The sequence below is a fragment of the Dipodomys spectabilis genome, unplaced genomic scaffold (genome assembly GCF_019054845.1).
Source record: "Dipodomys spectabilis isolate Male_0828 unplaced genomic scaffold, ASM1905484v1 ptg000073l, whole genome shotgun sequence".
NCBI classification, from domain to species: domain Eukaryota; kingdom Metazoa; phylum Chordata; class Mammalia; order Rodentia; family Heteromyidae; genus Dipodomys; species Dipodomys spectabilis.
The window spans coordinates 7,707,898-7,779,313 of record NW_024870750.1 but is presented as its reverse complement, the minus strand read 5'-3'; the positions used below and the strand labels follow the sequence as shown (position 1 = coordinate 7,779,313).

Sequence of the window (71,416 nt, the reverse complement as noted above, 5' to 3'; positions counted from 1 at the left end):
TCGTGGGGCCTGAACTCTGGGCCTGGCCACTGTCCCTCAGCTCTTCAGCTCAAGGCTAGCGCTCTACCACTTGAGCCACAGCACCACTTCTGTTTTTTTTTTTCTGCTTATGTGGTGCTGAGGAATCGACCAGGGCCTCATGCATGCAAGGCAAAGCACTCTACCACTGAGCCGCCTTCCCAGCCCCTGGTTTTGTTTTTTATTGTTGTTCTTGGTTGTGGGGCTTGAACTCTGGGCCTGGGCACTATCAGCTCTTCAGCTCAAGGCTAGGGCTCTACTGCTTGAGCCACAGCTCCACTTCCAGTTTTCTGGTAGTTTATTGGTGGTAAGAGTCTCCCGGACTTTCCTGTCTGGACTGGATTTGCATCGTGATCCTCAGATCTCAGCCTCCTGAGTAACTAGGATTACATGTTTTACAGCCTGGGCAGGAAAGTCTGTGAGACTCTTATCTCCAATAAACCAATAGAAAACTAGAAGTGCTGTGGCTCAAGTGATAGAGCACTCGCCTTGAACTGAAGAGCTGAGGGACAGTGCCCAAGCTCAGAGTTCAAGCCCCACATCCACCCACCCCAAAAAAGATCCTTCTGCTTTCCTGCATGCTGGGATTCCAAACGTGTGCCATCACATCCAGCTGTTGATAGTGGGGTCTTTTGTTAGAAAAAGGAAAAGGAATAAAAAGGGCTGAAAGAAAGACATATACCAACCTAAGGCTAAAAAATATTCTTTGGGATTGTACTAGACTTTATTTTTCAAGTTCAATAGTGACACCTAGTGGAAAGAGTACTTTGGAAAGTTATCAGAGGGGCGAGTTTAAGCATTTTCTAGCTGGGTGCCAGCGGCTCACTCCTGTAATCCTTGCTACTCAGGAGGATGAGATCTGAGGATCATGGTTCAAAGCCAGCCGTGGCATGAAAGTCTATGAGACTCTTATCTCCAATAAACTAGTCAGAAAAAGCTGGAATGGCTCTGTGGCTCAAGCGGTAGAATGCTAGCCTCGAGTACAGAGAGGCTCAGGGACAGAGCCCAGGTCCTGAGTTCAAGCCCATGTCTGGCAAAAAAAAAAAAAAAAAGCATTTATGTCACAGATAGAAAAACTTTCCAACACATCTGGGTGCTGGTGGCTGGTGGCATCTTGAGACTCTTATCATCAGTTAATCAGCAAAAAGCTGGAAGTAGAGATGTGGCTCAGTGGTAGAGTGCTAGCCTTGTACAAAAAGCCCAGGGAGAGCATCCAGGCCCTGAGGTCAAGCCCTAGGACTGGAATAATAATAATAATAATAGTAGTAGTAGTAGTAGAAGACACATTTTTTTAATCTTTTTTTTTTTTCAGTACTAGGGTTTGAACTTAGTACTTCCCACTTGCTTGGCTTGCTTGCTCAACTGGCACTCTACCACTTCAGCCATGCCTCTCGCCCTGTATTGTGCTTAGTATTTTGGAGATAAAGTCTTGCAGACTTTTCTTCCTGGGCTGGCTTCAAACCTTAGTCCTCAGTCTCCTATGTAGCTAAGAGTAAAGATATGAGTTACTAGCACCAGGTTTTTATTGTTGCTGTTGTTTTGTTTTAGGGATAGGGCTTCTTCGTATAGACCAGGCTCATCTGAAGCTCTATACATACTAGCTTGAAATGTGAAACAGGAGGCCCTGCTTCTTCTTCTCAAGCGCTGGAATTTCAGGTCTGAGCTGTCATCGTGGCCTTAACATGTATTTCCCTAATGATTCATGGTATAAGCATCATTCCATAAGCTTATTAGCCATTTACAAATCTTTAGTGAAATTGCTCATTTGAGTTGTTTGTACTCCTTTAATGAATGCCAAGATATTATGTGTAGCTGTGAGGTTGTTTTTTTGTTTTGTTTTGTTTTTTTCTTCTAGTCCTGGGGCTTGAACTCAGGGCCTGGGGCACTGTCCCTGAGCTTCTTTTTGCTCAAGGTTAACACTCTACCACTTGAGCCACAGCACCACTTCTGGCTTTTTCTGTTGTTTTTTGTTGTTGTTGTTGGTCGTGGGGCTTGAACTCTGGGCTTGGGCGCTGTCCCTCAGCTCTTCAGCTCAAGGCGAGCACTCTACCACTTGAGCTACAGCGCCACTTCTGGTTTTCTGGTGGTTTATTGGAGATAGGAGTCTCACGGTCTCTCCTGCCTGGGCTGGCTTTGAACCGCGATCCTCAGATCTCAGCCTCCTGAGTAGCTAGGATTACAGGCGTGAGCCACCAGCGCCCGGCTGGCTTTTTCTGTTTTATGTGGTACTGAAACATTGAAGCCAGAGCTTCATGCACACTAGGCAAGCACTCTACCACTAAGCCACCTTCCCAGCCCTTAGCCATGAGTTCTTAATGTGAATAGTTCTTATTTAATTTTGTTTGTGGTGCTGGGGATTGAACCTAGGTTTTCCACATTTGCTAGGCAATTCTCCCCACTACCACCTCCCCCCTGCCAGTTCAAGCCCCTGCCTGGGGCTTGAACTCAGGGCCTAGACACTGTCCCTGAGCTTCTTTTTGCTCAAGGCTAGCACTCTCTCTGAGCCACAGTGCCAACTTCTGGTTTTTCCTGTTTATGTGGTACTGAAGAATTGAGCGTAGGACTTCATGCATGCTGGACAAGGACTCTACCACTAAGCCACCTTCCCAGCCCAGTTGTTTGGTGGGGAGGAGGGAGTAATGAAAAGCTGCATTTATATTTAAGATCCTGCAGTCTCTCCTTTGCTGAACAGAACTTTGTGGCTGTGAGGAGAAGCAATGTCAGGGTTAAAGGCATGGCTCAGTGGTCAATTACCATCCTGGTAAGCAATGTTGCAGGTCAATAGCCAAAATGCTCTTGGGCTTGTGTGTGTGTGTGTGTGTGTGTGTGTGTGTGTGTGTGTGTGTTGTGTTGTGTGCAGAGTAGTACAAACTAAGCAAGAGGATAGGGTAAAGGGCCAGGCAATGCATTACAAATAAAAGCTCAATTTACTACTAGGTGTTATGATCATTTTTAAATCTTTCAGCAGCTATATAAGATGGGTATCCTTCTATCTATTGTGCTAATGAAGAAAATGAAGTCTTGAGAAAGGAATCGCCTGACGCCAGCCTGTGAACTCTGATGAGGCTCCAGCCCTTGTCTTCCTCTTCACCTGCTTCCCCTGGAGGATGCCCTCCTCAAGTTTGATGACCTTGTAGAGCCTAGAGGAAAATAATGACCTAACTTAAAAACAAACAAACAAAGTCTTTGCAGGGCACCTGTGGCTCAAGCTTGTAATCCTAGCTACTCAGGAGGCTGAGATCTGAGGATTGAGGTTCAAAGCCAGTCCAGGCAGATATGTCCCATGAGACTATTATCTCCAGTAAAATGCTCAGCAAAAGCTGAAAGTGGTACTGTGGCTCAAGCGATAGAGCGTTAGCCTTGAGCACAAATCCCAGGACCAGCCAAAAGAACAGCAACAACAACAAAAAACCCACAAAAGGGCACTGAGATCGCTTTTGTTTGTTACGTTTCAAACCTACTTCGTTACCAGCTAAGGATAATTTTTCTGGCAGTTTTCTTTACAAGGTTCACAAGGAAATTCCCAGAGGAGAAAAACAAAGGCAGCTCAGTGATTATGCATTATCTTGGCCTGGCTCTGAGAAACCAGGTGCACTTGCAGACTCCTGCCTGGGTTTAGTACTGGGGGAAAGGGAAATGGGAGGGCAGTGGTGGGAGGTGGGGGGGAGAGAGTGTACACCTCAGAATCTGTGGCCAGGGAAGTGGCGCTGTAGCTCAAGTGGTAGAGCGCTCGCCTTGAGCTGAAGAGCTGAGGGACAGCGCCCAGGCCCAGAGTTCAAACCCCACGACCGACAAAAAAAAAAAAAAAAAGAATCTGTGGCCAGGGGAAGATGGAAGGGAATCTCTACCACTGGTGATAAGACCTGAAGGGAACCAAGCTCCAAAGGAACCAAGAGGAAGAGCCCAGGGAAGCCTGAACCCAGGGACAAGTCTGTACTGTTCTCAAGGTGAAAGAATCCAAAGCTAGAAAATACAAAATATCCTGGCAGGTGAGAGAAGGGGTGGAGAGTTGGGGATGGGACAGCTATGAGAGTCTGCAGCTGTGGCAAACATTAACTGAAATAAGAAAGACCAAACAGCTGGGTGCCAGTGGCGCATGCCTGTAACCCTAGCTACTCTGGAGGCTGAGATTTGAGGATTAGGGTTCAAAGCCAGCTGGGGCTCTTACTTATCTCCAATAGAACCACCAGAAAGCCCGAAGTAGCCCTGAGGCTCAAGTGGCAGAGCACTAGAGTTGAAGGGCTCAGGGTTGTAGCCCAGAGTTCAAGCCCCATGACCGACAAAAAAAGAAGAAAAAAGAAAGGAAAAAAGAATAGGCCAAACATTCAAGAGTGAGTGATAATATGTTTATAATTCTCACTGAAAAATCAAGAGACTTTTTTTTTCATGTCCTGGGGCTTGAATCCAAGCCTTGGGCACTGTTCCTACTCTACTACTTGAACCACAGCTCCCTTTCTGGCTTTTTGCAGAATAAGATAATTTGCTGGCTTCACACTGCCATCCTCAGATCTCAGCCTACTGAGTAGCTAGGATTACAGGCACCAGCCACCCAAGCCTCACTCACAAGACTCTTAACAGAAAAAGGACTTAATGGACGAAAAAGACGTGGGGGAAAAGAGGAGGAAGACATCCAGCAGGGGGCGCAAAGAGAAAGACTAATAAAGAAGGGAATTTCAGGAATAACAGAAACTCCCAGGAGGAAAAGTAGAGAGAATGGGAGAGAAGGGGAAAAAAAATACGTTGGACAACCTTTCTCGACATGAATGCCAAAAGACTGGTAATTCCCATGGATCGTTCTTTTTTTTTTTTTTGTCTGTCATTGGGCTTGAACTCTGGGCATGGGCGCTGTTCCCGAGCTTTTCAGCTCTACTGCTTGAGCCACAGCACCACTTCTTGTTTTCTATTGGTTTATTGGAGATGAGAGTCTCACGGACTTACTTGCCTCAGCTGGCTTTGAACTGTGATCTTCAGATCTCAGCCTCATGATTAGCTAGGGTTACAGGTGTGAGCCACCAGCACCTGGCTTGTTTCAATTTCTTGATATTCATTTTATAAGCAATACTTCAGTTGTTCAGAGGAGTTAAACCTTCACCCAAGTATACCCTCCAGTTTAGTCAGTTTGTATGTAAATGTATTGAGCCCTGTATATGTGATCATACATTATTGTATTTTAGATCTAGCTTCCACATATGAGAGAATGCAGGCTGTCTGTTGGATTTTATTTCTTGTCAGTCCTGGGGCTTGAACTCATGGCCTGGGTGCTGTCTCTGAGCTCTTTTTGCTCCAGGCTAGTGTTCTATCTCTTTGAGACACAGTACCACCTCCAGATTTTAGTGGTTAATTGGAGCTAAGTGTCTAACAGTGCCTATAATCCTAGGTACTCAGTATTAGATTTTTAAAAAGAGGTAGCCGAGTAAAAACAGCACCACGCACGTGGTATTCAGGTAAGGGGTGGGTTTATTCAGTAGACCTGCTGGGACCAGGCAAGGTTGGCACTCCACGCGGCTGGCAAAAAGGAGAGAGTGTCTGCCCCCTTCCCCCCTCCCCCCCTCCCGCCGTTAGGCCTTATATGGGGGGGGGGGGGGGAAGAGGTGTGTCCAGGTAAAGGGAAGTGGGATCAGGTAAGAGGTGGGACCAGGTGGAAGAAAGTGTGGCCATATCAGATTCTGATGTGACCTCAGCAGATGCAGATGTGACTTCTTCCAGGTGTCCCAGTTGCCCAGGTAATGCAGGTACTGGGCGGGGTCTGTTCGCCATCCAGGAATGGACCTTACACTCGGAAGGCTGAGATCTGAGAATCACGGTTCAAAGGCAGCTTGGGCAAGTAAGTCTATGGGACACTTATCTCTAATTAACCACCAGAAAACTGTAAGTAGGGCTGTGGCTCAAAATGGTAGAGCAAAAAAGTTCAGGAACAGCACTCAGGCCCTGAGCTCAAGCCTCAAGATCCACAGAAAATAAGTCATAAGTCTCACAGCCTTTCCTGTCTGGGCTGCCTTTGAACTGTGATCCTTACATCTCAGCTTGTGAGTTGCTAGGAAAAGAGACATGAACCACCAACACCCGACTCCAGATTTTTCAGTAGCAGTAGTCCTTAGACATCAGACTGGACTAGCTATAAAATTGTTCCTTTTCTGCATCTCGTTTGGAAATGGGAATGTCTTCTCAGTGTCGGCAGGAGCGTTTGAAGAGGACACAGGAGAAGGAAGCCTGTTAGGCACACAAGGGGTGGCCTACAGTTATCGTTACGTCCTCCCATTGCTCTTGGAACACTGGCAGTTCCAGCATGGAGCCAGACACCACTGCACAGCATTCAGTCACTTTCAACAGAACTTCTATCCCTGTGTGTATCTGTGTGTACAAGTGCATGCACCAATGCTGAGGCTTGAACTTGGGGCTCATGAACTTGCTTAGCTTTTTCAGTTCACACAGCTATACTTTTGGGTTTTCAGTGGTTAATCAAAGAGAAGAGTCTTGTGGACTTTCCTGCCTGGACTGACTTTGAAGGACAGCTTTCAGATCTCAGCTTCCTGAGTAGCTAGGATTATAGACCATCGATGCCTGGCTAAATATTCAATTTTTTAAAAATTTGAATTGCGAAGGAGGGGGGACCAAGATGGCGACGGGGCAGTAGGGAAACGCCACAGCTCTCTCCAACCAAAAAGAGAGTTCGAGTTCCAACGTTTAATCTCCCCAAGAGACCGACAACAACAAAAAGACGAACACTCAGAGAAAAACCAGAGGTGGAAAATAACAAAAAAAAGAAAGAGAGGAAAAGAAGAAATTCAGAACAGAGAAGAGCGAAGACCCCTCCCCCAACCTTTACTGGCCGCGCGGCAGTGCGCCAAGCCGCCGGCCAGCCGGCCCGGCGGGGGCTGCCGGAGCCCCAGAGACACAGGGGGCTGCTTGCAGATCACCAGGTACCGGATTGCAGAACAGCGGATCGCCAGGAACAGAGAAACCTACCAGCCGGGAGTCTCCAGGAGGATCCCACCCCACCCATCACTCTCCACCGGAGCGGAGAGGCTCCATCCCGCCAAAGCCGCCCGGCACCAGCAGCGCTACAAAGGGACCTGTCCGCAGACCACCCGCCCAATCGCGATCGCAACGACCCGGCGGGGGGCCGCCCAACCCAGCCCGCAACCACCCCAACTGAACTCGGATTGCAACAACAACTGACGACCTACAGGGTGAGTACCCCACAGGGGACAGTGAATCCATCAAGGGAGACCAGAGCTGGAGGGAATCCCCAGACCCTGACCTAGACTCCCTACCCCAACACCCGGACCACAGGACCCACTAAAACTGGGAACTGTTCGAGAGCTCCACCAGCCGGTGGAGCACACTCTGCTGGCCAGGCCAGAGCAAGAGCGCCCGTGGAAGGGAGCTTAAATGTCCAAGCCAGGAACAGCACCCCTGGGTCAAGACTACCAACAGTAGAAGAAATTTGAACTGTGTCCTCCATGCTGCATAACCTAGGTGGTATACACATTAGCACAGGCCTAACGAGCACGCTCCAGGCTGGGGCCGGAACCAGGCCCGGGGACTGGCGCCTGAAGAAAGCAAAAAGGGTCAGAAGTGGGGCTGTGGCTCAAATGGTAGGGTGCCAGCCTTGAGCTGAAGAGCTGAGGGACAGCACCCAAACCTAGAGTTCAAGCCCACAACCAGCCCAAAACAAACAAACAAAAACACATCAGGAGCCCATAGCAGACTCCAGTATTTGGGAGAGTGCATCCAGAGCATCTGATCTTCCCAAGAGCACCCGCAGGAGCAAACACAAGCAGTCTAGGCTGCTCAACCCTTCCAAAGGCGGGAATTGCCAGCAATCTACAGCAGAGAGCTGAGAATCCTAAGTAAGTCAGAATAGCAGCTGGAAATAGGCTCCCAACAGAATCCAGATCAGGCACAGACTCTCTCTACCAATACAGAATCAGCAACCAAGCAAAGACAGACACACCAAAACAAGATTGAAGAGCAGTCTCCTGAACCCCCATGCGAAAATCACAGAGAAAAATCACAAGGTTTACCACTACCCAGGACAGCAAGCTCACCTCAAAAGCCAGCAGCCACGCAGGGGAGAGCCCCAGTGGAAGCAAAGCAGGAATGGAAGACAAAAGCTACATCCAAGGGTTGCTGGAAGCAATGACTCAAGAAATAAAGCGAGAAATGGATCAGAAATTGAAAGAGCACAAGGATGAACTATCAAAAGATATACAGGATATCAAACAAAAGTTGGATGCAAAAATAGAAGCTGCACAAACCTCAGTAAGAAGTGAGATAAACGCCAAATTAGAGGTAATGCATAGATCAGTACTCTGAGAACCAACATTGAATCCATAAAGGGATCCATTTCCACCATGCAAACCACAATAGAAGCCACGGTCAACAGAGTGAATGAAATGGAAGGTAGAGTGTCAGATACAGAAGACAGAATACACCAACTGGACCAAAAAGTGACAGATATGGAAAAATCACTCAAATTAAACCAAAGGGAAATTCAAGAGCAAGCAGATAATGCTAAAAAATTTAACCTTCGCATAATCGGAGTGGACGAAGGTGAGGAATTCCAGAGCAAGGGAATGCAACACCTATTTAACAAGATAGTCAATGAAAATTTTCCCCACCTCAAAAACGACCATCTTAACTACATCACAAAAGCTTATCGAACACCCAACAAGCAAGATCCCAGGAGAAACACTTCTAGACACATTATAGTAAAAATGATGGATCTGAATAATAAGGAAACAATCCTGCATGCAGCAAAAATGAAGAAGGAGCTATACTACAATGGGAAAAAAATTAGAATCACTGCAGATCTCTCCACACAAACAATGAATGCAAGAAAAGCCTGGGAAAGCACCATACGAGCCCTGAGAGCCAATAACTGCCAACCCAGACTGATATACCCGGCAAAGCTAGCATTCACATTCGATGGAGAACTGAAAACTTTTAATAGCAAAGAAAAACTAAATGAATACATAAACATTAAGCCAGCATTACAAAGAATTCTAAGAGGGGGGACACAACCTGAAGAAAGCAACCAGGAACTGGGACCTGCCCCAAACAGGCATTACTCAAAGTCTAACTGAGCAAGCACAGGAGGAAAGGAAAGAAGAAAAACTTAGGAAAACGGAATGGCAGGGACAACAATGCATCTCTCTATACTTTCTCTTAATATAAATGGGCTGAATTCGCCAATTAAAAGAAAACGAACTGAGGACTGGATCAGAAAACAAGACCCATCCATCTGTTGCCTTCAGGAGACCCACCTCTCAGCCAAACATACAAACAAACTCAGAGTGAAGGGGTGGAAAAGGATCTACCAATCAAATTCCCCCAATAAGAAAGCAGGTGTAGCTATCCTGATATCTGACAAAATAAACTTTTCATTAAAATCAGTACAGAAAGACAAGGACGGACACTACATATTAATAAAGGGAACAATCCAAGAGGAGGATATAACCATCATCAACTTATATGCCCCAAATATCGGTGCACCCAGATATGTTAAACAAATGCTCTCAAACTTACAGAATAAAATAGATCCCAATACGATAATACTAGGAGACTTTAACACGCCACTCTCACCAAAGGACAGGTCTACCAACCAGAGGATTGGCAAAGAAGCTACCGAATTAAGTGAGGCCATAATTCAAGCGGAATTAACTGACATCTACCGAGTATTTCACCCTAAAACAACACAGTACACATTCTTCTCAGCAGCTCATGGAACTTTCTCCAAAATAGACCATATCATAGTTCATGCAAGGAACTTAAGCAAATACAAAGGGATGGACATAATCCCCTGTATCCTATCTGACCACAGTGGAATCAAGCTAGCTCTCAATAACAAAGCATACCGCAGAAATTTCTCTAATACATGGAAATTGAACAGCACACTCCTTAACAAGGCCTGGGTAACAGAAGAGATCAGAGAAGAAATAAAGCATTTCCTACAACTCAATGAAAATGAAAACACCTCACAAAGAAACTTGTGGGACACAGCAAAAGCAGTCCTGAGGGGCAAATTTATTGCCCTCAGTGCCCACATCAAGAGAATGGAGACAGACCAAGTAAATAATCTCATGTTGCAACTAAAACAGCTAGAAAAACAAGAAAAAATGGGACCTAAAGCTACTAGACGAAGCCAGATAACCAAATTGAGAGCAGAGATTAACCAATTAGAAAATCAGAAAACCATAACCAAAATAAACCAAACAAAAAGCTGGCTCTTTGAAAAAATAAACAAAATTGATGGCCCGTTGGCAAGATTAATTAAAAAAAGAAGAGAGGAAACCCATATTAATAGGATTAGGGATGCCACGGGAAACATCACAACACGTACCCAAGATATCCAAACAATTCTAACAGACTACTTTCAAAAGCTATACTCTCTAAAGGAAGAAAATCTGGTGGAAATGGATGCATTTTTAGAGAAATACAAGTTACCCAAACTGAGCAAAGAAGAAGTTAACCAATTAAATAAGCCAATATCCTATAATGAGATACAGGAAGCTATCAAAAGTCTTCCAACAAAAAAAAGCCCAGGACCAGATGGATTCACAGCAGAATTCTATAAGACCTTTAAAGAAGAACTAATACCCATACTCCTCAAGCTCTTCAGAGAAACAGAGAAGGAGGGAGCTATCCCAAACTCATTCTACGAAGCCAATATCACACTCATCCCCAAACCAGGCAAAGACCCAACCAAAAAGGAGAATTACAGGCCAATCTCCTTGATGAACACAGATGCAAAGATCCTTAACAAGATTCTAGCTAACAGAATCCAGAAACACATTAAAAATATAATACACTATGATCAGGTAGGCTTCATCCCAGAGACACAGGGATGGTTTAACATACGTAAGTCAATAAATGTAATCCAGCATATCAACAGAGCCAAGGTCAAGAATCACATGATTATCGCCACAGATGCAGAAAAGGCCTTTGATAAAATTCAACATTCATTCATGCTAAAAGCTCTGGAGAAAATAGGAATAGAAGGAACATTTCTAAAAACAATAAAAGCCATTTATGACAGACCAATAGCCAATATTATACTTAATGGGGAAAAGCTACAACCAATTCTCCTAAAAACAGGAACAAGGCAAGGATGCCCACTGTCTCCACTCCTCTTCAACATAGTCCTAGAACCCTTAGCCAGGGCAATAAGGCAAGAAAAAGACATTAAAGGGATCCGCATAGGGAAAGAAGAAGTTAAACTATCCCTTTTTGCAGACGACATGATACTATACCTCCACGATCCCAAAAACTCCATCCCCAAACTTTTAGAAATCATAAGTCACTTCGGCAAAATAGCAGGATACAAAATAAACCCACAAAAATCAGTTGCCTTCCTATACACTGATAATGCACAGGAAGAGAGGGAAATAAAGGGAGCAACCCCATTCACAATAACTTCCCAAAAAATAAAATATTTAGGAATTAACCTAACCAAAGATGTAAAAGAACTATTTAATGAGAACTATAAAAAGTTAAAGAAAGAAATTGCAGAAGACACTAGGAAATGGAAAGACCTCCCATGCTCCTGGATAGGCCGACTTAATATAGTAAAGATGGTGATACTTCCAAAACTAATATACAAATTCAATGCAATTCCTATTAAAACCCCAATGACGTACATCACTGAAATACAGAAAACAGTCCAAAAATTTATATGGAACAACAAAAGACCTAGAATAGCCAAAACAATTCTAGGAGATAAAGACAATATGGGAGGGCTATCCATGCCGAACTTCAAACTCTACTACAGAGCTATAATAACAAAGACAGCATGGTACTGGCACAAAAACAGACCCGAAGACCAATGGAACAGAATAGAAGATCCAGAAATAAATCCACAGGCCTACAGCCAGCTGATATTCGACAAAGGAGCCAAAGACATACAATGGAAGAAACACAGCCTCTTCAACCGCTGGTGCTGGGAAAACTGGGCAGCCACATGCAGAAAACTAAAAGTGGACCCCAGCCTATCACCATGCATCAACATCAACTCAAAATGGATTAAAGACCTTAACATTAAACCTGAATCTCTGAAACTACTGCAGGACAGAGTAGGAGAGACACTTGAACTAATAGGCACAGGAAGGAACTTCCTGAACAGAGTCCCAGGGTCACAACAAGTTGGAGAGAGACTCGACAAATGGGACTACCTTAAAATAAAAAGCTTCTGCACAGCTAAATCTATCGCAACTAAGCTAGAAAGACAACCAACTAATTGGGAAAAAATATTTACCAGCAATATATCAGACAAGGGGTTAACATCCTGTATATACAGGGAACTCAAGAAACTAATCCCTCCCAAACCTAACAAACCAATTACTAAATGGGCAAGGGAACTAAAGAGGGACTTCTCAAATGAAGAAATAAAAATGGCAAAGAAACACATGAGGAAATGTTCATCATCCCTGGTGGTGAAGGAAATGCAAATAAAGACAACCCTGAGATACCACCTTACCCCAATCAGAATGTCCCACATCCACAAATCAGCCAACGACAAATGCTGGAGGGGATGTGGAGAAAGAGGAACCCTATTACACTGCTGGTGGGAATGTACACTTATACAACCACTTTGGAAAGCAGTCTGGAGGGTCCTTAGAAAGCTAAAGATTGACCTCCCTTATGACCCAGTCATACCACTTCTAGGCATCTACCCTGAACAACAGGAACCAATATACAAGGACACGTGCACCTCCATGTTTATTGCAGCACTGTTCGCAATAGCTAGGATATGGAAGCAACCTAGATGCCCCACCACAGATGAATGGATCCAAAAATTGTGGTATCTATACACAATGGAATATTATGCAGCCATTAGAAATGACAAAATAATGGCATTTGCAGGGAAATGGATGGAGCTAGAAGGAATCATGTTGAGCGAGGTAAGCCAAGAACGAAGAGACAAACGGTACATGGTCTCCCTGATAAGTGGATGCTAAATCCAAAAGGTTAGGTGATACGACAAAACTAACAGGACTTAAGAAACAAAGAACTCCCGCTCATCTGGTTGAACCACTGCTAAATATCCCCATGCTGCTGATCACAAATATGGTATATAACATGTGAACACTGTTATATATTACAGACTGTGGTAGACAATTTGCTCCAGGGAAGTTAGAATGAACTTGTGACTTTGAAATTATGTAATCATTTAATCACAATCAAAAAAAAAAAAAAAAAAGAACCTCGGGGAAGGGAGGGAGGGAGGGGATGGTAGGGGGAAAACAATGGAGGGGGTAACAATGTTCAAGAGGAAGTGTACTCATTATCTCACTCATGTAACTGTAACCCTCTGTATAGTAGCTTTACAATAAAAAAAAAAAAGTCAAACAAACAAAAAAAAAGTTTCTCATGATCTATAGTAATAAATTCTAAAGAGATTTTATATATTTAAAAAAAAATTTGAATTGCTCCCAACATTTAGCATCTCTATACTAGGTACTTTAATACAAATGGAACATGCAATATTTGTCTCTTGTGGGGCTTGAACTCAGAGCCTTGGCACTTTCCCTAAGCTCTTTTTCACTCAAGGCTAGCATTCTAGTACTTTGAGCCATCAGCGCCTGGCACAATATTTGTCTTTTTGTGACTGGTCTATTTATATCCATCTTTCTTTCTTTTAGTTACTGTTTACATGGGATATCTTTCCCCCTGTATTCACTTTTAGCCTATTTGTGTTTTGGATTTCAAATGAGACTCTGGGATGTGGGTGGGCCTTTGCTTATTTTTATTTTTTGGTTGCTTGTGAGGCTTGAACTCTGGGCCTGGGCACTCTCCTTAAACTCTTTTGCTCAAAGCTAGTGCTCTGTCACTTTGAGCCCCAGTGCCACCTCCAGTTTTCTGGTGGTTAATTGGAGATAAGAGTCTCACAGAGTCTGGCACTGGTGGCTAACATTCGTAATCCTAGCTACTTAGGAGACTGAGATCTGAAGATTGTAGTTCAAAGCCAACCCAGGCAGGAAAGTCCAAGAGACTAATATCTCCAATAAACTACTCAGAAAAAGCCAGAAGTGACCCTGTGACTTAGAATGCTAGTCTTAAACACAAAAAGGTTCAGGGACAGCGCCCAAGCCCTGAGTTCAAGCCCCAGGACCAGCAAAAGAAAAAAGAAAAAAAGGGAAAAGAAAGGATCCTGTTTTGACCTGCTGGCTTGGCTCTTCTTTCAGAAAAGAGGAACTACTTTGGGATAAGGAGGGGCTTTTGAAATGTAAGGTTTGGGCCTTAAATTGGTTTCTTTTTGGGGCTGGGAAGGTGGCTCAGTGGTAGAGCGCTTGCCTTGCATGCATGAGGCCCTGGGTTCAATTCCCCAGCACCATATAAGCAAAAAGAAAGAAAGCCAGAAGTGGTGCTATGCCTCAAGTGGTAGAGCGCTAGCCTTGAGCTGAAGAGCTGAGGGACAGCGCCCAGGCCCAGAGTTCAGGCCCCACAACTGGACCCCCAAAAAAAAAATGGTTTATTTTCAAGACAGATGAAAAATACTCCAGAGATTGTTCCAGAAATAGCAGAATATGAGGGTATATTTTGAGATTACTTTTGTTCTGTTAATCTTATTTCAAATTCATCTCAAACTAGCCAATCAGGAGCAGGTTTCGACCTGAGCTTAACCAATCTGAGCAGAAGGGCGGACCCTGCTTCATTAGGGATAATTAGGGGAGCAGCGTGCCTGCTCTGTGAGCTTGCTGGTCCGATGTTTGACTGGTGGCACACCCTTCTGCAGAAGTTAATTTTGTCCTGCTGAGACAATTCTTTATTTTTGCTTCTATTGTTTGACTCCAGTGGTTCTTAGTGGTAGAGTGCTTGCCTAGCATGCATTAAGCCCTGGGTTCCATTCCTCAGTACCATCTAAACAGAACAGGCTGAAAGTGGGTGCTGTGCCTCAAATGGTAGAGTGCTAGCCTTGAGCAAAAGAAGCTCAAAGACTGAGTTCAAGACCCAGGACTGTCAAAAACACTTTTTTTTTTCTTTTTTTCTTTGTGTTTTCATTTTTGTGTTTCTGCTGGTACAAGAGCTTGAACTCAGGGCCAGGGTGCCTCCCTCTTAGCTTTTTTCCTCAAAGCTGGCATTCTACCACTCTGGCCATAGCTCTATTTCTGGCTTTTTGTTGGTTAATTGCAGATAAGAGTCTCATGGACTTTCCTCCCTGGGCTGGCTTTGAACCGTGATCTTCAGATCTGAGCCTCCTGAATAGCTAGGATTATAAGTGTGAGTCACTACTTCCCAGCTAGCTTGTTCGTTCTCTCCCTCCCTCGCTCCCTCTCTTCCTTCCTTCCTTCCTTCCTTCCTACCATCTTTCTTTTTTTATAGTACTGGGGCTTGAACTCAAGGTCTCATGCTTGCAAAGTAGGCCTCTGCTCATAGACCAGGCCTCCAGCACTCCAGCCCTGAAATGCAATCTCTCAGCTCTGCATCTTTTCTTTTTTTTTTTTTTTTTTGCCAGTCCTGAGGCTTGAACTCAGGGCCTGGGCACTGTCCTTGAGCTTCTTTTGCTCAAGAGTAGCACTCTACCACTTGAGCAATAGTACCACATCTGGCTTTTTCTGTTTATGTGGTACTAAGGAATTGAACACAGGACTTCATGCATGCTAGGCAAGCACTCTACCAGTGAGCCTCATTCCTAGCCCTCTGCATCATCTTTGGCATCAAAATCTCCTAGTGTGGTTTACTTAATCCAGTTTGAGGTAAAGAATTTTTTCTACCTCCTCCCAGAACAGTGCTGTTTTATTAGTTTTAAATGCTGGCCTTCCATATATGGTTTTGTTTGACTAACATATGGTATTGTTTAAAACAAGTTAGTAAATTCTAGTCTGGATAATATCTAATAGTCTCTGAAATAAAACAATAATATATTTCAGTTTGTTTGTAAAATAATTGTGTATAGAAATTCCCAGGCCATGGGGCTGGGAAGGTGGCTCAATGGTAGAGCACTTGCCTCGCATGCATGAGGCTCTGGGTTTGATTTCTCAGCACCACATAAGCAGAAAAAGCTGGAAGTGGTGCTGCAGCTCAAGTGGTAGAGAGCTAACCTTGAGCTGAAGAGCTGAGGGACAGCGTCCAGGCCCAGAGTTCAGGCCCCACAACTGACCCCCCCCCCAAAAAAAAAGAAATTTCCAGGCTTGATTGATGTGACTTCAATGTGCCACCAATCAATAACAGACAAGTGGCTAATCAAATACTTCTCTGATTTCTTTCAATTTATACTTGTCTAAGCATGCACAATAAATAACACTTCTTACTATTTCACCATCACCATTACTAGTCTGTACAATTTGACTTTTGGGGGGCTTAAACTCAGCCTTGGCACTGTCCCTGAGTTTTGTTTTGTTTGTCAGTTGTGAGCTTAATCTTGGCCTGGTGATGTCCCTCAGTTCTTCCGCTCAAGGCTAGCACTCTACCACTTAAGCCATAGTGCCACTGCTGGTTTTCTGAGTGGTTTATTGGAGATAAGAGTCTCAGGGACTTTCCTGCCCAAGCTGGCTTTAAATTGAGATCCTCAGAGCTCAGCCTCCTGAGTAGATAGGATTACAGGCATGAGCCACCAGAGCCTGGTTGTCCCTGAGTTTTCATGCTCAAGGTTAGAGCTCTACCACCTGAACCACAGCTTCACTTCTGGCTTTTTGGTGGTTAATTGGAGATAAGGGTTTCATGGACATTCCTGCCTGGGCTGGCACTGAACCATGATCCTCAGATCTAGCCTCCTGAATTTGAGTTTTGATTGATTGATTGATTGAGTTAGTGATTGATTGTCAGTCATAAGGCTTGAATTCAGGGCCTGACTGCTGTCCCTGAGATCTTTTGCTCAAGGCTAGCTCTCTACTACTTTGAGCCATAACTCCACTTCTGTTTTCTGATGGTTAATTAGAAATAAGAGTCTCATGGAGGGGCTGGGAAGGTGGCTCAGTGGTAGAGTGCTCGCCTTGCATGCATGAGGCCCTGGGTTTGATTCCTCAGCACCAGAAAAAGCCGGAAGTATGGCTCAAGTGGTACAGCGCTAGCCCTGAGCTGAAGAGCTGAAGGACAGCACCCAGACCCGAGTTCAGGCCCCAAGACCAACCAAAAACAAAGAGTCTCATGGACTTTCCTGCCAGGCTGGCTTCATGGTAGAGTACTTATGTAGCTGTGTGAGGTCCTGGATTGAGCCCAATTCTGAAGAAGAAAAATAAAATAGCAGAGAGACAGATTTAGTGCTAAGTATGTACTTTTCACAGCCAGTGTCACTTAAGTTCAAGGACATGTGTGTGGGTACAATTAAATAAGACCCTTGGAACTGGAACTGTACTTACATTGCACATTCACAAAAGACTGTCATTAGTGAAGTGGGTTGTACAGTGTATTATGCAATCATTTCTCTTGCTGTAAGTTTCAGGGTTATTCACAGTTGGTCATTCTTGTTTATCTTGGAGGTGGGGAATTTTCATGCCAGTCCTGGGATGGAACTCACTAATTATCAGCTAACATCTTAGTTAATGTGAGTGAATATTGTAATAAGCCTTCATGAAAGCTTGTGGAGAACTAAGAAGCTATCTTGATTTAAAACAATCCACTGATATAGGTCAGTGTGTTCCCTTCTGCTTGATGTGCTTAACAGCTTAATGAATGCACTGGGCAAGTTTTCTCATGGTAAAGGAAAAGTACTAGCCACTCTCCCGAGTGTGTGAGAATTGAGGAGACAAACAAAATTATTATAAAACTTGGCAGATTGTCCCCAGAACATTGTAATCTTATAAACACGGATCGTGCCACATCATTTGTTTCTGTCATTCTCGTAGGGCCTACTAGGCTGCCCTGTATTATAGTAGAGGATCAGTAAGTACTTCTTAAATAAATACAGCCACATTTAGTTAGCTTTCATGGAAGTGATCTCAGGAGTTCATAGTCTTCATGTTCAGGATACAGCCACCTTTTTCCAGTGTCCCCAGAAAAATGGGTGCTAAAACCTTCCCTTGGGTATGGACAAGCTGGGATGTTCTCATCCTCTATACAAAATGGCATAGTTTTTGCGTATACCCTATGCAAATTTTCCTAAGAAGTGTAAATTATCTCTGGGTATTTTGTGATACCTACCTAATACCAGGTAAATAATCGTTACATTGTATTCTTTAGGGGACAATAGCAAGAAAAAAAGTCTATACATATTCAGAATAAAAGTGTGTGTGTGTGTACTGAGCTTGTGCTTAAACTTGGGGCCTGGGTGCTGTCCCTGAGCTTTTATGCTCAAAGTTAGCAGTCTACCACTTAAACCACAGATTCACTTCTGCTGTTTTTTGTTTTTTGGTAGTTAATTGGAGATAAGAGTTTCATAGACTCTGCCCAGGCTGCCTTTGAACTGTGATCCTCAGATCTCAGCCTCCTGAATAGCTAGGATTACAGGTGTGAGCCACTGGCACTTGTTGCAATTTTTTAAAAACTTTTTTTAAAAATCTGAGTTTAGGGCTGGGAAGGTGGCTCGGGGGTAGAGCACTAGCCTCGCATGCATGAGGCCCTGGGTTCGATTCCTCAGCACCACATACACAGAAAAAGCCGGAAGTGGCACTGTGGCTCCAGTGGTAGAGTGCTAGCCTTGAGCTGAAGAGCTGAGGGACAGCGCCCAGGCCCAGAGTTCAGGCCCCATGACTGGTCAAAAAAAAAAAAGTCTGAGTTTAGTTGAATTATGGATGTGCAGCCTATGGATATGAAGGGGTAATTGCATTATTGTTGCTTTTTTCTTCTTCTTCACTGCTGCTGTGTACTAACCCATGGTGTGCTCCCTCAGATGGTGTCATTTGGGGGTGAGATCTTTTTTTTTTTTGTCCGTCGTGGGGCTTGAACTCTGGGCCTGGGCGTTGTCCCTCAGCTCTTCAGCTCAAGGTGAGCGCTCTACCACTTGAGCCACAGCGCCACTTCCGGTTTTCTGGTGGTTTATTGGAGATAGGAGTCTCATGGTCTCTCCTTCCCCGGGCTGGCTTTGAACCGCGATCCTCAGATCTCAGCCTCCTGAGTAGCTAGGATTACAGGCGTGAGCCACCAGCGCCCGGCTTGGGGGTGAGATCTTTGAGGCTAATTTGATTTACATGAAGTCATGAAATGGGGCTTTCTATCCAGGCGCCAGTGGCTCAGGCCTGTAACCTTAGCTACTCAGGAGGCTGAGATCTGAGGATCAAAGTTCAAAGCCAGCCTGACAGGAAAGTCCATGAGACTCTTATCTCCAATAAACCACCAGAAAACCGGAAGTGGTGCTGTGGCTCAAGTAGTAGAGTGCTTGTCTTGAGCTGATGAGCTCAGGGATAGCGCCCAGGCCCAGAGTTCAAAGCCCCATGACCAACAAAAATAAAAAAGAAAGAGAGAGAGAGAAAGGAAGGGAGGAATTAACTTATCATACATGTGAAAGTCCTAGGAGAGAACAAGATTCCTAAACCTATAATCATATTTGAAAAGCAAGTTGTACTCAGCTTAAACAAAAGATTATTCTGTCAAAAAGAGTATCTCAGGTGCTGAGCGCCACGGCTCACGCCTGTAATCCTAGCTACTCAGGAGGCTGAGATCTGAGGATTGCGGTTCTAAGCCAGTCCGGGCAGGAAAGTCTGTGAGTCTCTTATCTCCAATAAACTGCCAGAAAGCTGTAAGTGGCACTGTGGCTCAAATGGTAGAGCACTAGCCCTGAGCTGAAGAGCTAAGGGACAGTGCCCAGGCCCAGAGTTCAGGCCCCATGACCCATGTATTCATATCCCAGTTTATAAAATTGTAACCCATTTGTACAACTACTTAATGAAAGGATCCATCACATCCATCCCAGGGGACCACTCAGAGGCAGGTAGGAACAGGCGAAAGATTATTACAAGGTTTATCAGAGGAGCCATATTTTCCCCAGAGAGGGAGCATATGGCACCCTCTACTATCTAGGTAGCAGCAGGGTCTGGGGGCAGGAAGTGAGGTAAGTGGGAGCTCAGGTGGGTCTGGGTGGAGAGTGGGAGGGGCCAGCTGTATGGTGGGAACTCCAGGGCTGAGAGGAGCTCAGGTCTGGGTGGAGCTGAGGACCAAAGGTGGTTACTCATAATAATAGCAATTAAAAAAAGAAAAAGTGGGCTGGGAAGGTGGCTCAGTGGTAGAGCACTTGCCTTGCAATGCATGAGGCCCTGGGTTCGATTCCCCAGCACCACATAAGCAAAAAGAAAAAAAAAAGCCGGAAGTGGTGCTATGGCTCAAGTGGTAGAATACTAGCCTTGAGCTGAAGAGCTGAGGGACAGCGCCCAGGCCCAGAGTTCAGGCCCCACAACCGGACCAAAAAAAAAAAAAAAAAGAAAAAGTACTTAATATAGTTTATTGACTGGGAGCCAGTGGCTCAGGCCAGTAATCCTAGCTACTTAGGAGGCTGAGATCTGAGGATCACAGTTCAAAGTTAGCCCAGGCAGAAAAATCCATGAGACTCTTATCTCCAATTAAACAGAAAAAAAAAGCCAAAAGTGAAGCTGTGGCTCAAGTGGTAGAGTGCTTGCCTTGAGCCAAAAAAGGTAAGCAAGAGTACAGTAAGGTATGCACAGGGTGTTTTGATTCAGTTCTTCTTGGTCCAGTTCAGTCTTTGTCCTTACCCAGACTCTGGAACTAATTCTGAAAGCAGGAAATGCAATTCATCTGTTCTGACTCAAGTTAACCTTCACCTTAAATTAACTTAGGGCCTCATTCTTAAACACTGCCACTGAGATATAGTCCCTGGCTTATTTTCTTATTTTATTTTGTCCATCATGGGGCTTGCACTTGGGCCTGGGTGCTGTCCCTGAGCTTTTTGTTGTTGTTGGTCATGGGGCTTGAACTCAGCCTGGGCGCTGTCCCTCAGCTCTTCAGCTCAAGGCTAGCGCTCTACCACTTGAGCCACAGCACCAATTCTGGTTTTCTGGTAGGTAATTGGAGATAAGAATCTCAGGGACTTTCCTGAGCAAGCTGGCTTTGAACCACAATCCTCAGATCTCAGCCTCCTGAGTAGCTAGGATTACAGGCCAGAGCCACCAGTGCCCAGCTTCCCTGAGCTTTTTCGTCCAAGGCTAGCGCTCTACCACTTGAGCCACAGCACCAGTTTTGGTTTTCTGGTGATCATTGGAGATAAGGGTCTCAGGGATGTTAGTTCTGCCATTGAGAAGAGCCTCTCCCCCTTTCCTTTTCACCTCCCTGAAACCAGTAATCACCTGACTGTCCATCACCTGGCTGCGAGTTAGCAAAGGACCCAGACGCTGAGGTCACCATCTGAACGGCCCCAGTCACGCCTCCTTCCAACACTAAGCGGTTCCCCAGGCTCTGAGATCACTTCCTCATCCACTGTGGTCACATCTCCTGCCTTTCCCTGAATAATCCCACTCACCCACCGACCCTTCCCTCTTTCCTTTTCTCTTTGCTCTTCACTCCTCCATCTCTTGGGGGCCAACAGTTTGCTTGTCCCCCAATAAACTCTTTTCTGCCTGAACCATGTGGCTGTCTCCTTTCGCCAAACCTTACAATGTACTTTGCTGGCTTTGAACCAAGAGCCTCAGCGCTCAGCCTCCTCAGAAGCTAGGATTACAGGCCTGAGACACTGGCTTATTTTTTTCAGGGCAACTTTCTTAGCAAAAGTGTTTGTTTATAGGTTGTTTCCTTTGTTTGTTTTGTGTTTATAATGGGGCTTGAGCTCAGCACTGGCCCTTAGCTTTTTTTTGCTCAATGCTAGCACTATCATGTGGGCCAGAGTTCCACTTCTGGATCTGCCTGCCTGCCTTTCCCTCCCTCCCTCCCTCCCTCCCTTCCTTCCTCCCTTTCTTTCTTTCTTCCTTTCTTTCCTAGATCTGAGGCTGGGACTCCAACTGCATCCCTGACACTTTTGCTCATTGGCCAGCACTCTACTGAGCCATGCCTCCAACCCTGACTGGACTGGCTTTGAACCGGGATCTTCAGATCTCAGTCTCCTGAGTAGCTAGAATCAGACTTGAGCCACTGGTGCCCAGCTTGTGTGTGAAAGGAAAACGTAACCCAGGCAGAAAGTAACCCCAAAGACTACGCGGACAAAGTCAGTGGAGGAAAAGTTTTATTGCCAGCAGAACTGACAAGGCCAAGTTCTCATGAGGACAGGGAGAAAATGGCAACGTCGGGCTCCTTGGAGGCCCCTTTTATATGGTCAGGGGCGGAAGTGGGCCATGCCTCACCTACTGCGCAGGCGCAGAGGTTAGGTTTGAGGGCGGGAGGTTTCTTTACAGTGTGTTTGTTTCATCCACAGTGCTTTCTGAGCTGGAAGTTAATCTTTTCAGTTTTAAAATTATTTATTTATTATTGCAAAGGTGATGTATAGAGGGCTTACAGTTATATAAATCAGGTAACGAGTACACTTCCTTTTGTACAACGTTACCCTGCCCTCACTCTCTCCCATTCTTTCCCTCCAGAAGTTAATCTTAGTCTACTCAGAGCTAAAGCCAAAGGTCTCTGAAGATTACATTTGGAAACCAACCCCAGCAGACAAATCCTTTCCTCTTATCTGATTAACTAGCCAAAAACTGGAAGAAGTGACTCTAGATCAGCAGCCTTGAGCCAACAGCCATGAGTTCAAGTTCCAGTACCAGTATTAAAATAAAAATAAACTAGGTGCTGCTGGTAGGTCATACCTGTAATCCTAGCTACTCAAAAGGCTAAAATCTAAGGATCTTCGTTCAAAGCCAATCTGGGTAGGAAAAATAAGACTCTAATCTCCAATTTGCCACCAGAAACCCAGAAGTGGAGCCGTGGCTCCAGTGGTATAGCTCTAGTCTTGAGGAATGGACAGAGATAGGGCCAAGGACCTGGTTTCAAATGAGGGCCATAAAATAAGAAACACTAGCTGCTTTCTTTGCCTTTTATTTATTTATTTTTTGGCCAGTCCTGGGGCTTGAACTCAGGGCCTGGGCGCTGTCCCTGAACTTCTATTTGCTCAAGGTGAGCACTCTACCACTTGAGCTACAGCACCACTTCTGCTTTCTTTGTCTTGCAGTAAGTCTGAAAAAATACTTTTAGCCCAGTGCCGGTGGCTCATGCCTATAATCCAGGCTACTAAGGAGGCTGAGATCATGTTCAAAAGCCAGCCAGGGCAGGAAAGTCTGTGAGACTCTTATCTCCAATTAAGCACCAGAAAACTAGAGCTGAAGAGCTCAAGAGTTCAAGCCCCACGGCTGACAAAAAAGAGAGGGAAAAAAAAGAGAAAAAATGATTTTATTTATTTATTTTATTCAGTTGCTAGAGGTTTTTTTTTTTTTTTTTTTTTTTTTACCAATACTAGAGAAAAGTGCTTCCTTAGTCTATTTATTGAGCCAGTGAGACTATGCTATTCACCTTGGAATACTGCAATTTTCAAGATCAACCAAGTCCAGCCATAAGGAGATTAGAGTTTGGAAGGATTCCAAAAATTGAACAAAGTGTCAGGTAGATGTGGGCTGAGCGACACAAAGGAAGCTCATGATCTGGAGACTCACATCAGCTAGCTGCCGTCTCTTCCTGGATATTGCTTTTGATTTAGGGTTTTTCATCGTTTTAGTCTTAGGAGTGAATTTTGCTTCCAGTCAACACAGATCCTCAGCTGTAGGTAAAGATGTGTGTGTGTGTGTGTGTGTGTGTGTGTGAGCCAGGTGCCAGTGGCTCATGCCTGTAATTCTAGCTCCTCAGAAGGCTGAGGTCTGAGGTTCAGGTTCAAAGCCAGCCCCGCAGGAAAGTCTGTGAGACTCTTATCTCCAATTAACACCAGAAAACTGGAAGTGGCACTGTGGCTCAAATGGTAGAATGCTTGCCTTGAGCTGAAGAGTGCAGGGACAAGCCCAGAGTTCAAGCCTATGACCAAAAAAAAAAAGAAAAGAAAAGAAAAGAAAAGAAGTGTATGTGAATTAATCACCCAGTGACTCTCATATATTCCCCCTTTCACAAAGAATTGGAAATGGTGGGTCATGGGGGTATTTACTAGAATTTCTCCTCTGTCTTCTCACTGATTCAACTAGTGACCCATCAAGCATTCTAGAAGCTGCTATAAAAGAATAGAATGGGGGGGGGGGGAGGGATGGGAAGGTGGCTCAGTGGTAGAGTGCTTGCCTTGCATGCATGAGGTCCTGGGTTCAATTCCTCAGCACCATGTAAGCAGAAAAACCCAGAAGTGGTTCTGTGGCTCAAGTGGTAGAGTGCTAGCCTTGAGATAAAGAGCTGAGGGACAGAGCCCAGGCCCAGAGTTCAGGCCCCATAACTGACAAAAAAGAAAGAAAGAAAGGAAGGTAGAATGGGACTGGTATAGTACAATTCCTTAGCTAGTCCAAATAAAGAGAAGAAAGGAAAGATGATACTTAGTGCTTCAGTTGAGACTGTAGTGTTTCCAATAGTCCATGTGCTTAGGGCTTGGTTCCTAGTGTGGTATTACTGGGAGAAGGTAGAGCTTTTTTGGAGGGGTATAGCGGGTAGCTGAAAGCCCATAAGTCTCTGGGGCTAGGGATTACAGGCTATAGCCCTACGATTCCTTGGCCATGATGTGAGCTGTTGCCCTGTCATGGGCTTTCTGCCATTGCCCTCTGGCTTGCTTATCAGACACCCAGTGCATCCGCCCACTTTTGAGCTGGATCCTCCAAAACTATGAGCCAGAATAAACCTTCGCCCTATGTAAATTATGTCAGAAATTTCAACACAGTGATGGAATGTTGACTAACACAAGCAGATGACATGCATGTCTGAACCAGGGACTGAGGAGGGTGTGGTGAGCTGAGGTGGATTCCAAAAGCCCTCTTGGGAAAGAAGGTCTGAAGTGGTAAGAGCAGACCAGTCTAGAAGAGAAACTAGGGGCTGGGAATGTGTTTAGTGGTAGAATGCTTGCCTAGCATGCATGAAGCCCTGGGTTTGATTCCTCAGTACCACATAAGCAGAAAAAGCTAGAAATGGCGCTATGGCTCAAGTGGTAGAGAGCTAGCCTTGAGCAAAAGCAGCTCAGGGACAGTGCCCAGGCCCTGAATTCAAGCCCCAGGACTGGAGGGGGGGGGGGGGAAGGGAGAGAAGGGGAGGGAGAGAGAGAAACTAGAAATGAGATCTTTCTATGAAATTTTGCATTTAATCTCAATTTTTTTTTTTGTCAGTCGTGGGGCCTGAACTTTGGGCCTGGGCGCTGTCCCTCAGCTCTTCAGCTCAAGGCTAGTGCTCTACCACTTGAGCCACAGTGCCACTTCCAGCTTTTTCTGCTTATGTGGTGCTGAGGAATTGAACACAGGGCCTCATGCATGTGAGGCAAGCACTCTACCACTGAGCCACCTTCCCAGCCCCAATCTCAACTTTTTAACTGAATTTATTTTTCAGTCCTGGAGGTTGAACCAGGGCCTCACACTTGCTAGGCTCTAGTGGTCTACCACTTGAGCCATGGCCTCAGCTCTTTCTGCCTTAGTTATTTTTCAGGTTAGTGCCTCATATTTTTGCCCAAGGGCAGACTTGGCTTGCAATCCTCTTATATAGCTAGGATGACATTTATACACTGCCATGTCCTTTATTGTTTGAAATGGAGTCTTGCTAACTTTTCTCCCAGGCTGACTACAAACCACAACTTTCTCTTGCCCAGGCTGGTTTCAAACTAGATCCTTAGGTCTCAGCCTCCTGAGTAGCTAGGAATACAGGTGTGAGCCACTGATACCTGGCTGTGTTTTCATTTTTAACATCCTCTTGAGGATTGAGTTCCCAGCCTTTTGCTTGTTATGCAAGTACTTTAACACTTGAGCCTTGCCTCTAGCTCTTTTACTTTCAGCTTATTTATCAGATAAGATCTCACTGGGCTGGGTAGGTGGCTCAGTGAGCGCTTGCCTTGAGCTAAAGAGCTGAGGGACAGAGCCCAGGCCCAGAGTTCAGGCTCCATGACTGGACCCCCCCCCCCAAAAAAAAAAAATCTCATATTTTTGCCCATAGTTGACCTTTGATCACAATCCTACCAGTGTCTCCCACATGCCTGGAATTATAGACATGTACCTACCACTAGACTCAGCTTATATATTTCTGTGTTCTTTTTTTTTTTTTTCTTTTTTTTTTTTTTTTTTATTGTAAAGCTACTATACAGAGGGTCACAGTTACATGAGTGAGGTTATGAGTACACTTCCTCTTGAACATTGTTACCCCCTCCATTGTTTTCCCCCTACCATCCCCTCCCTCCCTCCCTTCCCCGAGGTTCTTTTTTTTTTTTTTTTTTTTTTGATTGTGATTAAATGATTACATAATTTCAAAGTCACAAGTTCATTCTAACTTCCCTGGAGCAAATTGTCTACCACAGTCTGTAATATATAACAGTGTTCACATGTTATATACCATATTTGTGATCAGCAGCATGAGGATATTTAGTAGTGGTTCAACCAGATGAGCGGGAGTTCTTTGTTTCTTAAGTCCTGTTAGTTTTGTCGTATCACTAACCTTTTGGATTTAGCATCCACTTATGAGGGAGACCATGTACCGTTTGTCTCTTCGTTCTTGGCTTACCTCGCTCAACATGATTCCTTCTAGCTCCATCCATTTCCCTGCAAATGCCATTATTTTGTCATTTCTAATGGCTGCATAATATTCCATTGTGTATAGATACCACAATTTTTGGATCCATTCATCTGTGGTGGGGCACCTAGGTTGTTTCCATATCCTAGCTATTGCGAACAGTGCTGCAATAAACATGGAGGTGCACGTGTCCTTGTATATTGGTTCCTGTTGTTCAGGGTAGATGCCTAGAAGTGGTATGACTGGGTCGTAAGGGAGGTCAATCTTTAGCTTTCTAAGGACCCTCCAGACTGCTTTCCAAAGTGGTTGTATAAGTGTTCTTTTTTAAAATTTTTTCTGTCGGTTGTGAGGCTTGAATTCAGGTCTGGGGCTGTGTCTCTGAGCCTCTTTGTGCTTGACTAGTATGAGTCACAGCTCTATTTCCAGTTTTTTGAGTAGTTAATTGGTAGTAAGAGTCTCTCAGGGACTTTTCTGCCTGGACTGGCTTCAAACCACAATCTTTAGATTTTAGCCTCCTGAATAGCTAGGATTACAAGCATGAGCCACCGGCTTCTGTCTCCAGCTTATATTTTGAGATAAAGTCTCTCTAACACTTTAAGTCTCTCTAACACTTTTGCCTGGGCTGGCCTTGAACCATACCTAGGATTGCAGATGTGAATCACACATTTGACCCCTAAACTTTTTTTTTTTTTTTTGGTCATGGGGCTTGAACTATTGGCTTGGGCACTGTCCCTCAGCTCTTCAGCTCAAGGTAAGTACTCTACCTCTTGAGCCACAGAGCCACTTGCAGTTTTCTGGTGGTTTTATTGGAGATGAGAGTCTCACAGACTTTCCTGCCTGGGCTGGCTTTGAACTGCAATCCTCAGATCTCAGCCTCCTGAGTAGCAGGATTACAGTCATGAGCCACTGGTGCCTGGCTTGATCCCTAAACTTTAAAAAACTACATGAGCTGAATATAATGCCTCTGAATCTTATTACCACTTAACAGGCATAGAGTCAAGAACTCCAGCCACAGGGCTCTTCATTTCTCCTCTACTTTGCTCATCCTTCTACCCTATGCCTCTCTTCCCTCCCTAGTCACTTGGGCCCAGTGTCAGTAAGTGATCTTCCAAGAAGAGGCAGGTCAGTGGGCTTTCCTGTGCTTCTCTCCCTGGACCAGTCTGCTTTAGAGAAGGAAGCAGGTAGGAGAGGTGATGTACAGGGTAATGTACAAGAAGTTCAAACAGTGCTGTCCTAAAGCTTCTTTCCTTCCTAAGAGAGGAGCTCATAGAGCTCTTCACTACTGCCAGCCCCCTAGTTTTGTGGTTCTTCCCCATAGCACAGCTCCCTAAATAACTGAATAGGGTGATACATAACCATGTGGCGGTGAAGAAACTACTCTCCACCAGTGGACCCCGCATCACACCTTCAGACAATGAGGTGCTAAGCATTGTAAATTATCCTGGAAAAGTAACTCTGCTTTTCAGAAAGTTTTTTGTTGGGGGAAAGGGGTCTCACTATGTACTCCAGGCTAGACTCTAACTCATGAGTTAGCTCAGGGACAGTGCCCAGGCCCTGAGTTCAAGTCCCAAGACTGGCAAAAGAGAGAGAAGGAGAGGAAGAGATCTATCTGTCTGTCTATCTATCTATCTATCTATCTATCTATCTATCTATCTATCTATCTATCTATCTAGAGAGACAGGACACCACCTCTCTTGTGCTTGTGGCTCACACCTGTAATCCTAGATACTCAGGAGGCTAAGACCTGAGGATCATGGTTTGAAGCCAGCCCAGGCAGAAAAGTCCATGGCACTCTCATCTCCAATAATCTCCAATTAATCTCTGTTATTTATTTTATTTTATTTATTTGGTCATGGGGGCCTGAACTCTGGGCCTGGGTGCTGTCCCTCAGCTCTTCACCTCAAGGCTAGTGCTCTACCACTTGAGCCACAGTGCCACTTCCAGCTTTCTCTGCTTATGTGGTGCTGAGGAATCGAACCCAGGGCTTCATTCATGCAAGGCAAGCACTCTATCACCTAGCTACCTTCCCAGCCCTCTGTCTTTCAATAGAGATACCATCTCTCTTTTTCCAGCAGTTGGGAGACTGAGACAGGAGGATTAGGAATTGAAGGTCAGCCTTGGGACTGGAGTAGGGGGCACCCAGCGGGGTGGACACACATAAAATTGCTTAGCAGCTCTTTTAACATGAAATTGAGATTTTTAGTGAGCCCATCTGACTAGTTTACGAAGAAGCACACTTGGAATGCACTGTTTAGATGAGCATGGTATTTGCAGTATTTGGCTGGCATGCATTAGATATGTGTGTACTTTTGTTGTGTGAAGATCTGACTTGACATATCTTTTGTGCCACTATGACATAAAGACCCTGGAATGTTTATGTAAGTCTATACACATATGTGAGAGGGCTCTCCAGGGCTTATGACATCAGAGGACTTGCCCAAGGAGCCTGTGCACAGAGATCTGAGGACGTGATGCATGTCATCCACTGGTTCACTACAATTGTATTTTTCCTCAACTTGCTGGCCAGAATTTCTATAAGGAATAACGAAACAAGGCTGAGATCTGAGGATCAAGGTTTGAAGTCAGCTTGGACAGAACAAATTCCATGAGACTTTTATCTCCAACAAACATCCAGAAAGTTGGAAGTGGAGCTGTGGCTCAAGTGGGTAGAACCTTGAGTGAAAAAGCTAAGGGAGAGCTTTCTGATCCTGAGAGTTCAAGCCCTGGTATTAGCACAAAAATAAAAGGAAATAAAGTTAGCTGCCTGTGTAGTCCACAGAACGAAGACATCAAAAGCCAGGCAAAGCCAGGCAGGGTACAGGGTAAAGAAAAGCTGGCATTAGAAGAGAAACCAAACTAAGAGAGTCACTGAAACAAAGTACATGCAGACCTCCAAAGCAAGAATGCAATCAACAGCCTCTCAGAAGAAATCCTTCCAAGGAAGGAAGCTTCTGCAGAGTATAAAGGACGCCCACAGTGCTTTGAAACAAGAGCTATCTACTTCCCCTCTCTAATCCTTCTTCAAGCCAGGTATTCCTTGTTTTGACCTCATGTCCTAAATTGCTGAAAGCAAATACAAGAGAGCATTCAGTGGATAAATCTGGGTGTGTGCTCGATGTATTTATATTCTATTAATTTTCTATCTCCTTTTGCCTCCCCTCCCCAACTACTGCCTCCCCCCAATACCTTTGGTCTACTCTTTACTATAACAGATGTAAACCTTTCAAAAAGTATGGGGTTCAGTTAATATCTGTGTCTGATGTGTGTGTACATGCGCGAGTGCACGTGCACACTGGCCCTTGGGCTTGAATGCAAGGCCTAGGCTCTGTCCCTGAGCTTTTTCCGCTCAGGGTTAGTGCTCTACCAGTTGAGCCACGGGCTCCATTCATTCCAGTGGGCTGGAACTCAGCTCAGAGAGAAGGTCACATGATGGAAAGAATGAGTGCTGTTCTCTGTGATTTTTTAGCTTTGCCTTCTGGTTGGCTTGATTCCTGAATCTGGTTCTCCTTAGTATTTTAAATTATATCTCTAGGGCTGGGAAGGTGGCTCAGTGGTAGAGCACTTGCCTTGCATGCATGAGGCCCTGGGTTCGATTCCTCAGCACCGCATAAGCAAAAAGAAAAAAGCCGGAAGTGGCGCTGTGGCTCAAGTGGTAGAGCACTAGCCTTGAGCTGAAGAACTGAGGGACAGCGCCCAGGCCTAGAGTTCAGGTCCCACGACCGGACCCAAAAAAAAAAAAATATATCTCTAATTTCTCATCCTATGCTTTCCTGCCTCAAATTCCAAAATTCAAGAATTTGATTAAAAAATACATACTGAAAATCTGAGATTACTTTTATGGGCAACAAATGGAAGAAAGGCACTGGACTTTGGACACTTTAATATTAGTAGTTAACTGTATTATTGGCCTTGTGTTGGGTGTGTTTTCTGTTAGTTACGGATTTCTAGCTGGGCACCAGTGGCTCATGACTGTAATCCTACCTACTCAGAAGGATTATGCATTGAAGCCAGACTAGGCAGGAAAACCCAGGAGACTCTTTTTTTTTTTTTTTTTTTGTCGGTCGTGGGGCTTGAACTCTGGGCCTGGGCGCTGTCCCTCAGCTCTTCAGCTCAAGGCGAGCGCTCTACCACTTGAGCTACAGCGCCACTTCCGGTTTTCTGGTGGTTTATTGGAGATAGGAGTCTCATGGTCTCTCCTGCCCGGGCTGGCTTTGAACCGTGATCCTCAGATCTCAGCCTCCTGAGTAGCTAGGATTACAGGCGAGAGCCACCAGTGCCCGGCCCCAGGAGACTCTTAATCTCCAATTAACCACTCAAAAACCAGAAGTGGTGCTGTGGCTCAAGTGGTAAAGAGCTAGCCTTGAGCACTAAGAGGCTCAGGGAAAGCGCCTAGACCCTGAGTTCAAGCCCCAGAACTTGAACAAAATAAAATTTCTTAGGGGGACTCTATTTCTTGGGGTTCAGGCTGAGCTGATCGTATCCCTATTACCTACTCCATATGCATGTTCACATAACCTTTCCACCACCATTGCCAGAACAGGGACCCAAGTGGCACACACTGTCCTGGTACCACACACTGTGGCAACAGAACTAGGCTTAGAGGGACCCCCACAGGGCAGTCACCCTTCTCTTGGGCCATTTGTTCACAGTGTTGAAGTACTTTTCTGTTGCTGGGATCTCCAGCTGCAAAGAAAACAGAAGCCCAGAATTGCATGTAGCTACTATTGAGAGAAAGCCTATAAGAGAATGAAGCCAAAACGAGAGAGAGAGAGAGAGAGAGAGAGAGAGAGAGTATAAGCCAGCATTCCAATGACAACATTTGGAGAGATTCTCAATCTACTTACAGTTGAAGCCAGAAACAGATTGCTTCAAGAGTTGGAGTCCAGGTTGCATAAACTGGTCTCCAATGACTGGGCTCAAAAGATTTATCTGGATATGGGCTTCCCTCAATGGTAGAATAGCAGCCTGAGACAAAAAGCTCAGGGGCAGCACCAGCCCTGAGAGTTCAAGCCCAGGGTTGGCATTAAAGGAAAGGGAGGGAGGGGGGCTGGGAAGGTGGCTCAGTGGTAGAGCGCTTGCCTTGCATGCATGAGGCCCTGGGTTCGATTCCTCAGCACCACATAAACAGAAAAAGCTGGAAGTGGTGCTGTGGCTCAAATGGTAGAGCGCTAGCCTTGAGCTGAAGAGCTGAGGGACAGTGCCCAGGCCCAGAGTTCAGGCCCCATGACTGACAAAAAAAAAAAAAAAAAAAAAAAGAGATAGGGGGAGACAGGAAGTAGACTGAAAAAGCAGATAAATTCCCTAACCACTGTACCTCCTTTTTTTTTTTTCAGAACTCAGGCCCTGGGCACTGTCCCTGAGCCTCTTAGTGCTCAAGGCTAGTGCTCTACCACTTGAGCAATGACACCACTTTCAGTTTTTGAGAGCTGAGGGATAGCACCCAGGCCCAGAGTTCAGGCCCCATCACCGTACCCGCCCCCCTAAAAAAAAAAAAAAGAGTCTCACAGGCTTTCCTGCCTGGGCTGGCTTTGAACCCGGATCCTCAGATCTCAGCCTTCTGAGTAGCTAGGATTACAGGCAATATTGGTCGAAAAGAATCTGCTTTCCATGTGTCCTCATCTACTTATCTGCCTCATGTGTACATGAGGAGTTTTAACTTTTATTTATTTATTTATTTTCTTATTTTGCCAGTCCTGGGGCTTGAACTCAGGGCCTGGGCACTGTCCCTAAGCTTCGTTTGTCAAGGCTAGCGCTCTACCACTTGAGCCACAGTGGCACTTCTGCCCTTTCTGTTTATGTGGCACTGAGGAATCAAACCCAGGGCTTCATGCAAGTACTGTACCACTAAGCCACATTCCCAGCCCTGCATGAGGTGTTTATGAACTCTGCTGGATCTATTGGTGCCCCTAATTTTTATCCTAGTGCCCCTAATTGTAAGGTCCGCTCCTGGATGGCCAGCAGACTCCACCCTCCTCACAGCAAAGTCTCCACCCAGTACCTGCATTACCTAGGCAACTGGGACACCTGGAAGAGGTCACATCTGCATCCGCTGAGGTCACATCTGAATTTGATGTGGCCTCACCTTTCTCCACCCATACCCTAGATAAGGCCTAGCCCAGGCCCAGATCCCTCTCTCTGTTCTTTTCTAGCTCTCCCTGCTCTCGGCTCTCTCTGCTCTCAAGCTCTATTCTAGCTCTCTCTGCTCTCTCTGCTCTTTCTGCTCTTTTCTAGCTCTTTCCTCTCTCTTTCCTCTCTTTCCCAGCTCTCTCTCATTCCCAGGCCTTTCCCAGCCACGTGGAGTGCCAACCTGCCCTGGTCCCAGCAGGTCTACTGAATAAACCTACCCCTTACCTGAATACCACGTGCGTGCTGGTACCGTTCTTACTCGGCTACCTCTTTAAAAACCTAATAGTTTTGTAAAATATGATAAGCAACGTTGTTAGACTATCAAGCTTTCAACTAGAACAGCAGTGGCATAGTTATATTTAGCTAAAGTCTCAAACACATTTTAACCTTCACAGTGATAATTATCATCCTAATCTACATAGTTTATGATCCCTACAAATTTTATTTTTATTTATTTTATTTTATTTTTTTTGGGGTCCGGTCTTGGGGCCTGAACTCTGGGCCTGAGCGCTGTCCCTCAGCTCTTCAGTTCAAGACTAGCGCTCTACCACTTGAGCCACAGTACCACTTCTGGCTTTTTTCTTTTTCTTATGTGGTGCTGAGGAATCGAACCCAGGGCCTCAGGCATGCAAGGCAAGCGCTCTACCACTGAGCCACCTTCCCAGCCCCGTACTCTACAAATTTTAAAATGAGACTATTTCTTTCAAATTGGGTTAAAACTTGTGTTTTAATTTCTTTTATTTTTTTGCAACATGTCATGTATGTAATAAGACATATCATTTGGAGAACATTAATAAGAGGAATACCCATACACCAAACCACAGGTTAGGAAATTGAAAACCACCAGTGTCTTAGAAATCCAGCTGCCCCCGTTCTTCACTACTAAATCCCATACCCCAAGGGAGTAACTACAACATATTACTGAGGCTTCTGCTTCTTTTGTTACTACATAAATGAAGTCCTCCTGTGTTTTTCTTGTGTGACTTGAATTTTTCTGTCAACCCTGTTGAGAATCATCTACATCCATGCGTAGAATAAAAGTTAATTCATTTCCATTGCTGGGTAGGACATTCCATTGTGGGAATACACAACAATTTACTTACCTGTTCTCCTGCTAAAAGTCATTTGTGTTTCTCTTTGCCATCATAAAGAATGCTTTTATGAATATCTCATCTGAGCTCTGGGCACATGTGTGAAAATTTCTTGAAGGTGTCCAAGGAATGAAAAGAGTGAATTTTTGGACAGACTCTATTCTTTTGTTTTCTTTTATTCTTTCTTTCTTTCTCTCTCTCTCTCTCTTTCTTCCTTCTTTCCTTCCTTTCTTCCTTCTTTCTTTCTTCTTTTTATAAAATGATAAATTATTCTCCAAAGTAGTTATTGTATTCCTGTCAGAAGTATATTCATTTCAGAGTTCTGCTCCTTCCACATACTATTGTCAACACCTGGTATTTAACAACTTTCTTTTTTTTCTTTTTTTTTTTTATTGTGAAAATACTGTACAGAGGGGTCACAATTACATGGGCAAGATAATGAGTACATTCCTTATCAAGCATTGTAGCCTCCTTCTTTGTTTCCCCTTCCCATCCCATCCTCTCCCTCCCCCCCCCCCCAATCCTACTTAACAACTTTAAATCTTTACTGGTTTATTTGGTATTGCATGATGCTATCAGTCTCTGCTTTACATTTTAGCTTTCCTGCTTATTAACACAGTTGACCATCTGTACTATGATTATGAGCTATTTGTTTTTTCTTTGGTGAAAGGATTGGGTCTTGTGTTTACTCCCCCTGCCCTTCCAGTAATTAGTTTTCTTGTTCTTATTCTAATAATTTGTAGTCCCCTATTTTTTTTTTTAATTTAACTTTTTTTTTTTGTCCAGTCGTGGGGCTTGAACTACCAGCCTGGGTATTGTCCCTGAGCTCTTTTGCTCGACCACTTTTTGCTACAGCTCCAGTTACAGTTTTCTGGTTGCTAATTGGAAATAAGAGTCTCATGAAGCCAGGCACTGGTGGCTCATGTCAGTAATCCTAGCTACTCAGGAGGCTGAGAGCTGAGGATCATGGTTCAAAGTGAACCATGATCAGAAAAGTCCATGAGACTCTTTTTTTTTTTTTTTTTTTGCCAGTCCTGGGACTTGAACTCAGGGCTTGGGCACTGCCCTTGTGCTTCTTTTGCTCAAGGCTAGCACTGTACCACTTGAGCCACAGTGCCACTTCTGGCTTTTTCTGTTTATATGGTACTGAGGAATGGAACTTAGGGCTTCATGCCTGCTAGCAAGCATTCTACCACTAAACCACATTCCCAGCCCCTCTGTGAGACTCTTATCTCCAGAAAATTGGAAGTGGCATAGTGGCTCAAGTGATAGAACACTTGCCTTGAGCTGAAGAGCTGAGGAACAGTGCCCAGGCCCAGAGTTCAAGCCCCATAACAGATCAAAAAGAAAGGAAGTGGTGCTGTGGCTCAATCGGTAGAGCGCTCACCTTGAGCTGAAGAGTCCAGGCCCAGAGTTCAAGCCCCACGACCGACAAAAAAAAAAAAAAAAAGAGTCTCATGACTGTTAGCAAAATGAGTCCCTTCCCATAGCTTAGTCCACTCCTTCCCTTCACAGCTTAGCATGCTCCCTTCCTAGGCAACACTAAGCCCATGTAGTAAAGGCAGTAAAGAATCAACTTCTAGCCCCCTTTATCTTGGGATGGCACTTCTCTGGGGCAGCTACCACCATATAAGGCAACAAGAGCCCCTTAGAATGAGCTTCAGGTCTGGGCAGCTGCAGGGCCCTTTATCTACTATTGGACAGCAACCATAAATCCTAGTCCATCATGATGAAGTCCCTAGCCCTCATGTCTACACCAGGGTCTCTGCCTCCTAGCCTCTTCTAGCACCTCCTAAACCTCCTAGGCTATATAGATCACCTCAGACAATAGCTGGTGCTTCTCACTTCTCCCTGTGAGAAGAGGTCTTGCCGGCCCCTTTCCCAGCAATAAACCTTTCTTTGTTCTCTGTACCTGGATGTCAGTGTGGTTCTCTGGCAAAGTAATTAATTTGCTATCGATGACTTTTCTGCCTGGTCTGGCTTTGAACCTCGATCCTCAGATCTCAGCCTCCTGAGTACCTAGGATTATAGGTGTGAGCCACCAACACCCAGTTTATTTATTTATTTATTTATTGTGCCCATTCTGGGGCTTGAATTCAGGGCCTTTTGGCTTTGCTTGGATTTTTTTTCCAATCAAGACTGGAGCTCTAGGGGCTGGGAAGGTGGCTCAGTGGTAGAGCGCTTGCCTTGCATGCATGAGGCCCTGGGTTCGATTCCTCAGCACTACATAAGCAAAAATAAAAAAGCTGGAAGTGGCACTGTGGCTCAAGTGGTAGAGCGCTAGCCTTGAGCTGAAGAGCTGAGGGACAGCGCCCAGGTTCAGGCCCCACGACCGGACCCCCCCTCCAAAAAAAAAAAAAAGACTGGAGCTCTACCACTTGACCCATATCCCTACTTCTGGCTTTTTGCTGGTTAATTGGAGATAAGAGTCCCAAGGTCTTTTCTGCTCACCCTGGTTTTGAGCCTTGATTCTTAGATCTCAGACTCCTGAGTAGCTAGGATTATAGGCATGAGCCATTAGTCCCTGCCTGTAGTTCGAGTTTTATCTTAAATACTAGCCTTTTGTATGGTCAATGCATATCTTTTCTGTTTATTACTCTTTGTGTATCTTTGTGTTTTGTGGAGTTATTTGAATAGCAGATGGTCAGGGAATTGAGATCTATATAATTTGAAGACCGCAGGATAAACTGATAAGCCAGAATCTGGGGGTAGGGGTTACAAAAGAATGAGGAAATAAGAATGAGCCACTAAATCTTTGGAACCATGGGGGCTGGGAAGGTGGCTCAGTGGTAGAGCGCATGCCTTGCATGCCTGAGGCCCTGGGTTCGATTCCTCAGCACCACATAAGCAAAAAGAAAAAAGCCGGAAGTGGCGCTATGGCTCAAGTGGTAGAGCACTAGCCTTGAGCTGAAGAGCTGAGGGACAGCTCCCAGGCCCAGAATTCAGGCCCCATGACCCAACCCCCCCCCAAAAAAAACAAACAAACAATCTTTGGAACCATGACCTATGGGAAATAGAAAGGGAGTCTATCCATCAGAAAGCCATCTTCACACACACTGGGAGGCTCACACCATTAGTCCTAGCTAGTCCCAGCTAGCCAAACCCGAGTTCTAGCTAAATAAAGAACCAATTTGGTCGTACTGTTTTTCATATTTGTATCTTAATGTACTTCGAATTTTCTTCTGCGTACAGACTATGCCGATGATTCATCCAACATTTGTCTTGGCCTGAACATTATTGTTGACTGTTTTTCTTCCTTTCACTAACTTGCAATGAACATCGTGCCTGAGGGTTGTTCTAATTGTTTGGTCTTCTATTCTGGTTCATGGATCCTTGTGCATGAAGCAAGGAAATTTATAGTTCTCAATCCTGAGTTTCTCTAAAATCAACTTTCAGAATCATGTCTGTTAGATCCCTAAGACAGGGTCTGTGGAACTTATGTTAAAGTCTAGAAAAAGTCAACATAGGGACTGGCACAGCGGAAGAGCAGGAGCCATCTGTGTTGATTCAAGCTCTGAGGCTCCTTAGGGCTTCCCTTCCATTTCTTGATTTCTTTGCCTGGCCCTTGTCAGCTATTTCATTTGTTCCAAGTGGTTTAATTCAGTACTCTGTTGGGGTTGCCCTTCATTTTGTCTGCAAAAAGTTAATCTGAAAAAAATTAAACTGGGTGCTGGTGGCTCACACCTGTAATCCTAGCTACTCAGGAGGCTGAGATCTGAGGATCGTGGTTCAAAACCAGCCCAGGGAGGAAGAAAAGTCCATGAGAAGGGCTGGGAAGGTAGCTCAGTGGTAGAGCGCTTGCCTTGCATGCATGAGGCCTGGGCTCGATTCCTCAGCACCACATAAGCAAAAATAAAAAAGTCAGAAGTGGAACTGTGGCTCAAGTGGTAGAGTGCTAGCCTTGAGCTGAAGAGCTGAGGGACAGCGCCCAGGCCCAGAGTTCAGGCCCCATGACCGGACCCCCCACAAAAAAAAAAAAAAAATAGAAAGAAAGAAAGTCCATGAGACTCTTATCTCCAATTAAACATGAGAAAACTGGAAGTGACTGGGAAGGTGCCTCCTTTGTAGAGTGCTTGCCTCGCATGCATGAGGCCCTGGGTATGATTCCTCAATACCACATAAGCAGAAAAACCCGAAGTGGCACTGTGGCTCAAGTGGTAGAGCACTAGCCTTGAGCTGAAGGGCTGAGGGACAGTGCCCAGGCCCAGAGTTCAGGCCCCACAACCAACAACAACAAAAAAAAAAAAAAAGAAAGAAAGAAAGAAAAGAAAGCCGGAAGTGGCACTGTGGTTCACGTGATAAGAGTGCTTGCCTTGAGCTGAAGAGCTCAGGGACAGTGCCTAGGCCCAGAGTTCAAGCCCTAGGACCAGAAATACAATTTAATGGATGTAAAGTTTAATGTATGATTTCCAGGCTAAGCCAGACTATAGGAGCTTATTCTAAGGGTACCCCACTTACACTGAAGCCAGTGGGAAAGTGCCTAGCTAGGATTACAGGCGTGAGCCACCGGGACCTGGCTAGTGGCTCACTTCTGTAAACCTTATCTACTCAGGAGGTTGAGTTCTGAGGGTCATGGTCCAAAGCCAGGCTGGGCAGAAAAGTCCATGAGACTCTTTAATTAGCCACCAGAAAGTCAGAAGTAGAAGTGTGGCTCAAGTGGTAGAGCATCAGCTTTTAGTGGAAAAAAAAAATCTCAGTTCAAGAAGCCCTATGTTCAAGCCCCAGTAGAGACACTGAAGGATTGACCCCCACCCTATTATCCCAGGTGCGTACAGACATCAGGCAAAACCCCAGGTATGCATGGAGCTGCTTGACACAGGCAAGGCAAACTGACCTAAGCCTGGCTGTCAACATCCCATTGTGGCCTAACCTGTAGGGAACTCTGAGGCCGAACTGTGAGACCAGGAAAGGTTAAAAAGGATGGAAACCTGAGAACTGGATCCAGAGAAGGTCAAACCAACAAGGGAAGACAGATGTAGAGCTATTTGAACATTGAAAAGACTGAGACCGGGCAGGGAAGGTGGCTCAGTGGTAGAGCGCTTGCCTTGCATGCATGAGGCCCTGGGTTCGATTCCTCAGCACCACATAAGCAAAAAGAAAAAAGCCGGAAGTGGCACTGTGGCTCAAGTGGTAGAGCGCTAGCCTTCAGCTGAAGAGCCGAGGGACAGTGTTCAGGCCCTACAACCGGACCCCCCCAAAAAAAAAAGAAAAAGGAAAGACTGAGACCTTGGATAAGAGAGTCAATTATCAGAATGTATAGTTACCCTATTTTCTACCTGCACCTGCAGTCACCTTCTCTGCACTAAATTTGAGTAACCTCTGTCTTTTTGCTTAGACCCCAAAAAAGCCTAACTCCAACTCTACCTCTTTGCACAACCTCCATTCCCGTGGGAAGGTTGTTGCCCATGCTGTTGTGTCTCAAGGAGCAATCCTAGCCTGTTGAGAATCAAGTCCTATCTATTCTTTTCCCATCTTTCCTAACAGGCACAACCAATCAATCAGTAAAGCACTGTAGCCAGGGCATGAGAGGTACAGTTTGTGGTAGAGCACTTGTGTATTTAATCCTGATGTGTTTAATCCTTAGCAAGACAACAAAAGAACCCAAATAAACACCTGCAACATATCCAGGTGCATAGAGCCTCAAATACTTAGGCTGAGCCCAGGAGTCAGAAGGATCTTTGAGTCCAGGAGCTGGAGCGTAACTCGGGAGTATTGTATGTGCTTAGCACGCACAAAGCCCTGTCATTTTAAAATGCATCAACTTACTCTGGTAATCACAATGGCTCTATGCTGTGGTAAGACTGACTAAAATGAGTAAGACAGCCAAGCGCCGGTGGCTCATGCCTACTCAAGAAGCTGAGATCTGAGGATTACAGTTCAAATCCAGCCTGGGCAGGAAAGACCATGAGACTCCTATCTTGAATAAACAACTAGAAAACCGGAAGTGGCGCTGTAGCTCAAGTGGTAAAGTGCTCGCCTTGAGCTGAAGAGCTGAGGGACAGCACCCAGGCCCAGAGTTCAAGCCCCACAGCCAAAAAATAAAATAAAATGAGTAAGACAAGCTTTCTTAATTCAGATCAGCCTTATTCCACTTAATTGCATATGGAGCTCAACTCTTCCAGTTGCCACTTCTACATTTTTATTTATTTATTGGGTCCAGTCGTGGGGCCTGAACTCTGGGCCTGGACGCTGTCCCTCAGCTCTTCAGCTCAAGGCTAGCGCTCTACCACTTGAGCCACAGCACCACTTCTGGCTTTTTTTTCTTTTTGCTTATGTAGTGCTGAGGAATCAAACCCAGGGCCTCATGCATGCAAGGCAAGTGCTCTACCACTGAGCCACCTTCCCAGCCCTACATTTTTTTTTTTGGCCAGTTCTGTAACTTGAACTCAGGGCCTGGGCCCAGTCCCGTCCTTTAGCTTCTTTTGCTCAAGGCTAGCACTCTACCACTTGAGCCACAGCACTACTTCTGGCTTCTTCTATTTATGTGGTACCGAGGAAACAAACCCAGGGCTTCATGCATGCTAGGCAAGCACTCTGCCACTAAGCCACATTCCCAGCTCCCACTTCTATATTTTTATAAAGGGTATCTTTTTTTTTTTTTGGCTTGTTTTGGTGGTACCTCGGCTTGAACTCAAGGCCTCCAACTTCTTCGGTTTGCTTGCTAAGCTGGTGCTCTACCACTTGAGTTATGCCTCTAACCTAGTTCATGTGTGTGTATGCCAGTCCTGAGGCTTGAACTTAGGGCTTAGGTGCTGTCCCTGGACTTTTGTGCTCAAGCCTAGTGCACTACCACTTGAGCCACAGCTCCACTTTCAGCTTGTTGGTAGTTAACTGGGGTCTTATGGACTTTCTTACCATCCTCCAATCTCAACCTCCTGAATAGCTAGGATGGCAGGTGTGAGCCAATGGTGCTAGGCATTGCAATCCAACTTTTTGCTGATTAGTTTGGCAATGTAGCTCAGTGGTATTCACTTTGTATTTCTTACTAGGCCCTTGGTCTGATCCCTAACAATGGGGGAAAAAAAACACCAAAAAAGCATGTAAGGCAAATATATCCAACTAAAGTCTATTAGATATGAATGTTTCAATCTCCTCGAAATCCTACATAGACTTGTGATTATGCAGTATGTAGGTGAAGGGGAGAAAGGAAAACAGTACAGGAGACTTAATTCTTTTTTTTTTTTTGTCAGTTGTGGGGCTTGAACTCTGGGCCTGGGCGCTGTCCCTCAGCTTTTCAGCTCAAGGCTAGCACTCTACCACTTGAGCTACAGCACCACTTCCGGCTTTTTTTTTTGTTTATGTGGTGCTGAGGAATCAAACCCAGGGCCTCATGCATGCGAGGCAAGGATTCTACCACTGAGCCAACTTCCCAGCCCCAGAAAACTTAATTATTATTTCAGCTTTCTCTACCACAATAAGTTGGCTCACACCTGTAATCCTAGCTACTCATGAGGTTAAGAGCTGAGGGTTGCAGTTCCAAACCAGCCAGGGCAGTTAAGTGTTTGAGACTTTTATCTCCAATTACCTACCGGAAGGCCAGAAGTGAAGTTGTGGCTCAAGTAGTAGAGTGCCAGCCTTGAGCAAAAAAGGTAAGGGGAAATGACCAAGTTCCCAGTTCAAAACCTAGTATTGTCACACACACACAAACAACAAAAAACCCTAAGATATGGTGACAATAATCTATAATAGTGTAATTTCACCCTAGATGAAATGATGTATTGAAATATATAGAAATGTATTATGTTAATGAAATGTCCTTATCTTGTTATTTCAGTATTCTTATTTTGTTGCATTTTCCTTCCTTTTTGAGACAGGATCTCTATACATAGCTCAAGCTGAACTTGAACTTGTGACCCTCGGTGCCTCAGTCTCTCAGGTGCTAGAATTACAGCTATGCATCACCACACCACTCCCGGTCCTTTTTTTTTTTTTTCCGTGGGTCGTGGGGCTTGAACTCTGGGCCTGAGCACTGTCCCTCAGCTCTTCAGCTCAAGGTGAGCACCCTACCACTTGAGTAACAGCACCACTTCCGGTTTTCTGAGTGGCTTATTGGAGTCTCCTGGACTTCCCTGCCGGGGCTGGCTTTGAACTATATCCTCAGATCTCAGCCTCCTGAATAGCTAGGATTACAGGTATGAGCCACCAGCACCACCCGCAGTTCTTCTTTATCTTTGTTCCAATTCACTTTTTTTGTTGTTGGTAATAGTGGTCCATCTGGGTGGGTGCTGCCTCTGAGAATTTTTGCTCTAGGCTAGTACTCTACCACTTTTTTTTTTTTTTTGAGTCCGGTCGTGGGGCTTGAACTCTGGGCCTGAGCGCTGTCCCTCAGCTCTTCAGCTCAAGGCTAGTGCTCTACCACTTGAGCCACAGCACCACTTCCAGCTTTTTTCTTTTTGCTTATGTGGTGCTGAGGAATCGAACCCAGGGCCTCAGGCATGCAAGGCAAGCGCTCTACCACTGAGCCAACTTCCCAGCCCTACTCTACCACTTTTGCCACAGCTCTACTTCCAGATTTTTTGGTGTTTATTGGAGATGAGTCTCATGGATTTCCCTGCCTGGGTTGGGTTGAAAGCCTCCTGAGTAACTAAGATTACAAGCATGAGCCACTGCACTGGCTCCAATTCACTTTTTTTTTTTTGGTCTGGTCATGGGGCCTGAACTCTGGGCCTGGGCGCTGTCCCTCAGCTCTTCAGCTCAAGGCTAGCGCTCTACCACTTGAGCCACAGTGCCACTTCCGGCTTTTTTCTTTCTGCTTATGTGGTGCTGAGGAATTGAACCCAGGGCCTCAGGCATGCAAGGCAAGCACTCTACCACTTAGCCACCTTCCCAGCCCTCCAATTCACTTTTGACTGACTTACATTTTCAACTTAGGTGTATTGGAGCATAAAGGACATAATACTGTCCAAAATTGAGGAGCATCTAAGGTGGCGTGAAGTTATGTTCTATCCACGTTCCCTAAACCTCCCAGTGCAACCATTTCTTAGCTGCCATTTCAGCCCAGAGCAGCTATCGATTTCCAGAGTGCTCAACTATATAGAGAACAACTTTGAAAAGTTTGGGATGACTGTGTTCCAAAAGAACTTCAAAATACTATTATTAAATGTGGGAATGTCACCATGGATGACTAAATCGAGGTGTGAAATGAAAAGTAGGTTCACCTTGCCTTTGACCTCCAAAGAACTGACAGTTCTCCTCCCTAGTTGGAATCTGAGTGTAAAGAAATACCTCCTTTGTTTGGCACTAGTGAATTGACTTGATAGTGAAGAAAGCCCTGTACCTTTTTTTCTTATTCTCTGCCTGCCTGCCTGCCTGCCTGCCTGCCTTCCTTCCTTCCTTCCTTTCCTTCTTTCTTTTTCTTTTTGGTGCTGTACTGGGGCTTGGACTCAGGGTCATATGCTGTCCCTTAACTTTTTCAAGTCAAAGCTGGTAGTCTATCACTTGAACCGTACCTCTACTTCTGGCTTTTTGCTAAGGTCTTTTCTGGCAGTGTTGGCTTTGAACCTTGATCCTCAGATTTCAGCCTTCTGACTAGCTAGGATCACAAGCTGACCTCCTTTATCCTTTCACATTTCTGAAAAACACTCCATTAGAGAACCATTCCTCTCAATAGATAAGGCTCAGGAATGCCTTATTTAATCTCTTCCATTGATAGCCCTGGAATGGGAACATTTCCATTCCTGGCTCATACACAACTAGCAGAACTGTTTATCTCCATCAAAATAATGAAAAAAACACTAGGCATGGTGGCACATTCCTGTGACTTCAGCACTAGAGGAGGCAGAGGCAGGAAGATGACCGATTCTAAGTTAGTGTAGGCTATAGAGTGAGACCTTGTCTCTGGGGGTAGGAGATGAGGGGTGGGGGTAGGGGAGGGGGTGGACAAAATGCTTAATAGCTGGTTACATTTCTTTTCTTCTTTCAAAACACTAAACTTTAACCTTTAGCTGAGCCAGCACACACCTGGCCTCAAGCATAGCCCAGAGTAATCTCCTAGAGAGTATGCTAGCCTCTACCCTGCTTCTTTACCCTATGGAAAAGAAAACCCTTTGCCAAGCATGTAGGTCTAAAGGTCACCGATTCTCTGCTGCAAGAGTCTTCTTATGGTAATAATCTTTGTGGTTTAGTTTTCTTATTCTTTTTCTTTTTTGTATGGGTACTGGAGCTTGAACTCAGGGCTTAGACATTGTCCTTGAACTATTTTGCTCAAGGCTAGTGCTCTACCACAAGGCCAGAGCTCCACACATCCACTTCTGGCTTTTTTTGGTGGCTCATTGGAGGTAAGTCTCATGGCTTTCCTGTCTGAGCTGGCTTTGAACTGCCATCTTAGCCTCCCAAGTAGGATTACAGTTATGAGCTGCCAGCTCCGGGTTTTGGATTACTTTTTCTTATTCAACACAAGTCTGTCGTTTTTTTTTTTTTTTTTTTTTGGTTGGTTGTAGGGCTTGAACTCTGGGCTTGGGCGCTATCCCTGTGCTCTTCAGCTCAAGGAGAGTGCTCTACCGCTTGAGCTACAGTGCCACTTCTGGTTTTCTGGTGGTTTATTGGAGATAAGAGTCTCACAGACTTTCCTGCCCGGGGTTGGCTTTGAACAGTGATCCTCAGATATCAGCCGCCTGAGTAGCTAGGCTTACAGGCGTGAGCCACCAGTGCCCGGCTACAAGTCTGTCTTTATTTGGTCTCTGTGTACGTTGTTGTTGGGGATTGAACATGGAACCTCTCACACAAGTGAAGCAAATGATATATCAACCCTGTATGGTATCCCTTAAACTGATCTTATGTCATTTAATTCTAAAAGGAAATACTTCCTGAAACTCCTGCATCAATCCCCGCTTTCAAGTCTTGTTAGGCTTATGTTAACCTTATCTTTGCCCAGTATCAACTACTCCACTTTCATTTTTCTTTTTTTTTTTTTTTTGTCGGTCGTGGGACTTGAACTCTGGGCCTGGGCGCTGTCCCTCAGCTCTTCAGCTCAAGGCGAGCGCTCTACCACTTGAGCTACAGCGCCACTTCCTCCACTTTCATTTTTATTTTTCATAATGGTAGCAAATTTCATCTTTTTAAAGAAGTGATCAACAAATGCAGCACTGGTACTCACTAGGCACCATGTTGAAAATGAACTACACAACTTGTGGGTGGGGACAGGAAGGAAATACTTAAATGGAACAAAGGAATGTACAAAAGAAATGTACTCATTACCTGACTTATGTAACTATAGCCCTTCTGTATATTACTTTTATTATTTTATTTTATTTTATTTTTTGGGGTCTGGTTGTGGGGCCTGAACTCTGGACCTGGGCGCTGTCCCTCAGCTCTTCAGCTCGAGGCTAGCACTCTACCACTTGAGTCACAGCGCCACTTCCGGCTTTTTTTTCTGCTTATGTGGTGCTGAGGAATTGAACCCAGGACCTCATGCATGCAAGGCCAGCACTCTACCATTGAGCCACCTTCCCAGCCCTGTATATCACTTTTTTAATAACAATTTTAGGGGCTGGGAATATGGCTTATTAGTAAAATGTTTCCCTGGCATGCATGAAGCCCTGGGTTTGATTCCTCAGTACCACATAAACAGAAGTCTGGAAGTGGCATTGTGGCTCAAGTGGTAGCGCCCTAGTCTTGAGCACAGAGAGGCTTAAGGATAGTGCACAGGCCCTGAGTTCAAGCTCCAGGACTGGCAAAAAATAAAAAAAGTAATCTACTAGTTGTGTGTGTTGGCACATAGTTATAATTCCAGTTACTCTTGATGCAGAGGTAGGAGGAAGGATCAGGATTTGAAGGCCAGGGGAAAATTGGGGGAAAATCAAAGGAAGGGGTGACATTTCCAAAAAAAGAAATGTACTTATTACCTGGCTTATGAAATGGTAACTCCTCTATACAACACCTTAATGATAATATAGTTTGTTGAATGGCCTTTTAGCAGTACGTTTGCTTTTTAGACTAGTCTGTTTGGGCCTAGTGCAAGAGCCTAATTCAAATCAAAGGCTCTTCTCTCCGTTTCCTTCTCCTCCCCTCCTCTCCTCTCTCCCCCCTCTTGCCCCCTCCCCCCCCATTTCAGTCCTGAGGCTTGATCTCAGGGCCTGGGCACTGTCCCTGAGCTTTATTTTTGCTCAAGGTTAGCACTCTACCACTTCTGGCTTTTTCTATTTATGTACTGAGGAATAGAAACCAGGGTTTCATGCATGCTAGGTAAGTACTCTATCACTAAGCCACATTCCCAGCCAAGGTTTTTTTTTTTCCAGCCAGCATTTGTTGCTATTTGAATTCTTGATGGTGGCCCATCTAACTGGGGTGAGATGGCATCTCAAAGTTTTGTTTTGTTTTTTGGTTGGTCGTAGGCTCTGGGCCTGGGCACTGTATCTCAGCTCTTCAGCTCAAGGTGAGTGTTCTACCACTTGAGCCACAGAGCCACTTCCAGTTTGCTGGTGGTTTATTGGAAATAAGAGTCTCATGGACTTTCCTGCCCGGGCTGGCTTTGAACCATGATCCTCAGATCTCAGCTTCCTAAGTAGCTAGGATTTAAGTGTGAGCCACCAGTGCCCAGCTGGAATTTCAAAAGTTTTGATTTGCATTTCCTTTATGATCAGGGATGTTAAGCATTCCCTCATTGTTTATTGGTCATTCTTGCTTCTTTTTTTTTTTTTTTTTTGCGTCCTGTCGTGGGGCCTGAACTCTGGGCCTGGGTGCTGTCTCTCAGCTCTTCAGCTGAAGGCTAGCACTCTACCACTTGAGCCATAGCACCACTTCCAGCTTTTTTCTTTTTGCTTATGTGGTGCTGAGGAATTGAACCCAGGGCCTCAGGCATGCAAGGCAAGCGCTCTACCACTGAGCCACCTTCCCAGCCCGTCATTCTTGCTTCTTCTTTTGAGAAATTTCTCTTTAGCTCCACTGCCCATTTGTTGACTTGTTTGTTTTGAGAGGGTTAATTTTTTTTATTTTTATTTTTTGGGTCCAGTCGTGGGGCCTGAACTCTGGGCCTGGGCACTGTCCCTCAGCTCTTCAGCTCAAGGCTAGCGCTCTACCACTTGAGCCACAGCGCCACTTCTGGCTTTTTTCTTTTTGCTTTTGTGGTGCTGAGGAATTGAACCCAGGGCCTCAGGCATGCAAGGCAAGCACTCTACCACTGAGCCACCTTCCCAGCCAAAAGGGTTAATTTTTTGAGCTCCTTGTATATTTTGGATATTAGGACTTGGTTGATGTATTGCTGGTAAAGATCTCCCAGACTGTTGGCTGCCTTTCTAGTTTAGTAATCATATCCTTTGCTGTGCAGAAATTTTATTTGGATGTAATCCCATTTGTCAAGTCTCTCTCTCATTTGCTCTGCCCTTGGGACTCCTTTCAAAAAGTTCCTCCCTATATCTATAAGTTCTAATATTTTTGCAACTCTGTCTTACAACAGTTTCAGGTCTGATGTTGAGGTCTTTGATCCACTTTGAATTAACATTGATGCATGGTAACAAACAGGGATCCAATTTTAGTTTTCTACATATGGATGTCCAGTTTTTCTAATGTGTGTGTGTGTGTGTGTGTGTGTGTGTGTGTGTGTGTGTGTGTGTGTGTGTGTGCGCGCATGAGCGCGCCAGTGCTGAAGCTTGAATTCAGAGTCTTGGCACTGTTTTTTAGTTTTTTTTTCTGTTTAAGACTAGTGCTCTACCAGTTGAGCTACAGCTCCATTCGTAGCTTTGTGGTGGTTAATTGGAGATAAGAGTATCTCGGCTTTCCTGCCTGGGCTGGCTTTGATCCACAATCCTCAGATTTTAGTCTGCTGAGTAGGTAAGATTACAGGTATGAACCACCAGCACCCATCTAAGGATTGTACTTTGAGATTGGCAACTGTAGGCAGTGGTATGTGGCAGTCTGTCTAGAAATGTTGAGGTAATGATGGATATGTAAATGATGATAGTAAGACCATAGTAACCCTGTGTAGTGGCTCACACCTATAATCCTGGTACTCCAGAAGCTGAAGCAGGAAGATCATGAGTTTGAAGCCAGTTTGGACTGACTACAGAATGAGGCTCTGTCCCTGTCCCCAAAAGCCTAAAGTGAAGCAGTGGCTCAAGTGGGTAGAGTGCTACCCTTCAGCAAAAAAGCTCAGGGACCAGGCCCAGTCTTTGAGTTCAAGTCCTTAGGACCAGGACAAGAAGAAGAAAAAAAGGGTAAATGTAGAATTTGCTGTGTTTGAAACAGCCATTAAAGATTTTATCTACTCCCTAGGATACCTTTTTCTTATTTAATCATATGTGGATTGTGTGGGTAAGAACCTAAAAGACACGGTGAGAGAAAACACCAAGAACTGTGTGTTCAATTGACTGGAGGTTAACTAATCTGGATTGCTTCCCTGACAGCCCAGGCTGTAAACACAGTCATTGTCAAAGTAGGAGCTGTTACAGTTTCAGTTACTTGGAGTTCTGAAAGGAGTCAGTGATCTTTTACCATAGGAATATACTGTTTGCCTCTCTAAAATAAAGAAATTAGGAAGATAGCCTCTTAGCTCTTCCCAGCTCCACAATTCTAGGTCCTTTTCTAACCTTGGTCTTGAAAGTCCTCAAATGACTCTACAATAGAAAAAAGAAAAAGAAATAACAAGTCTTTATTGCTACCAAGGTTAAACACACACACACACGCACACATACATGCAAGTGCGCGTGAGTGTGTGTATGTGTGTGTGCCCACGCGCGTGCGCACGTGTATATAATTTGTCAGTTTGGGCAACCTCAGGACCTGGATATATCTCTGCGCTTTTGTGCTCAAGACTAGCACTCTACCACTTTAATCCACTTCTGTTTTTTCTGGTGGTTGATTAGAGATAAGAGTCACAGGGACTTTCCTGCTTGGGCTGGCTTTGAATGCCCATCCTCAGATGGCAGCCTCCTGAGTAGCTAGGATTACAGGCATGAGCCTCCAGCACCTGGCTTGTTAAATGGTTTGATAACAATAAACATTTTAAAAGATAAATTGTTGGGCTGAGAAGGTGGCTCAGTGGTAGAATGCTTACCTTGTATGCATGAGGCTCTGGGTTCAATTCCTCAGCATCACATAAGCAGAAAAACACGGAAGTGGTGCTGTAACTCAAGTGGTAGAGCACTAGCCTTGAGCTGAAGAGCTGAGGGACAGCGCCCAGACCCAGAGTTCAGGCCCTACAACTGGCAAAAAAAAAAAAAAGATAAGTTGTTGATTCTATCGTACTTAAAAGAAGAATATATGTGAAAATATGTCAAACACATTTTATAAATTGTTGTAACCAAGGGCTAAAGTTTATAAAAAATAATTTATGTTCCCAGAAAGCTTAACTTTGGGCTGAGGGCATGACTCAAGTGTTAGATCTTCCTAGCAAGCACCAGACTTTGAATTTAAACACCAATACTGAATTAAAAAACAAGAACAAGCCGGGCGCTGGTGGCTCACGCCTGTAATCCTAGCTACTCAGGAGGCTGAGATATGAGGATCGCGGTTCAAAGCCAGCCCGGGCAGGAGAGACCGAGAGACTCCTATCTCCAATAAACCACCAGAAAACCGGAAGTGGCGCTGTAGCTCAAGTGGTAGAGCGCTCGCCTTGAGCTGAAGAGCTTGAGGGACAGCGCCTAGGCCCAGAGTTCAAGCCCCACGACCGACAAAAAAAAAAAAAAAAAAAACAAGAACAAAAACAAAAACAAACAAACAAAAAAAAACAAAGGAAAAACATACAACATCGCTCCCTGGCTACAGATCGAACCCAGGCTACCACTGGGCCACTCTCAAAAAGCACTGATTACGCCGGGCATGGGTGGCTCAGGCTTGTAATCCTAGCTACTGAGGAGGCTGAGATTTGAGGATTGAGGTTCAAAGCCAGCCCAAGCAGGAAAATTCATAAGACTCTGATCTCCAATATACCATTAGAAAATCAGAAGTGGCGCTGTGGCTCAAGTGGTAGAGTGCTAGCTTTGAGCTGAAGAGCTGAGGCACAGTGCCCAAGCCCAGAGTTCAAGCCCCACGACAGACAAAACAAACAGAACAAAGCAAAATATTTACTGATTATTTTGTGTCTCATTTCCTAGAATGTGTTAGTGAGGCAGACTTTATATCTTTTTCAAATAAGCCTGTCCTCTTTTTTCATGCTTGGTCTCTTTACAAAATTATCCGTGCTTTTATATAAAACACAAAATGTTCCAACCAGTGGGGGCTAGTATTTGTGTGTAGGCCTGTGAGTTCAAATGATTAGGAAAAACAAAAACAAAAGCAAAAGCATTTTCCCCTCCCCCTCCCTAACTGCAATCGTATTCAAATCTAGCCACTTCGTTCCTTCTTGTAGACGCACTGTCCAGTTCAGGCCCTCCTCAATCATCTGTTCACTACAATCATCTTTTGTTCTGTCTTTTGTTTTGTTGTGGAGACTTGTCTCACAGTGGAGCCCAGGTTGGACTGTCTGTTCTGCCGCCTCAGGCTCTTGCCTGCTAGGATTACGTGTTCCTCCTGGCTGACACAATCACTGGTCAGGCTGTCACCATGTCCAGGGGAAGGTTTGTGAAGTTTCCCTTGTAAAGTAGGGTTTCTTCACTTTGGGTCCTTGACTTTGATCACGGAATAAGAATTTCCGTACAAGTCACAACTATAAGGAAATCTGGCGGAGCTTTACTGAGTCATCAAGCAAGCAGGCAAGCAGAAAAGCAGAGACACTAACAGACACTCAGAGCTCTTACAATGGAGCACTTATACGATAAAGGCAAGGTCTTGCTTCAAGTTATGAAAAGACAGGGGTTTTGTTTGTTTGGCTTCTGAATCTTCGTGTTGTAAGGTAACTCCATGGAGAGAAACAGAGAAGCCACACTTTGTGAGGGTAAACTGGGAATCTTTATTGGAAAGCTGGTGAATGCAGACGGACTTCTGACACAGACATGCGGCTCTACCAATACACAACACTGTTAGAAAACGGAGCTGTGAGACCCAGGGAGAAAAAAAAAAAGAGCAGAAAAACAATACCAACAACCCAGATCAATCCCAATGGAGAGTGGAAGTGGGATGCCAAGCTGACCAAAGAAGAGCCAGAAAATAGGCAACACAGAGCATGAGCTGTCCTGGTGCCTGAACTAGTCTGGGCCTAAATAGGGGCAGGGTCACAGGGAGCTTGAGAGTTCATGACCCAAGACTGGCAGGTCCAGTAACCTATTGTCCAAGTCCTTCCCCTGCTCCTAGGAATTCAAGCACGCTCATCACCTGGGATGGTGGGACTACTCTGCCTCCACCATGAAGACAAGATGGTGCCAGTTAAACCCAATCATCTGCCATGTGGCCAAGATGGCACTGGCTAGATCCAGTGTGTCTATTTCATTTGCTCTTAATTGTAAGGTCCGCTCCTGGATGGCCAGCAGATTCCACCCTCCTCGCAGCAGTCTCCACCCAGTACCTGCGTTACCTAGGCAACTGGGACACCAGGAAGAGGTCACATCTACATCTGCTGAGGTCACATCTGAATTTGATGTGGCCACACCTTTCTCTGCCCATACCCTAGATAAGGCCTAGCCCAGGCCCAGAGGCGCTCTCTCTCTCTCTGTTCTTTTCTAGCTCTCTCTCATTCCTAGGCCTTTCCCAGCTGCGTGGAGTGCCAACCTTGCCTGGTCCCAGCAGGTCTACTGAATAAACCTACCCCTTACCTGAATACCATGTGCGTGCTGGTGCTGTTCTTACTCAACGACCTCTTTTTATTTATTTATTTATTGTGAAAATACTGTACAGAGGGGTTACAATTACATGGGCAAGATCGGCAACCTCTTTTTAAAAACCTAACATTAATCATTCCTGGTGTTACCCTTGGAGTTAGTTTCTGAGTGTTGTCTACCATTCAGATCTTCATGTGACTCACTCTTTAATGCGTGGGTATTTTTTTTCCAGTCCTGGGGATTGAACTCAGGGACTGGACACTGCCCCTGAGCTTCTTTTGCTCAATGCTAGCACTCTACCACTCCAGCCACAGTGCCACTTCCAGTTTTTTTCTCCCTATGTATATGTGGTACTGAGGAATTGAACCCAGGGCTTTGTATATGCTAGGCAGGCACTTTACCATTATGGGCATTTCTTCCAGGAAAGAATGAAATATGGATAGTGGGTCTAACTGGCACTATCTTGGCATCTTGGTGGATGATTGGGACTTTCTGAAAACTCATAGAGGTATAGTCCTCCCCCGCCCCAACGCCAGGAGATAGGTGCAGAGGCGGGGACTTGCACAATAGGTTACTGGACCTGCCAGACTGTTTGAACTCTTTGAGTTCCCAGTGATCCTGCCCCCGACCACAATCCAATTTAGCTCCCCTTCCTCCCCCCCCAGCCACCTCAGCCTCCATTGCACCATGTCTCAGGTCTCCTGACTCTGCTAGGTCACCATGGTGCCCGTCTTCAACTCTCCATTAGAGGCGATCTGGTTTGTTGAGATTGTTTTTCTGCTTTCTTTATTACCCTGGTGGCTCAGTTTCCTAACAGTATTAAGTGCATTCGAGGCTGGAAGTTTTGGGGAGACATGTGTCTGCTTGCAGTCGCTGGCTTTCTAATAAACACTCCCAATTCCCCCTCTCAAAAATGGCTTCTGCTGGGCATTGGTGGCTCCCGCCTGTAATCCTAGCTACTCAGGAGGCTGAGATCTGAGGATCACGGTTCAAAGCTAGTCCGGGCAGGAAAGTTCGTGAGACTCTTTTCTCCAATTAACCACCAGTAAACCGGAAGTGGTGCTGTGGCTCAAGTGGTAGAGTGCTCACCTTGAGCTGAAGAGCTGAGGGTCAGCGCCCAGGCCCAGAGTTCAAGCCCCAGGATAGACCAAAAAAAAAAAAAAAAAGTGGCTTCTCTGTACCTTGTGATTGAATTCCCATATAAAAAGAATGCATTCTGCCACAAAGCAAATGCTTATCCTTAAGATAAGGAATGAGTACTGTTTTTTTCTCAAAAAGGGTGTATTTAGAAGCAAAGAAGATAGTGCTTCTAAAGAACTCCTTTGATTCTGAGTTCCTAGATGCCATCCCTAGGTCACATTTTTCTTAATCTCTCTTGCCTGAATACTTGTTCCTTTGTCTCAATTTTATGTCTTCTTTTTTTTTCTTTCTGATCTTGAACTCAGGGCCTAGGCACTGACGCTGAGCTTCTTTTGCACAAGGCTAGTGATTTACCACTTGAGCCACAGTGCCACTTCCAGCTTTTTCAGAATGGTTTATTGGAGAAAAGAGTGTCAAGGAAGCTGGGCACCGTTGGCTCATGCCTGTAGTCCTAGCTACTCAATAGGCTGAGATCTGAGGATAATGGTTCTAAGCCAGAAAGTCCATGAGACTCTTATCTCCAATAAACCACCAGAAAACCAGAAGTAGTGCTGTGGCTCAAGTGGTAGAGCACTTGTCTTGAGCTGAAGAGCTCAGCGATAGCACTCAGGTCCATTTGCCCTGGCTGGCTTTGAACCGTGATCTTCAGATCTCAACCTCCTGAGTAGCTAGGCTAAACAGGCATTAACCACTAGTGCCTGGCATCAATTTTATGTCTTTTATGTCTGCTATTGGCTCTGTACTCTAGATGTGGTCTTGTCAATCCCCCCCCCCCCTTCCGTGGTCCTGGGGCTTGAACTCAGGGCCTGGGCTCTGTCCCTTAACTCTTCAGCTCAAGGCTAGTGCTCTACCACTTGAGTCACAGTGCCACTTCTAGCCCTTTCTGAGTACTTTATTGGAGAAGAGTCTCATGAACTTTCTAGCTTAGGCTGACTTTGAACTGTGATGCTCAGATCTCAGTCTCCTGAGTAGCAAGGATTACAGGTGTAAGCCACCAGCAGCTAGCAATTTCTTCTTTACACCACAGCAATTTAAGGGTCAGGATAATGACTGATTCCTCCCAGACCACAGCTTAGCAAGTGGGGAGAGAGGAGAGAATAACCTGAAATGTAGTATTTCTAGTGACTTAAAGGCATGGGACATTTTCCAATCTGTTTCTTGGAGGTACTTCAAATTCTTTAATTACAGACATTCATATTGCCTGAAATAACTTCCTGGAAACAAATATTAGACTTCAGAGATCTTACAATGAACATGGTTCTATCTAGAAGACGTTTGTAACTCGTGAACACTCTAAATCAACCTTATCTAACTTAAAATTCTGCACACTACATTTAGCCACTAATTAGGGTGTTTTTTTCTGCATAATTATTCTATTAGCATTTAGGAAAAAATTTTACATGTAAGTCAAGAATACCTGTGCTCCCTTAACGTGTAGCAAAATACCTGTTGAATGACACCTTATTTTGAACTTGTAGGCGACTGGGTTTTTTTTTTTTTTCTTCTCTTTCTTTTTCTTCTTTTTCTGGGGCTTGAACTCAGGGCCTAGACCCTGTTCCTGAGCCTCTTGGTGCTCAAGGCTGGCACTCTACCACTTGAAGCACACGGCCACTTCCAGTTTTTTCTAAGTAGTTTACTGGAGATAAGAGTCTCATGGAGTTTCCTGCCTCGGGCTTTAGTGGGATCCTCAGCTCTCAGCCTCCTAAGTAGCCCGGATTCCAGGCGTGAGCCACCGTGTTCGCTGGGCTTTGGGTTTGCAGCTGTTAAATATACTGATTGTAAATATCCTGGCTGGGTCCTGGTATCTACATCTAATCTTGCCATCGCCGGTCAATTGGCACGTGGCTTTCCGGCCATCAGCTCTGTAATTATTTGCTAATGACTTGAGTCAACCGACTCCGGGCACGGTGTTTACCTCGCCTCCATTCATCATTCCCCATTTGGTTCTGTGCCAACACTGCTCAGTCACCAGCAGCTGAACGGCACCAGAACGGTTGCCTCTCCTGGGGGGCCCGCAGTGGACTGGGCAAGCGAAGGAGGGATGGGGATGGAGAAAGGGAACACGCTGTACCCCGCCCGCCCAAGGCCGCGACGCCTGGCGGTGGTTATTTGAGGAACCTCACATCCGCCGCCCGCGGAGCCCGGGGCTGACCCGCGCGCGGTGAGCGGGGAGGGGGGCGGGGGCGGGGCCGGACGCGCGCGCGCGCACGGAGGCGGCGGGCGGGAGCGCGCCCGGAGGGAGGAGCGCGCAAGGCGGGCGGGGCGCGCAGTCGGCGGCACGCGGCGAGGCGGCGCGCGGGGCGGGAGCGCGCGGGGAGGGAGGGCGGCGCGCGGGGCGGGAGGACCGCGGCGGAGGAGGGGCGCGCGGAGCGGGGGCGCGCGGCCTCGGCTGCGGCCTGTGGCGCCGTCACCGGCGGACTCCGGCGAGCGCGAGGGCACAGCGCGAGGTGCGGCTTGCCCGCCGGCCAGGCGCGCGGAGACGGTTCGGGGCCGCGCTCGGGGCCGGCTCGCCGTCCCCGCGGGTCTCGTCAGCATGTCGCTGAGGCAGCACCTCGTTCAGCTGGCCGGCCGTCTGCAGGAGCCGCAGAAAGTGGCCCGTTTCCAGCGTCTGTGCGGGGTGGAGGCGCCGCCGAGCCGCTCCGCCGCCGCCGAGCCGAGGGAGGAAGATGGGCAGGCGGACGCGCCGCTCGCCGGGGACGCCCGGCGGCGAGGGTGGTCTCCGGGGACGGCCGGAGGCCCCCAGCCGCCGGGGCACGACCGCAATCCGTGCGCCGCCAAGGCGGCGGGCGGCGGCGGCGCCCCCAACGGCGTGCGGAACGGGCTGGCGGCCGAGCCGGGCCCGGCCCCGGCCCCGGCCCCGGCGCGGCGCGCGGGCTGCCCGCGCCGCAACTCGCTGACAGGCGAGGAGGGCCAGGCGGCCCGCGTGAACAACTGGCCGCTCTACTACCTGTTCTCCTTCGGCACCGAGCTGGGCAACGAACTCTTCTACATCATCTTCTTCCCCTTCTGGATCTGGAACCTGGACGCCGTGGTGGGCCGCAAGCTGGTGGTCATCTGGGTGCTGGTCATGTACCTGGGCCAGTGCACCAAGGACGTCATCCGCTGGCCGCGGCCCGCCTCGCCGCCCGTCGTCAAGTTGGAGGTCTTCTACAACTCCGAGTACAGCATGCCCTCCACGCACGCCATGTCCGGCACCGCCATCCCCATCGCCATGGTCCTCCTCACCTACGGCCGCTGGCAGGTAAGCGTCCCGCGCCGCCGCCGCCGCCGCCGCGCGCCCCCGTCCCGGACCGGCCTGGTCCCTGGACAGTTTGGCGGGGCCACTCCCCGCCGAGACCTCTCGCGCGGGTCTTCACCGTCCCCGCAAAGCAGGAGGAAAAAAACAAAAATCCAGGGATGGGGTAACACCTTACAGGCTTCCCCAGGATGGTTTTAATAGCACCTTCCCGGGAACCCGCAGGAAACACTTTTCGTGCCGTAGTTTCTGGTCCTTGGACCTGGCGCTGGGCTTTCTAAAACTCTCCCTGCTTGCTTTGTGAGCACCGTGAACCATGAGTTGTTTTCCAGATCAATCGCTGGGTCACCAAGACCTCCTCTTACTCCCCCACCCCAAACCCCCAGTAGGTGTTGCCTTCTCCCAGTCGGATTGCGGTTCCGAAGACCCTTGGCTTTGTGAAGAGACGGTTATTTCCAACACAGTAGTGTGGGGCTAGTTCCAAAGCAAGCCAGGAAGGGATTGTCAAAGTGGAGCTGCTCTCTTCGTGGAGCCGCGGCCGAGTTCTGCTTTTAAGGGTTGCTCCTGTGCGGAGAGACGAAAACTTTATCCCCGGCCTCACCGGTGTGTGGGATTTCAGTGCTGAGCTGACACAGTATTATTGTTGTATTAACTATATACCTGCGCCACTTAAAAGTTTATCTTACAGCTAAGGGTTTCTTTGATCAGACAAGTTTTACAAAAATGGCAAATGTAGACCAAAGACTGACAATCAGGGGTGAGAGGAGGTGGTGGTGGTGGTGGTGGTGGTGGTGGTGGTGGTGGTGGTGGTGGTGGTGGTGGTGGTGGTGGTGGTGGTGGTGGTGGTGGTGGTGGTGGTGTGTGTGTGTGTGTATTGGTCCAGGGGCTTGAACTCAGGGCCTGAACACTTATGCCTGAGCGCTTTTTTTTTTTTTTTCTCAATACTAGTAGTGCTCTACCACTTGCGCCACAGCTCCACTTCAGCTTTTGTAGCACTTAATTGGCGATCAGATTTTCACAGGCTTTCCTGTCAGGGCTGGCTTCCAACCACAGTCCTCAGATCTCATCCTCCTGAGTAGCTAGAATTACAGGCGTGAGCCACTGTGACCCAGCAAGGTGTTTTGTTTTGTTTTTAAATATAATTTTATTGTTATTCTTAGTGTGTTATACAGAGTTACCATTTCACGATTCAGGTAATGTGTTCACTTCTCTTTTGGACAATGTCACTCCTTTCTGTGCTTTCCCCCAGTTTCTCCCTCCTGTCTCTGCCCACAAATTCATCGTTACTGGAGTGAGGTTTTTTTGTTGTTGTTTTTTTCTTTTTTTCTGTCATGGGGCTTGAACTCTGGGCCTGAGCGCTGTCCCTTAGCTCTTCAGCTCAAGGCCAGCGCTCTACCACAGCGCTACTTCTGGTTTTCTGGTGGTTTATTGGAGATAAGAGTCTCACAGACTTTCCTTGCCTGGGCTGGTTTTGAACTGGGGTCCTCAGATCTCAGCCTACTGAGCCCCCAGACCCAAGGGTAAGTTTTTAATGATTGTTTTAATTTTGCCCACTTTCTTTGGCTACCTGGTTTTGAGTTCTTCGTCTATGTGTTACTTATGTTTAAAAACTAAGTATCTTTAATATAGAAGCAAAGTTTATTCTTAAGACCACTGAGCTTGCTTTATAACTATAAAATCTGTTAGTCTTGAGGAAGTAAGTCTCTTAGAAGTAAGTTACATGATTATGAAAATATACATAAAACAGATTTCTCCTTTTTTTTTCTTTCACTGCACAAAATTGTCTCATTGAGAAATTTGCACACGATGTCAAACTCCATTATGGTAAGCTTACTGAACTCACATTCCATTTCAGTAAAGGTCAGACTTTGTTCCCAGGCATAATGCTGTATGTAAGTACATCTCACTTTTAGTAGCCTAGAAAATATGTATACAATAAGAAGGCAGAATTGGAAGGGAAGAGTATCAAGAAAGTGTTTTTTTTACTACTTAATAAAAGGAGATAGATGTATAGTGACTTCATATTGTAAAACAGTGCTACCTGTTTCCTTTTTCTCTCTCTCTTCCTCTTTCTCTCTCTCTCTCTTTTCTTGCTTGCTTGCTTGTTTTTTGTTGGTCATGGGACTTGAACTCTGGGCCTGGGTGCTGTCAACTAGCCCTTCAGCTCAAGGCAAGCTCTCTACCACTTGAGCCACAGCACCACTTCCGGTTTTCTGAGTGGTTTATTGGAGATAAGAGTCTCACGGACTTTCCCGCCCAGGCTGGTTTTGACAAGAGAAAATGTTACCTCCGAGGCTGGCAGAACTTGCTCTGTAGCCCACCTAGGCTGGCTCCAAACCCTCAGTCCTTCTGCTGGGGTACGTGCATGTGCCAGCATGCCTGGTTGTGCTGCCTGTTTTACATGATAAGTTAATATCTCAGACTTTCATTTAATCCAAATATGTCACAATGTGAGATTTGATAATGCTGGAGCGGAGCTCAGTGCTAGACACCTGCTTTGCATTGCACCAAGCCCATCCCCAGCACTTGTGAAATGAGGAAAAAAGATTAGTAGTAAGCTGTGTTGGCATTGTGTTTACTAGTTAGTTGTTGATGTTTCTCTTTTTTTCATGAGACATTCAAGATTTTAAACTTGAGAAGCCCTTTACAATGCTTCCTCAGTAAGTATGATGTATGCTTTTAATATTAACAATTTAAATTTTTATTTTTATTTATTTTTATTTTTTGGGGGGTCCGGTTGTGGGGCCTGAACTCTGGGCCTGGGCGCTGTCCCTCAGCTCTTCAGCTCAAGGCTAGCGCTCTACCACTTGAGCCACAGAGCCACTTCTGGCTTTTTTCTTTTTGCTTATGTGGTGCTGAAGAATCGAACCCAGGGCCTCAGGCATGCAAAGCAAGCGCTCTACCACTGAGCTACCTTCCCAGCCCCAATCTAAGTTTTTATTTTTTTTTTTATTATTATTATTTTTTGCTTATGTGGTGCTGAGGAATCGAACCCAGGGCCTCTGGCATGCAAGGCAAGCGCTCTACCACTGAGCCACCTTCCCAGCCCCCCAATCTAAGTTTTTAAAAAGTTATTGTTTCCACTTTTTTGAAGAACATGTTAACAGGAAGTGAGTAAGTAGTTGTATAGAATCGTTTCTGGGATGTTATCAATATTCTAACATCCCAGTGTTATTTGAATGATCAAAAGAAGCTTACCTTGTAATTTTTTTTTTTTTTTTTTGGGTCCGGTAGTGGGCCTGAACTCTGGGCCTGGGCGCTGTCCCTCAGCTCTTCAGCTCAAGGCTAGCACTCTACCACCTGAGCCACAGCGCCACTTCCGGCTTTTTTCTTTTTGCTTATGTGGTGCTTGGGAATTGAACCCAGGGCCTCAAGCATGCAAGGCAAGCGCTCTACCACTGAACCACCTTCCCAGCCCCCTACCTTGTAATTTTTAAAGAAGTTAGTACATTTAATTCAAAGTTTGGGAAATTAGTGTATCATGCAGTTTTAGAAATATGAGCTAAATGAGATAGAAATTATCAGGTGTCAGTCATTTTACAGATGTGGAAACTGACCAGTTACATTAGAGTTAATCTTGTAATAGCTTCACTTTCCTACTTTACAACTTTTACTCTAAATTTGAATAAACTTGTAATTTTTTAATTTTATTTTTTGCCAGTCCTGGCGCTTGAACTCAGGGCCTGGGCACTGTCCCTGAGCTTCTTTTGCTCAAGGCTGGCACTCTACCTCTTGAGCCACAGCACCACTTCCGGCTTTTTCTGTTTATGTGGTACTGAGGAATTGAACCCAGGGCTTCATGCATGCTAGGAAGCACTCTACCACTGAGCCACCTTCCCAGCCCCTGCAAAATTATTTTTTTTAGTTCATTATTTGGAAAGAAAGACTTCCTAATAGAAAAGTTCTATTGTTATAAATCCTTGACTAACTAATCCAGTAAAAAAAAAAAAAACAACCAAAAACCTCAAATGACTTTTTTCCTTTTTCTTAAATTTTTGTATTAATATATTTCAAACAAAGGTACCTTCTTTTACTTGGGCTGATTTGCTTCTCTTGTCTGTCAGAATTGGGGGCTTCTGTTTCCAAGGTGTGTGAGGAAGGAGTAGTAGCAAGTAGGAGAATAGTGCAACAAAACCTGGGGTTCTAATCACCATCAGTTTTGGTGGCTGTCCAGTCCTGCCCTGCCCAAGGGAGTGCCCTCAGGACTAGCGGGTCTGACTTTAGTGTCTCCATGATGCTGAAATACCCCTGGAAAATGCAACCATTCTTTTGCACTTCATTCCTCCCTACTGCATAAGGTTGTTGCTCTCCTTGAAATTTGCTCAAGATTTACCTCCTACATGGGACCTTGGAAATTAATCATTTATGTTTCATTATTTCTCATTTAGTCTTAAAATGAAACTATGCATAGCAAACCAACCTGGGGGTTGTTTAAGGTATCTGTACATTAATACCCAGAGATTCTAATCTGTTAGACAAGGAACATCACAAGGAACATCAGGCTTTAGTGGAGTACATAACACTTACTTGCTTCTAACTTCTGTTTATCCCAAATAATCTTTCTCTACAAGATTACTATCTCAGCTCTTTTGCAGTTCCAGCCTAGCATTTTATTTTATTTTTTTCTCTTTTTTTTTCTTCAGTCTAGCATTTTAAAGTGTGCTCTATGATGACTTGAGAAAGACAGTGACATTTTTCTTGGAATAAAGAAACTGAAAAGCCTCTGGCCAAAATGATGTTTATTGTTCTCATCTTAATAATTAAAGTATTTGCGCTGACACGAGTGGCTCTCACCTGTAGTCCTAGCCTCCCAGGAGGGTGAGATCTGAGGATCGTGGTTCGTAGCCAGCCTGGGCAAAAAAGTCCCAATGAAACTCTTATCTTCAATTAACCACTCAAAAACCGGAAGTGGCACTGTGGCTCAAGTGGTAGAGCGCTAACTTTGACACAAAGATATTTAGGGACAGCGCCCAGGCCCTGAGTTCAAACCCTACAACTAACAGAAAAAGAAAGATATGGATGGATTTGGTAGGTTCACAGGGCTGAAGCTCAAATCCAGGGCCTCAAACATGCTAGGAAAGCACTGAGCTACATTCCCCTCCTGAATTGGGTAGATATTAAAGGTAGACTTGACAAATTAAATAAGGCATTTAGGAGGAAAAAAGCCAGGTGCCAGTGGCTCATGCCTGTAAGCCTAACTACTCAGGAGGCTGAGACCTGAGGATCAGGGTTCAAAGCCAGCCCAGGCAGGAAGCCTAATTAATACAGAAAAAGCCAGAAGTGGAGCTGTGGTTCACGTGGTAGAGTACTAATCTTGATCAAAAGTTGCTCAGGGACATCACCCAGGCCTAGAGTTCAAGCCCTATAGCTGACAAAAAAAAAAGATAGAGGAAGAATAGCCTGTAATAGAATCTGACAGGTATCCATTGGTGAAGTAAGAAAATACCTTAGAGAGGGGCTGAGAAGTTGGCTCAGTGGTAGAGTGCTCGCCTTGCATGCTTAAGGCCCTGGGTTCGATTCCTCAGCACCACATAAGCAAAAAGAAAAAAGCCGGAAGTGGCACTGTGGCTCAAGTGGTAGAGCACTAGCCTTGAACTGAAGAGCTGAGGGACAGTACTCAGGCCAAGAGTTCAGGCCCCACAACCGGACCCAAAAAAGAAAATACCTTAGAGAATATTTAAGGGTGTGTGTGTGTGTGTGTGTGTGTGTGTGTGTGTGTGTGTGTGTGTGTGTGTGTGTGTGTGTGTGTGTGTGTGTGTGTGTGTGTGTGTGTGTGTGTGTGTGTGTGTGTGTGTGTGTGTGTGTGTGTGTGTGTGTGTGTGTGTGTGTGTTTTCATAGTAAATACATTTAGAGTAGGTTAAACAGAAAGAAGAAATGTATTTGCAGAACAATGGGGGCATTTCATAGAAAACAGGACAAGAGCAAGCTGTAGGACCTCCCGAGGGATCAGAGCCAGGTCCTGGGAGGTGACTAGAACTAAATGCCCACTGTCCATCTTCCCTGGGATTGCAGTGTCTCACACTCCTTTCTCCTCTCTGTGTTTTGGCTTGTGCACGGCTGCCTAGTTCTGTATTATTTACAAGTAAATACTGCTAGATCAAAAAGAATCTGATTGGCTCAGCCCAGACACCACGTCTGCTTTGCCACAGGCAAGTGTCCATGCTGCATTTGAAAGCAGTGGTTAAGCAAGCGGGTTCACTTAAGCGGGAGGTGCCCCTGAGTCCACACTGCAGGCTCTGTTTGGGGAAATTTCAAGAAGAGATGAGAAGATTAGACAGTACCTTGAAAAAAACACACTGTTGACGGAAACCAGAAGTGAAAGGAAGTGAGACCCCGTTTCTAGAGAAGGAAAGTAGTCAGCACTGTTCAGTCCCTCCAAGAAGATCAGTGAGAAAAGTACAAAAACCTATAGACAACTTGAAAGGCAGAAACCCTTAGAAAAAGCTAGTGCTGACTTTTTTTGTTATTTATTTATTTATGTTTGTTTGTTTGGTTTTTGTCGGTCGTGGGCTTGAACTCTGGGCCTTCAGCTCAAGGCAAGAGCCCTAACCACCCACAGAGCCACTTCTGGTTTTGGCTTTGAATCGCAATCCACGGATCTCAACCGTAACTAGGATTACAGGTGTGAGCCACTGGTGCCCAGCATTTTTTTTTTTTTTTGGTACTTTTTCTTACACTTCAAAAGTAATTGGTACCATCTCATATATTGAGGGTTTTTTAAAATACCATATGTGATGCATAATTCTGTCAACTTGGCTAGGCCACAGTTTTCAGATTTTTGGTGAGCTCTATTCTCAGTGCTTCTCTGAAGATTATTTTTAGACAAAATTAGCATTTAGATTTAAAGTAGACTTCAACTAAAGCAAGTCACTCTCCATAATGTGGGTGAACCTTGCCTAATTACTTGAAAATCTTCAAAGAAATAAGACTGACTTCTTCCAAGGAAAAGGGAATTCTGCCACCGAGGCCTTCACATGTAAGCCTCATATCAGGTATTCCCTGTAGACTTAGGGCTTGCCAGCTTTCACATGGTGTGAGCCAATACTTTAAAATAAATTTATCTTTCTAGCTGGGTGGCTCCTGGCTGTAATCCTAGCTATTCTGGAGGCTGAGATCTGAGGATCTGAAGTTAGCCTGGGAAGGAAAGTCTGTGAGAATTTTATCTCCAATTAATCAAAAAGCCAGAAGTAGAGCTTTGGCTTCAAGTGGTAGAGTACCAGCCTTGACCAAAGGAACTCAGGGACAGCACACAGGCTCTGAGTTCAAGCCCTAGAACTGTCATGTGTGAGGGCACATGTCACACACGTACACACATTAAATTCTAACAGCACTGGCTAGAATGTGGATCAGTGATAGCATGCTTGCCCAGAACACAGGAGGCTATGGTTCAATTTGCAGAAATATGAAAATAAAGAAAAAGAGGTAGACAAGACAAGATTTTTTTTTTTGTAATTGCTTTCATTGCAAGTCATTTTATTGACTCTACACTAACATCAATGAATGTGAGTGGCACATGTTATAATATACAAAATAGTTGTGACTATAAAAACTAGTGTAGCAAAGCATTATCAGGAAGAATAAAACTGCTTTCTAGAGTAACTGAAGGAAATGCTGAGAGCAGTTTTCCTGTTATCAAGGACGTGCAGTGAGAACGAGATAATGGTATGAAATTAAAAGTATCCGGGGTTTAACTCAGTGGGCAGGCCCTGTATTAGATGCTCAGCGATGCAACTAGGACATGAAGTAATCTATTAAGGTTAAGAAAACTTTTTATATATTTGAAAATAACATGAAGGGCTTATAAATTTTTGTTTCATCTGTTTTTTTGGGGGGGTGGGGGTGGGGAGCTAGAACTCTACACCTGGGTGCTGTCCCTGAGCTCTTCACTTCAAGGCTAGCGCTCTACCACTTGAGCCACAGCACCACTTCCAGCTTTTTTTTTTTTTGCTTATGTGGTGCTGAGGAATTGAACCCAGGGCCTCAGGCATGCAAGGCAAGTGCTCTACCACTGAGCCACCTTCCCAGCCCTGTTACTCCCCTTTTTATGGTTTCTAGCCCCAGGATCCCACCAGAATTTTTCTCCATAAGATTAACATTTGAAATTTTAGTGGAAGGCACCGAAGTAGAAAGCTAATTACAAAGTGTTCCTCTCAATGAGGAGAGGAGACAGCTGAGTCATAGATGGAAGAAAGGGTGATACTGCCCAGTCCTCCTCTAGAGAAGGAAGGACTTTATGAGACCAGGTTCAGGGGCTGTTCAGCGGCTCTTTCATTTTAGACCGTGTTAAAATAATGTCTTGCAGGGATGGTAGGGGAAAAATAAAGGAGGAGGCAACAATGCTTGATAAGAAATGTACATATTACCTTGCTCATGTAATTGTAACCCCTCTGTACAGTATTTTCACAATAAAAAAAAAACTTTAAATAAATAAAATAATGTCTTGTGTCTGTTCTTCATCTATAGTATAGAAGCAAAGTGTAGAAGCAAAGCAGAGCTAATTCGTCCATAGAAGAATGTTGAAACAAGATTTCATTCACTTATTCATCCTTGTGTGCTATGTGCTGTGCTTGGACTTAGGTGCTGGGAATAGAATGGGCACTAAAAATACATAAGCATGAAATCTTAAATTTTATAGCACAGCAACTGTCTTGTTTTTTTTTTTTTTTGCTTGATTCATTTAGATAACTTTACTTTTCTTTCCCTTTAGTATCCTCTCATGTATGGGCTGATTCTCATCCCCTGCTGGTGTTCTCTAGTCTGCATAAGCAGAATTTACATGGGTATGCACTCCATTCTGGTAAGAAAAACCTTATATCCTTATTGCCTTATTTTTTTGTGTGAGCTTGATTTATAAGTTTACATGAAATTGAAAATGTTATTGTAAGTCTCTGTATTGCAGAAATATCAACATGAAGACTTGTGAAGTAATATAGTGATCGCGCATTTCATTCATAGAAACAGTTTTCAGCAGGCACAGTAGCCATACATTCTACTAAGGATAGCCCTTGTTCATTCTTCTATTTTCTTTTGTGCCAGTACTGAGGCTTCAAGCTCTTGCTTTGCTTTTCCACTCAAGGCCGTTGCTTTACCCCTTGAGCCACACCTCCACTTCCAGCTTTTTGCTGGTTAATTGGATGTAGTCTCTCAGACTTTCTTGTCCAGACTGGCTTCAAACCTCAGTCCTCAGATCTCAGTTTCCCACGGCCTGGCTTGTTCATTCTGCTAGTTCAGTTTTCTTTCTTTTTTTTATCTTGTCAGTCGTGGGACTTGAACTCAGAGCCTGGGGCACTGTGCCTAAGCTCTTTTGCTCAAGGCTGGCATTCTACCACTTTGAGCCACAGCTCCACTCCATTTTGTATGTGTGTGTGTCTTTTTGAGGGGTTAATTAAAGATGAGTCTCATGGGGACTTCTCTGCACTGGCTGGCTTCAAGACTGGCTTCAACCTCAATTTATAGATCTCAGCCTCCCGAGTTGCTAGGATTACAGGTGTGTGCCACCAAGCATCCAGCCCAGTTTTATTTTCTTTCAGCATCTGTTTTGTGTTTCTCCTATTTATGTGTCCAAACCAACAGCTCTCTATAGAAACCAGGGAGCTCTCTAAGGGTCAGGTAAGACTTATTGACTAGAAAGCACATGGACTTAAACTGTGCTAGTGCCATTTGTACTTAAATATGAAACTATATTTTCTCCATCAAAAAAATTTAGGATATTTCATTTGAGAATGTAATTCAATTTTGAAAACACAGAGACCTCCCTGTATTTATAACCACTCTTACTCTTCCCTTCCTCTGTCCCTATTGACATCTTAGTTCTATCCTACATCATGCATTGACCATATTATCTCAGTCACTCTTTTTCTCTTTTGGTGTAGGTACTGGGGCTTGAACTGAGGTGCTTTTGCACATATTTTTCTCTCATGGCTAATGCTCTGCCACCTCCTAAATACCGTACCTTCACTTCAACTTTTTTTGCTAATTAATTTTATATGAGTCTCAATGGATTTTCATTTTATTTACTTATTGCCCAGGCTGGCTTTGAACCACAGTCCTCAGATCTCAGCCTACTGAGTAGCTAGGATTACAGTTATGAGCCATGGTGCTTGGCACCAATTGCATTTTTATACCAAGAAACAAAATTCAAATCAAAACAGTACAAAACATGATATAGAGAAAAGTCTGGAACAGTGAACATTATGACTTTTAAGGTAACTGCTGGGTAATAGCTATTATCGCTTTAACCTGAGACAGAGACATTAAAAATTCACTCATAGAGGTAGGTGCTGGTGGCTCATGCCTGTAATCCTAGCTACTAAGGAGGCTGCCGTCTGAGGATCACAATTCAAAGCCAGATGGGGCCGAAAGGTTGTGAAACTCTTATCTCCAATAAACCACCAGAAAACCGGAAGTGGCTCTGTGGTTCAAGTGGTGGAGTGCTAGCCTTGAGCTAAAGAGTTCAGAGACAGCGCCCAGGACAGAGTTCAAGCCCCACAACTGGCAAAAAAAAAAAATTCATAGGATTAAGTGGAGGAGGAAGCTGCTGAGAGAAGAGTGTTCTGTATCTTAATGGAGTAGTAGTTACAAAACATAGACATTCATAAAATTTATCAAATTATTTAATGACTGGTACATTTCAGTTTATATAGATTTTGCTAATTCATGTGAACTAAACATCAGACTTGCAGTACAATTGCATGAATAAGTTCTCCAATACATAAAAGAACAGATAATTCTAACCACAAGCAAACTCTATAGAGAATTAAAAAAAGGAAACACTATTTGATTCATTTTTAAGGAACTACTGTTGGGCTAGGAATGTGGTTCAAGTGGTAGAGTTGAGTACCTGCTTAGCAAGCATGAGGCCTTGAGTTCAAACTCTTAATACCTCAAAAAAAAAAAAAAAAAAAGAAGCTGGTAATATTATACTGTTGTAGGTGGATTATAGCACACATCTGATCTCTCATTCACTTTGGAGGCTGAGGCAGAAGGATCTTGAGTTTCTTCAGAGCTCACAGGCATGTGTTGTCATATCTGGCTCTCTATCACTTTTTTCTTTTTGCTCAGTCATGGGGCTTGAGCTCTGGGCCTGGGCGCTGTCCCTGAGCTCTTCAGCTCAAGGCTAGCACTCTACTACTTTGAGTCACAGCACCACTTCTGGTTTTCTGGTAGTTATTTGGAGACAAAAGTCTGATGGACTTTCCTGCCCAGGCTGGCTTTGAACCCCAATCCTCAGATCCCAGCCTCTTGAGTACTTAGGATTTGGGCGTGAGCCACCAGTGCTCAACTTTCTCTGTCACTTTTGAAATACAGTGTAAGCTCTTTCCCTGACCTATGAGGGCTTTATGTAGTGGGACTTTTGCCTGTGTCCTTGACCTTGTTTCATATACTCACTGATTGCTTCACAGTCTCAGTTTCCTGAACTCGCCATATCTTTTCTGCATGTTTGCCATATCTTTGCCTGTGCCCTTGGAATTCCCTCTACTTAGAACAAAATTCTAAAGATAGGGCTGGCGCCTTTTCCAATCAGATCCTGGCTCAAGTGTCCCCTTGTCTGACTGGCCTCTGTAACACTTTAATAGGTTCCTTCATGACAATAACTCATCATCCTATTTTAGTTCCTTCAAACATTTACAGCTATCTGGACTTACAGTATTCATCTGCTAGTCTCATTTAAATGACTGCTACCAGTCTTTGCCATTAAAATGTAAGCTTTACTTCAGCAAATGATCATCATTATGAGTTTTAGTGCCTATTACATGGTCAGTTTATAAAGTTTATTTTGAGAATTTGACTTTGTAAAATTTGTATCTATTCAACATTAGACCTGCAAAATATATACTATTCTTAAAGGCTATAAACGGTATACTAAACAATTGTACTTTGCTCTTTTCTCAGGACATTATCGCTGGATTCCTATATACCATTTTAATTTTAGCTGTCTTCTATCCATTTGTGGACCTGATTGACAACTTCAACCAAACTCACAAATATGCTCCATTAATCATCATTGGGCTTCATTTAGCTTTGGGGATCTTCTCTTTCACTCTTGACACCTGGAGCACATCCCGAGGAGACACAGCTGAGATTCTTGGAAGTGGCGCTGGAATTGCCTGTGGCTCTCATGTCAGTCATAGCATGGGTCTAATATTAGACCCTCCTCTAGACATTCTACCTTTAGCTAGGCCCCCCATTACGGTAATGCTGTTGGGAAAAGCCATACTGCGGGTCCTCATAGGAATGGTATTCGTACTAGTAGTCAGAGATATCATGAAAAAGACTACCATTCCTCTGGCCTGTAAAGTCTTCAATATACCATGTGACGATATTCGAAAAGCAAGACAGCACATGGAAGTTGAACTTCCCTATCGGTATATAACCTATGGAATGGTGGGTTTCTCCATCACATTTTTTATTCCTTACATTTTTTTCTTTATTGGGATTTCTTGATGGGGAAATACTTTGTATGCTATGGAAGGAGGCTATCAGTTACTGATATCTAAAAATACACTTTAGGTCAAAGCCAAACCGGAGTAAGCCTTTTAGAAGAATTTAACTTAAAGAGTTATTTAAGTAAATTCTTAAGAGTCAGTGCATTTTATTACTGCACATCCAGATAGTGTTTTAGGCGAGCTGAGCTATTGCAATACTGAGAAAATGATAATCCATTTAAAATGTTCCTGTGTTTGGACCAGAGTTTTGCATTGTTAGGAGTTCAAGTTATATATAATATATATTAAGGTACATAGTATGCAATTATATCTCTAATATATGTTATATATGAAATAATATACCTGTTTTATTTTGAACTGTGGGGATGTATTATAAAATCAGTAAAAATATGCAGCTGTGCCTGTGTGTTTGGAATGAATACAGGCATGTTGTTCTTCACATTATTTCCTGTGGGAGCCAGTTCCTAATTGAGTTGCAGAGTTCGTTTGCCATCATGTACTGATCTCTTGCCTCCTTTTACACTGCCATCACCTTTCACGGTACCCATGGAATTTAAACATGGGGAATATTTTTAATGGACCAAAATTTCAGGAAGATTAGGTGTTGGATTCCTTATTTTTTTAAGTTACACTGTGTTGAATGTACTTTTGTTGCAAGTGTTTTGGGTATCAGTTTAATGATTCAGGTACTGAATTTTATTGCTTGCTAATTGTGCCTTTTGTTGCTGAGTTAAGAAGTGTATACTGTGATGTAATAGTAAGAGTCTATCTTAAGTTACATATAATCAGGCAAATATTTAAAATATATAGATACATAAATATCAAACTAATGGGGATAGAAGTAAACAACCCTTATTAATCTAGTCTTTATTTAGAAAGAAATGGCAAAATGGGCTAAAGTTTCTTGCTATTTTATTGGAAAGCTAAATGGATAAGTATTTCCATTTTTGTAAGTATTTTTCTGTGCACTGTAAGTTATAGGAATAAGATATATTTTTTGTACATTGTCTTGATTGTTTATACTGCAGGTAGATGTTTCATGGAAATGTAGTTGAAATTTGCAGGTGGGACAGTGCACGAGCTTCATATGGAAACAAAAACCATTTTTGTAAATTATTTGGAAAGGATTGGACCTCCCAGCATTACATTTTAATACACACTCTTTAACTATTTAAGGTAAATTATAAAATTGAAAAAAGTATCAGTAGATTAGATCCTATTTTCTTTCCAGCCTTTTATTTCAGAATGGCAAATTGGAGTATAAGTATTAAACTGTTTTTTTTTCTTTATGCCTTTATGTTTTGAAGTGTGATTATAATTAGGTTAACATTAAATTTATTTATAGTAAGGTTTTCCTAAGTAAGAGAACTTACTTTCAATGTAAATGAGCATCAGGTATGGGATTACTGATTTTAGTGCAATATCTATGTGATTATCCACAATTATCAGTTAAGATATTTCTATTTTGGACAGCGTAACTATTTGAGCTCATATTTTTATAATTCTGATTGAGAATTTAGGAGCATGGCAATTTGTAGCAAAACTAAATCTGATCATTTTAAGTAAAGCAACTAAATTTGGCCTTTAGTTTAAAAGAAACCAATATCCTTAGGAACCTTATTGGTACGATAGAAAATGTGAAAAGAGCTTTTCTTTTAAAATGTGTGGTTGATGACTTAAATTTTAAGGACTCCCATAATGTGTGTCTCTGCTGTCCTATTAATTTTTATGTGTCACTTAAAAAGTATTTGAAAATACTCCATTTCTTTGTGTTTCATTTTCTGTCTTAAGACACTTCTATGATAAATGTGTTTTAAAATAAAAACCAAATTCAAGATTCAAGGTTATTTGTTGTGTTTGCCTCTGTATTATGTGGTAGATAATTTTAGACAACAGGATTTCCATTCTACTAGGCTTTTTCTTTGAGGCTTTTTTTCAGGGGTATGGAGAGGGTACTGCCAGAATTGGAGCTTGAATACCAGTCTTGGTCGCTATCCCTTAGCTTTTTCCTCTCCAAGTTGGCACTCTACCACTTGAGCCACAGCTCCACATCTGACTTTTTGGTGGATCATTGGAAATGAGAGTCTCATGGACTTTCCTGCCCAGGCTGGCTTAGAACCTTGGGCCTCAGATCTCACCTTTCTGAATAGCTTGAATTACAAGCATTGAGTTACACACTGGTGTCAGCCTACTCCCTTCTTCTTAAAGCAATTTCAACAGCTTTTGTTGTTCTGTTTTCATGTATGTCAGTAAACTACTATAGTCACAATCATCCTCATTCACTCTTTTCGTAAGCCCTCCTACTCCACTGGTAACCTTCCCAACCCAACAGAGCCTTAATTAATTTCATACTTATTCATTTATTTACTTATTTGTTTATTTTTGGTGGCAGTTGTGGGGCTTGAACACAAGGTCTGTTTACTGTCCATAGGTTTTTACTCAAGGCTAGCATCTACCACTTGAGTCACAACTCCACTTCCAGTACCCAGGTTGTTTTTATTTTGTGTGTGAGTGTGTGTGTGTGTGTGTGTGTGTGTATGTGTGTGTCTTGTATGTGCGCGTGCTGGCACTGACAATTAAACATAGGAGCTTCTTTGGCCTTTTCTGCTCAAGGCTAGTGGTGCTTCATCACTTGAGCCACAGCTCCACTTCCAGCTTTTTCTGGATATTGTAGTTAAGAGTTTCTGCCTAGGTTGGCTTTGAACCACAATCCTCAGATCTCAGCTCCTGAATAGCTATGACCAGCACCCAGCTCATAATTGTTTTTAGTGTGTATTAATTGTACTAAGGGATTCACTGTGGTATTTCAGATGTGCATATATTTTAAATCCAAATGACCCTCTGTTGCTGTCTCTTTCCCTGCCCTTCTCTCTAACTCTTCTGCTTTTTTGGCAGTCTGGCTATTTTTACAATATTATTTCTACCAATCCATGAGAATGGGGTATTTCTCCCATTTTCTGATTTCTTCAATTTCATTAAGGTTTTTTAGTTTTTATTGTAAAAGTCTTTCACCTTTTTGGTTAGTACCATAGTATTACTGTTTTGAGGCTTTTTTGAATGGAATTGTAAAATTCTATGGAAATGGAAAAAATGGTATATGTAAGGAAGTAAACATTAATTTTTAAGCCTCAGCTGACTTTTCCTAATTTGTCCTTCCCCTGGCTCCAAACACAGAATCTACATCTGATAATAGCAAACTAAGAACGGGATAAAGTGTACTTTGATAACTACTGTACTGATTGTTCAGCCTGAAAACAAGCATTTAT

The 71,416-nt window shown here is 44.6% G+C and overlaps 1 protein-coding gene across 1 annotated transcript; it reads left to right on the top strand.

The window, feature by feature from the left end:
• The first annotated feature begins 54,874 nt into the window (after nucleotides 1–54,874).
• On the top strand, nucleotides 54,875–69,992 carry Sgpp1 (sphingosine-1-phosphate phosphatase 1). The gene is made up of 3 exons (XM_042682532.1): nucleotides 54,875–55,709; nucleotides 64,412–64,501; nucleotides 67,597–69,992. The coding sequence occupies exons 1-3, from the start codon at nucleotides 55,002–55,004 to the stop codon at nucleotides 68,146–68,148; spliced, it is 1,350 nt and encodes a 449-aa protein (XP_042538466.1). The 5' UTR covers nucleotides 54,875–55,001; the 3' UTR covers nucleotides 68,149–69,992.
• Nucleotides 69,993–71,416: the final 1,424 nt, after the last annotated feature.

Excerpts from the sequence above, each read along its gene's own strand:
- Sgpp1 (XM_042682532.1), top strand. The coding sequence starts at position 55,002 with ATGTCGCTGAGGCAGCACCTCGTTCAGCTGGCCGGCCGTCTGCAGGAG. Across the intron at positions 55,710-64,411 it reads TCACCTACGGCCGCTGGCAG|TATCCTCTCATGTATGGGCT; the intron begins GTAAGCGTCCCG and ends CTTTCCCTTTAG. Across the intron at positions 64,502-67,596 it reads TGGGTATGCACTCCATTCTG|GACATTATCGCTGGATTCCT; the intron begins GTAAGAAAAACC and ends CTCTTTTCTCAG.